The following is a 72,089-nucleotide window of genomic DNA, read 5'->3' as shown; positions in this document are numbered from 1 at the left end:
CGCGAAACTTGCTTGAGTTGAGATTATACAGAGGTTAAACCTGAAACTTAGTGGAAGTAAGAGGACTTCAGACATCACAACACACCTTCCTGACCGAGCAGCGGCCTCCCGGATCTGTCGAGGTCGAGGAGGTTGGGGAAGGGCCATCAGATCGAAGCCAAGGAGGGGGCTGAGCGTGGCTGGCGACCCAGGCGCTAAGAAGGAGGACCGAGGCGAGGTCTCTGACCTGGCAGCCGATGGCGAGAGACAGGGCAAGGGCCAGGTCGAGCCGCGACGCGAGAACGCCGGGAGGCGCAAGGCAGGCAAGCAGTGGAGGATCCTTCCTTCTTATGGCCGGCAAGTCCAATCCGGCTCGGGCACTCCATGATTTTGTGTTGGAGACGGACTCCAACTCGATCCAAATCAGAGAAGAACAGCACTGGAGCAAGAGGTTGGAGATTGAGGAGACTGCGGGAGACGCCGGAGAAGATTAGGAGCGGATATTGAGGGGAAGGAAAAGAGGGCACTGACGGCCGGAGAAGAAGACCGGCGGGCCGGCGGCGGCGCCATACCGTACAGATCGAGGAGCATGGAAGGAAGCCGTGTCTTTATTCAATTGCACTTTAAAAAGAACCGCGGGTTGAATATACTAAACAACGGGGCGTTTTGTGCAAAAACGAAACGTTTTTTAAGAATCCACTTAGAAAGGGACTGCGGGTTGAATGCATTAAATAACAGGGACGTTTTTGTGAAAATACCGTGACGGTAAACCCGAAAACTCAATCCGTGTTTTATTATTAGAGAGAGATTATTACACATAATATTTTTTGTTGGACGGTACTGTATTATTTTTGCAGATGTATCCTGCTGATGCTCGTACGTGGCGTTTTTATTGGAGCCAATCCGGCCGGCTTCTTGCTGGTCAAATCCTTGTCCGCAGCTTGGTGGACATCAAAATTCGATTGTGACCCTATCATGTTGTCACCTCGCCTAGCCAAATCAGGTGTTATGTTTTCATTTAAAATAATGAAAGTAAATTGAAATTCTTTACGAATTACCACTGCTCGTTCATGTTATTCTGTCCACAGAAATTTCTTCTGCGGCGGAGCACAACGTGGAGCGATCATATTGATCCGATGATCTGTCTTCGTGGTTACTTCACGTGAGATTGATCGAAAGAAAAAAGCGCAAACGTATAGTCTGAGGAGTAAACAAGCAATGCGGATGGGGCTCCTCAATCCTCATCCACTGACTCGTATAATGTATGGACTGTGTTCGCTTCGCTGCTTGGCGATACATTGGATCCGTACTCAATCTGACCGCTGGATGTACGGACTGTGTACCCTTTTTTTAATTTAGCTCTTCATCAGCTGCTGGCAGTTCCTAATAATCCTTTTCGAAAGTGCATAGGCCTAGAGTATTTTTAAACTAATTAAATACTAGTTTTGCAAGCACGATCCTTGTGATCTAATCTACAACAATACTTCACGTATTGGCGAATACTAGCAGTCCAGCTAGCACTACTTCGGGCAACAATCAAAGTTCGACCGATGTTTCTTTATTCGCTTTGGTCCTCCACGACCATTGCCATCCAGGCTTTATTTTTCTTAGCTATTTGTTTAGCACATAAATTATTATACAAAGAGTATTTTCTGTCCTTTTGTGCTGCGTTATTTTTGCAGAGAAATTTTTCCGACCCTCGTGCATGGTGTCCGTCTGCCAGTCTCTCGCTGTCACCGAGTCCGTCCAACCTCTGTCGACATCGCCATGTCACACCACTATCACACCATCGAGCTAACTTCAGCGTTCAAGCCATATTTACCACATTATTCACTTCGCATAAATTAATTATGCAATCATTTTATTATTATTACTACTATCTCCGGCTTGCACTATTTTTTGTGCACAGGTAAATGATTCGGGTTGGGCAACGCTGTCACCTCGGCGTACCAATGTACCACGTCGGCTGGACCGGGAGCTTTGTCATCACTTCATTAACCCACGCCGGGGACTTCGGCGTCATATTCCCGGCTTGCTCCGTTGCCTCGGTCGGACTGGGGTTTGCTACCCCTTGAGCACTGCGTTGGTTTTCCCTTGAAGAGGAAAGGTGATGTAGTAAAGCAGCGTAAGTATTTCCCTCAGTTTTTGAGAATCAAGGTATCAATCCAGTAGGAGACCACGCGCGAGTCACCTCGTACCTACACACACAAATAAGAACCTCGCAACCCATGCGATAAAGGGGGTGTCAATCCCTTCACGGCCACTTGCAAGAGTGAGATCTGATAGAGATAATAATAATAAGATAAATTTTTTTGGTATTTTTATGATATAGATTGAAAGTAAAGATTGCAAAATAAAGTAGATGGGAAACTTATATGATGGAGAATAGACCCGGGGGCCATAGGTTTCACTAGTGGCTTCTCTCAAGATAGTATAAGTATTACGGTGGGTGAACAAATTACTGTCGAGTAATTGATAGTAAAGCGAATAATTATGAGAATATTTAGGCATGATCATGTATATAGGCATCACGTCCATGACAAGTAGACCGAAACGATTCTACATCTACTACTATTACTCCACACATCGACCGCTATCCAGTATGCATCTAGAGTATTAAGTTCATAAGAATAGAGTAACGCCTTAAGCAAGATGACATGATGTAGAGGGATAAACTCATGCAATATGATGTAAACCCCATCTTTTTATCCTCGATGGCAACAATACAATACGTGTCATTTCCCTTTCTGTCACTGTGATCAAGCACCGCAAGATTGAACCCAAAGCTAAGCACTTCTCCCATTGCAAGAAAGATCAATATAGTAGGCCAAACCAAACTGATAATTCAAAGAGACTTGCAAAGAACCAATCATACATAAAAGAATTCAGAGAATATTCAAATATTGTTCATATCATAAACCCACAATTCATCGGATCTCGACAAACACACCGCAAAAGAAGATTACATCGAATAGATCTCCAAGAGAATTGAGGAGAACTTTGTATTGAGATCCAAAGAGAGATAATAAGCCATCTAGCTACCAGCTATAGACCCGAAGGTCTGAAGTAAATTACTCACACATCATCGGAGGGGCCATGGAGTTGATGTAGAGGCCCTCCGTGATCAATGCCCCCTCCGGCGGAGCTTCGGAAAAGGCCCCAAGATGGGATATCTTGGGTACAGAAGGTTGCGGCGGTGGAAATAGGGTTTCGTGGTGCTCCTGGATGTTTGCGGTGTATATGGATATATATATATATATAGGAGGAAGAAGTAGGTCGGTGGAGCAACGAGGGGCCCACGAGGGTGGAGGGCGCGCCCCCTGCCTCGTGGCCTCCTCGATTGTTTCTTGACGCCCACTCCAAGTCTCCTCGGTCACGTTTGTTCCAAAAATAATGCTCCCGAAGGTTTCATTCCGTTTGGACTCCGTTTGATATTCCTTTTCGGCGAAACACTAAAACAGGCAAAAAAACAGCAATTTGGGCTGGGCCTCCGATTAATAGGTTAGTCCCAAAAATAATATAAAAGTATGAAAATAAGCCCATTAACATCCAAAATAGATAATATAATAGCATGGAGCAATCAAAAATTATAGATATGTTGGAGACATATCAAGCATCCCCAATCTTAATTCCTGCTCGTCCTCGAGTAGGTAAATGATAAAAATAGAATTTTTGATGTGGAATGCTTCCTAACATATTTCTCAATGTAATTTTTCTTTATTGTGGCATGAATGTTTAGATCCGAAAGATTCAAGATAAAAGTTTAATATTGACATAGAAATAATAATACTTCAAGCATACTAACTAAGCAATCATGTCTTCTCAAAATAACATGGCCAAAGAAAGTTATCCCTACAAAATCATATAGTCTGGCTATGCTCTATCTTCATCACACAAAATATTAAATCATGCACAACCCCGATGACAAGCCAAGCAATTGTTTCATACTTTTGATGTTCTCAAACTTTTTCAATCTTCACGCAATATATGAGCGTGAGCCATGGATATACCACTATGGTGGAATAGAATGGTGGTTGTGGAGAAAAAAAAGGAGAAGATAGTCTCACATCAACTAGGCGTATCAATGGGCTATGGAGATGCCCATTAATAGATATCAATGTGAGTGAGTAGGGATTGCCATGCAATGGATGCACTAGAGCTATAAGTGTATGAAAGCTCTAACTGAAACTAAGTGGGTGTGCATCCAACTTGCTTACTCACGAAGACCTAGGGCAATTTGAGGAAGCCCATCATTGAAATATACAAGCCAAGTTCTATAATGTAAAATTCCCACTAGTTTATGAAAGTGACAACATAGGAGACCCTCTATCATGAAGATCATGGTGCTACTTTGAAGCACAAGTGTGGAAAAAGGATAGTAACATTGTCCCTTCTCTCTTTTTCTCTCACTTTTTGGGCCTTTTTTTGGACTTTTTTATCTTTTTTTTCGTCCGGAGTCTCATCCCGACTTGTGGGGGAATCATAGTCTCCATCATCCTTTCCTCACTGGGACAATGTTCTAATAATGATGATCATCACACTTCTTTTTACTTACAACTCAAGGATTAAAACTCAATACTTAGAACAAAATATGACACTATGCGAATGCCTCTGGCAGTGTACCGGGATATGCAATGAATCAAGAGTGACATGTATGAAAGAATTATGAACGGTAGCTTTGCCACAAATACGATGTCAACTACATGATCATGCATGGCAATATGAAAATGATGAAGCGTGTCATAAGAACGGAACAGTGGAAAGTTGCATGGCAATATATCTCGGAATGGCTATGAAAATGCCATAATAGGTAGGTCTGGTGGCTGTTTTGAGGAAGGTATATGGTGTGTTTATGGTACCGGCGAAAGTTGCGTGGTACTAGAGAGGCTAGCAATATGGTGGAAGGGTGAGGGTGCGTATAATCCATGGACTCAACATTAGTCATAAAGAACTCACACACTTATTGCAAAAATCTATTAGTTATCGAAACAAAGTACTACGCGCATGCTCCTAGGCGGATAGATTGGTAGGAAAAGACCATCGCTTGTCCCCGACCGCCACTCATAAGGAAGGCAATTAATAAATAAATCATGCTCCAACTTCATCACATAACGGTTCACCATACGTGCATGCTACGGGAATCACAAACTTCAACACAAGTATTTCTCAAAGTCACAACTACTCAACTAGCATGACTCTAATATCACCATCTCCATATCTCAAAACAACCATCAAGTATCAAACTTCTCTTAGTATTCAATGCACTTATATGAAAGTTTTTATTATGCCTAAAAGCAAGTTGCCATGTTGTTCTAAAGGACTCTCAAAATAATATAAGTGAAGCATGAGCGATCAATTATTTCTATAAAATAAAACCACCACCGTTCTCTAAAAGATATAAGTGAAGCACTAGAGCAAAAACTATATAGCTCAAAAGATATAAGTGAAGCACATAGAATATTCTAATAAATTCCAATTCATGTGTGTCTCTCTCAAAAGGTGTGTACAGCAAGGATTATTGTGGTAAACTAAAAAGCAAAGACTCAAATCATACAAGACGCTCCAAGCAAAACACATATCATGTGGCGAATAAAAATATAGCTCCAAGTAAAGTTACCGATGAACGAAGACAAAAGAGGGGATGCCTTCCGGGGCATCCCCAAGCTTAGGCTTTTTGGTGTCCTTGTATTTTACCTTGGGGTGCCATGGGCATCCCCAAGCTTAGGCTCTTGCCACTCCTTGTCCCATAATCCATCAAATCTTTATCCAAAACTTGAAAACTTCACAACACAAAACTTAACAAGAAAATCTCGTGAGCTCCGTTAGTGAAAGAAAACAAAACACCACTTCAAGGTACTGTAATGAACTCATTATTTATTTATATTGGTGTTAAACCTACTGTATTCCAACTTCTCTATGGTTTATAAACTCTTTTACTAGCCATAGATTCATCAGAATAAGCAAACAACACACGAAAAACAGAATTTGTCAAAAACAGAACAGTCTGTAGTAATCTGTAACTAACACAAACTTCTGGAACCCCAAAAATTCTAAAATAAATTGCTGGACGTGAGGAATTTATATATTAATCATATGAAAAAATAATTAACTAAATAGAACTCTCCAATAAAAAATGCCAGCAATTCTCGTGAGCAGTAAAGTTTCTGTTTTTTACAGCAAGATCAACAAGACTTTCCCCAAGTCTTCCCAACGGTTCTACTTGGCACAAACACTAATTAAACACAAAAAACACAACCAAAACAAAGGCTAGATAAATTTTTTATTACTAAACAGGAGAAAAAATCAAGGAATAAAAATGAAATTGGGTTGCCTCCCAACAAGCGCTATCGTTTAACGCCCCTAGCTAGGCATAAAAGCGAAGATAAATCTAGGTATTGCCATGATAATGATAAGTTAAATCGCGAAAGCTCATCTCATACTCCCTACGTTCAGCAGCAAGCTTTCTTTGTGGCAAGCAAAAGTAATCAAAAGGGCTAAATTTAATGAGACAAAAGTCCCCAAGATCAAGCTCGGGAGGTATTGGTTCCTCCTTTGGCCCCTCATATTGCACAATCAATTCATCATTATAAGCATTCTTTTGGAAAAAATTCATGAGCCTTTATTTAAGGGAAAAACCTAGCCCATTGTTCTGGATGGAAAAATTATCATTAAGTTTAGAGATCCTATTGACAAGAGCATCGGTAGGAACCTTTTTTCTAAGGTTTTCATTAAAAGCAACATGATCTAAAGACCGTAAACGCATAATGTCTTCTTGATAGAAAAGGATCGCTTCTATGGGAGGACGGCCAGCATCCACCCCTATAATGCGCAAAAATTTCATTGGCTTCTTTTGTTATAAATCTGAACTCATGAGCTAAAAAGATGGTTGTTGCTCGCTTAACAGAAGAATGCTCAATACTAGAAAATTCTAGGAAAATCCTTTGTATGGAAGGATGCATATGTAAAAATTGTCTTTCAAGTTCAACTATGAGCAAAGATATAGCATCTGCGAGACTAGTAGTTTTATGAAGGATAGATCCACTCATGGTGGGAAAAGCACCGACACAAGTAAAGAAATCTTGAATAACTCCCTTCCCAATAATATTACAGCTACCAATCCGAAACTTTTTAGTGTGTAAAATAGTAGGATTTTCAAGAGGATCATCAATAGCATCAAAGTTTTCCATATTATTATCCTTATCAATGATAACCTCCCCAGTTTCAGACATGATGACAACAGATTGCAAAAGAACGCGCACACATAAAGCAGGAAGGAAAAAGAGGCCAACAGAAAGAGAGGGCGAATAAAACGGCAAGGGTGAAGTGGGGGAGAGGAAAATGAGAGGCAAATGGCAAATAATGTAATGCGAAGGATAAGAGTTGTGATGGGTACTTGGTATGTCTTGACTTGGCGTAGATCTCCCCGGCAACGGCGCCAGAAATCCTTCTTGCTACCTCTTGAGCACTGCGTTGGTTTTCTCTTGAAGAGGAAAGGGTGATGCAGTAAAGCAGCATAAGTATTTCCCTCAGTTTTTGAGAACCAAGGTATCAATCCAGTAGGAGACCACGCGCAAGTCACCTCGTACCTACACACACAAATAAGAACCTCGCAACCAACGTGATAAAGGGGTTGTCAATCCCTTCACGGCCACTTGCAAGAGTGAGATCTGATAGAGATAATAATAATAAGATAAATATTTTTGGTATTTTTATGATATAGATTGAAAGTGAAGATTGCAAAATAAAGTAGATGGGAAATTTATATGATGGAGAATAGACCCGGGGGCCATAGGTTTCACTAGTGGCTTCTCTCAAGATAGCATAAGTATTACGATGGGTGAACAAATTACTGTCGAGCAATTGATAGAAAAACGAATAGATTATGAGAATATCTAGGCATGATCATGTATATAGGCATCACGTCCATGACCAGTAGACCGAAACGATTCTGCAACTACTACTATTACTCCACACATTGACCGCTATCCAGCATGCATCTAGAGTATTAAGTTCATAAGAACAGAGTAACGCCTTAAGCAAGATGACATGATGTAGAGGGATAAACTCATGCAATATGATGTAAACCCCATCTTTTTATCCTCGATGGCAACAATACAATACGTGTCGTTTCCCTTTCTGTCACTGGGATCGAGCACCGCAAGATTGAACCCAAAGCTACGCACTTCTCCCATTGCAAGAAAGATCAATCTAGTGGGCCAAACCAAACTGATAATTAGAAGAGACTTGCAAAGATAACCAATCCATACATAAAAGAATTCAGAGAAGATTCAAATATTGTTCATAGATAAACTTGATCATAAACCCACGATTCATCAGATCTCGACAAACACACCGCAAAAGAAGATTACATCGAATATATCTCCAAGAGAATCGAGGAGAACTTTGTATTGAGATCCAAAGAGAGAGAAGAAGCCATCTAGCTACTAGCTATGGACCTGAAGGTCTGAAGTAAACTACTCACACATCATCGGAGGGGCCATGGAGTTGATGTAGAGGCCCTCCATGATCAATGCCCCCTCCGGCGGAGCTCCGAAAAAAGGCCCAAGACGGGATCTCTTGGGTACAGAAGGCACTACTAGGAAAAGGCCTACTAGTGGCGCACCAGTTTTGCCTACTAATGACACACTATTGGTGCGCCACTAGTACCACGCTACTAGTATTTTTACTAATGGCGCACCACTGGTGCGCCATTAGTATCTGGTATACTAATGGCGCACCACGCCGTGCGCCATTAGTATAAACCACCATGCGCCATTAGTATGCCTCCCAGGGGGCCATATTTACCCACGTGCTTTGGCATACTAATGGCGCACTGTGGGGTGATGCGCCATTAGTATCCTTTGGCATACTAATGGCGCACTGTGTAGTGATGCGCCATTAGTATCCTTTGGCATACTAATGGCGCACTTTGAGGTGATGCGCCATTAGTATGAATATTAGGTTTTATTTTTTTTTACTTTTCTAATTTTTGCACAGGTTACAAAATATATTATTGGACAGAATGTAGATAGCAGCACACAGCAACAGCAGATTCATCGAATACAATAGAAGATTAGTCTCCGAATACAATTCATCATATTAGTCTCCGAATTCAAAAGACCGAACAAAGATAAAACATTACAAGTCTCGAGACCACGAGTAGCGAGTTTGTCTTTACATTACAAGTCGATATCGATCATCTAAACTATCATCACATAGAAGATAGCTGCGGTCATCACGATGAGCATCATCGCGATGAAACTGGTCTTCATCCGGTTCCTCCAACGCTCCCTCCTCTCTCCCGCTAGATAGCGGGCGTATCTAGATTCCGCCTCCGCCCTAGTGGGGTACCCTTTGTAACTGTTACCGCTGAAACGGTGAACCTGTCTCCGACACTCCTCCCAGTCGTCGTAGACTCCGGGAACCTTACCCTTGTACACGACATACGACGGCATCTCTATGCATAAGCCAAACAAGAGACAATACATAAGCAATATATAAGTATGCAACAAAAGGGTCAGAAGAAAAAAGCAAGACATTAATAGCACGATTCATGGTCCTACTAATAAATAGCATCGATTACATCTAAGTTGAACGACTGTCCAAACCAAAGAGACATACAATTCATTAAAGTTTAATTACAACATGAGCCAATCAATGTTTCAGAACTACACATAGCATCACTACTTTCGACTCGACTCATGGGACCGGAGCGTGGATGAAGCCGCCGTCTGTCGTGATGGTCATGAAATCGCGAGCGTTGTCAGCCTGCAATTGTAGCGTTGTGTCTATCTCACTGTTGGACGATTGATATCTGAGGTAGAACTGCCCCGAGGTATGAAGGACATCTTAATGGTTGATGTCCGCAAACTCTGACTGGATGCGAAAGAATTCTTGTCTGATGTCCGCGTCCTGGATTGCCAACAAGCTCGCGGCCCAATCTTTGAGATTATCTGGTAGCAGAAGGTGATGATGGTCCCGTACGATCGCCCGCATGTGATGGAGGGCGTAGTAGGCATCCTTCTGACCGCCAGGCGGCTGCTTGACGTAGCAGAACTTAGTATTGTGGGCGAACACGTGCCTGCCGTACCTACGAACTGGCCTGGTGAAGGTGCCTCCAGATTTGGTGTAGCTGGGGAGAACATCATCAAGAACTTTCTTGATATTTGTGTAGCCCATCTTGGAGTCACGGTTCGGGTCGAAATACGTGGCCATGTAATATTTCGGGTTTAAGAGGATGAGTGTGCAATGTATGTCACTGCACAGAACACGGAATGTTAGAAAAAAAAGAACGATCGAAATATAAGAAATCATATATTTCGGTGCGGTTAAGGGATGACTTACTCGGGAAAGTAAGCCACGAGGAAGTTATCCTTATCTGGGTTTGCCAGAATGACGCCTTCGAGGTGTGAACTCGCGACTTGGCGGTCCCCAGCGCTGCCCAAGAGCTTGGCACGCATGTAGAAGGGGTCGACTATCACGATGTCCGGGGTCTTGTCTCTAATGATCCGCATCTCCATACTCAGCGAAAACAGCCGAACGAAGGTGTAGTGCAGCGGATGAAGGTTAAACATAGAAAAGATGTCATCAAACCGCATGACGATCGTACCCCCGATGGTGCCATCCACAAAGCCCTTGCCCTCTGGCACCTTGGCCACGAAAACCGGGTATGCCACATCATTCTCTCTGAGACGCCGCTTCTCCAAAGAAAGAACACTGTCATGCAGACTCCGCATAGCACCGGTTGCAGCATTGAGCATATTTGTCGGTAGCATCGCCCTACCTGCCACATGCACCCTCCTCGAGATATCCTTAGGTGAAGGTGGCCCGTCCTGAGCACGGATCATACTCGGTGCCGGCTGGCTCACACCGGCGCCCTTTTTAGCCTTTCGTTTCCGTCCCTTCTTCTTGATCTGCTGTAATGTGACCGAGTTCTGCTCACAGACCGCCTTCTTGAGCGTGTTGGGGCTGATAATATTTCGCACCTCAGCTATCTGAGGCTCGGTGAAGGCGGCAGCTGGAGGCGTCTCCTGAGAACTGAACGCCAGACGACGCCTGTTGCAATTGGGTTTCTCCGCCGTACCAGCTAGATCGCGGTCGTCTTGGTTGGGTTCTTGAGAAGGAGGCCTGCAGAACTCATCACCGTACCCATGTTTGGCAAAGTACTTATCGACGTTGGTAAATGTACCATCGTCGTTGTCGTCGTCGTCTGGATCCTGTGCCATATGCATGTCCGGATCCTGTGCCATAGGGATGTCCAGCATGTCCGGTAGCGTTGCGGCGTTCTTGCCATGGCTTGGCACCGACACGACTGGCGGTCTTGTTTGTGGGGTGGTGTCCCCCGCCCCCAAACGAATCTGGCTCTTCGGCCAAAGCAGGGGCCAGCTTACGCAGGCGCTGAGGGTCATCTCAACTTCTTCGTCGGCCCCAGCGGGTCGAATCAAAGGTAACAGTGATGACCCACAAGTATAGGGGATCTATTGTAGTCCTTTCGATAAGTAAGAGTGTCGAACCCAACGAGGAGCAGAAGGAAATGATAAGCGGTTTTCAGTAAGGTATTCTCTGCAAGTACTGAAATAAGTGGTAACAGATAGTTTTGTGATAAGATAAATTGTAATGAGCAACAAGTAACAAAAGTAAATAAAGTGCGGCAAGGTGGCCCAATCCTTTTTGTAGCAAAGGACAAGCCGGAACAAACTCTCATAATAGGAAAAGCGCTCCCGAGGACACATGGGAATATTGTCAAGCTAGTTTTCATCACGTTCATATGATTCGCGTTCGATACTTTGATAATTTGATATGTGGGTGGACCGGTGCTTGGGTGCTGTTCTTACTTGAACAAGCATCCCACTTATGATTAACCTCTATTGCAAGCATCCGCAACTACAACAAAAGTATTAAGGTAAACCTAACCATAGCATGAGACATGTGGATCCAAATCAGCCCCTTACGAAGCAACGCATAAACTAGGGTTTAAGCTTCTGTCACTCTAGCAACCCATCATCTACTTATTACTTCCCAATGCCTTCCTCTAGGCCCAAGTAATGGTGAAGTGTTATGTAGTCGATGTTCACGTAACACCACTAGAGGCTAGACAACATACATCTTATCAAAATATCAAACGAATACCGAATTCACATGACTACTAATAGCAAGACTTCTCCCTTGTCCTCAGGAACAAACGTAATTACTCACAAAGCATATTCATGTTCATAATCAGAGGGGTAATAATATGCATATAGGATCTGAACATATGATCTTCCACCAATTAAACCAACTAGCATCAATTACAAGGAGTAATCAACACTACTAGCAACCTACTAGCACCAATCCCGGACTTTGAGACAAGAATTGGATACAAGAGATGAACTAGGGTTTGGAGATGAGATGGTGCTGGTGAAGATGTTGATGGAGATTTCCCTCTCCCGATGAGAGGAGCGTTGGTGATGACGATGGGGATGATTTCCCCCTCCGGGAGGGGAGTTTCCCCGGCAGAACAGCTCCACCGGAGCTCTAGATTGGATCCGCCAAGGTTCCGCCTCGTGGCGGCAGAGTCTCGTCCCGAAAAGTTCCTTCCTATTTTTTCTCATCGGAAGACTTCATATAGGAGAAGATGGACGTCGGAGAGCCACCAGGGGGCCCACGAGGTAGGGGGCGCGCCCCCACCCTCGTGAGCAGGGTGTGGGTCCCCTGGCCTTCATCTTTGGCGAGGTGCCGGCCGGCGTACACCCGGGTGCATTAAGCTCCAATGCCCGTGCCGGCGCCGGAGACACGAATACCGCCTCCGCCGGAGACACCAATGGCGCCGCCTGCGCGTTGTGCGAGTTGCTGGCCGTGAAGCTGGGAACCGGGGGAGGCCCCTGATGAAGCCATGTACCTAGGGTAGGGGCACGGGCCTGTCCAAAGAGCCCTACCCTGGGACATCCCTAGGAGAAGTCACCTTTCAATCGACTTGAAGGTATCCCACTCGACGGGTTCAAGACACTCGACCAAGAAGCCATCACTCGACCATGAAGCCAACCACTCGACTACCAGGGGGCCTATAGTCACTCCGCAGGCAAACGGTCAGCTGTTAAGTAGTCTTTATGGTCATTATAGCACTTTATTAGGGGCGTTACCAGTAACGCTCGACCTTAAATGTACCTTAAAACCCTGCATTACTGAGGGCAGGAGGGGGCCGGCGAACTCTATATAAGCCACCCCCTCCTCAGTATGAAGGGTTCGCACCTCTGTTATTCACACGCCAGTAATCCAATCGATCGCCTCCGGGCACCGAGACGTAGGGCTGTTACTTCCTCCGCGAAGGGCCTGAACTCGTACATCTTGGTGTGTTTACAACTTCCCAATAGCTGAGATCTAGCCTCTCCATACATACCCCCCTACATCACTGTCAAAGTTAGAACCACGACAGTTGGCGCCCACCTTGGGGCCGGAATCTTAGCGCCTGATTGGAGAAGTTGCGATTTTTCCGATCCCTTTGATCATGGTTTCGTGCGGAGTTTTGGTGGAGGGCCGCGAGATCCGCCTCGGCGTGCTCACGTTCATCGCCGACGACTCCGCCTGGCTTCAGGAGGCGCCACTCGACATCGACGCGCTCCCCGTCCGCGGTGCGACGCATTTCTGCGCATGCGTTCGTGGCGTCCTCCTGCGGCAGCCGTCGACCCAGTATCGGTCGGCCCCCGTATCGCCTCCCTGCTCTGTCTCCCACCGGCGCAAGCGCTCCGGTCGGTCGAGACTTCAGAGGTGGGTGAGGCATGCCGTGGCTCGCCAGTCGGCCGCCCCGCAAGTCGCGGCAATCGAGCCCGACGAATCCCTCTACGGCCTGTTCGACCTGTCGACTGGCTCCGCGGAGACCGCATCCGAGTGCGACAGCAGCGACCCAGCGGCTGAGATTCTGGCGGTCGATGGAACGCACAGTCCTCCCGGTTTCCCTCGCGCTGATGGAGGCGCGGGTGGGGGTGACCCGTCGCATCCCCACGATGAGTATCTCCCCGAACCTCTCACGTCATTACAGCGAGAGGAGCTTCGCCGCCGGAACATGGACGCACTCCGCACTCCCATCATCGGAGAGACCCCCGAGGCCCGGGCCTTGGAGGACGCGCGCTTGGCTAACTTGGCCGAGCGCACTCGACTGGAGAATCTCCAGCGAGCACTCGACGAGCAAGCGCGTCAGCGGGCTCCCGAGTCTAGTCGACGCCAGCTCTTCCCGCCGACGCAGGTATACCGAACCCTAGTTTAGAATTTGGCCGCCGCGGCCCGTATAGCAGAATCGATTCAGCCCTCCCAGTCGGAGGCTGGCAGGGGCTTGTTGCAGATTAGAGCGTTGCTCCGGGCGGCGGGAAACCAGAATTCCGCTGTTTCTCAGTCGCAGAATAGGATCCACAGTCGATCCGTTGCAACAAATATAGTCCAGTCGACTCACAGCCCGAGGTCGCCCCCGAGGCGTGAGGGACGTGGTGACCGGCATGATCAGTACAGAAGGAATGAGCAGTATGATCACCGATCCGATCGTGATGATCGACGTCGAGTGCCAACCCCTCCCCCGAGGAGTGGGTCATATGCGCCTCGACATCGAGATGACAGGCGCCCTCATAGCGTTGGGCAGAGGATTCCAGTCGACCCCAGGGACCCAGGCTTTGACGTGAGATCTATCCTCGTTCAAGGTTTGGTTGACAGGAACAGGGCTCATCGGGAAGGCCAGAACGGAGATGCGCCCGCCAGCAGCAGAGTACGTGTTTCAGGGCCAGAGTGTTTCAGTCGAGCCATCAGGGCCGCAGTGATTCCTCCCAACTTTCGGTTGGCGACTGGAGTCAGCAAGTTCACCGGTGAGTCTAGGCCTGACACTTGGCTCGAAGATTACCGAGTGGCTGTACAGATTGGCGGTGGCAATGATGAGGTGGCCATGAAGCATTTGCCTATCCTGTTAGAGGGCTCGGCCAGAGCGTGGCTGAATCAGTTAGCACCCAGCAGCATCTACACTTGGGAGGATCTCTCTCGAGTGTTTGTCACAACCTTTGAGGGAACATGCAAGCGACCCGCAGGCCTTACAGAATTGCGGTCTTGCGTGCAGAAGCCGAGTGAAACTCTGAGGGATTACATCCAGAGGTGGATCACTTTGCATCACACAGTTGAGAACGTACTGGATCACCAAGCAGTTTGTGCCTTTAAAGAAGGCGTCAAGAACAAAGAGTTGAACCTGAAGTTCGGTCGGACCGGAGAAATGTCCCTGAATCGGATGATGGAAATTGCCACCAAATACGCTAACGGAGAAGATGAAGATCGACTCCGGAGTGGCAAGCAGAAAGCAGTCGCCCAGGAAACCGGAGGCAATTCCAGTCGGAAGCAGAAGCGGAAGGCCGAGCCAGCCGCCCCTGGGGAGGCCCTGGCCGTAACCCAGGGAAATTTCAAGGGAAAACCCAAAGGCCCCTGGAAGCCCAAGAAAGTCAAGGATCAAGATGGGAATGATGTTTTGGATCTGCCATGTCACATCCACACCAAGAAAGATGAAGAGGGTAATTTTATTTACCCAAAGCATACCACTCGACAGTGCCGGCTCCTGATCCAGCAGTTTCAAGGCAAACAGCCCAAAGATAAGGAAAATTCCACCCTGATGATTTTTGCTGATGTCAAAAGCAAAAGTCGACTGAAAGTCATTAACCGTGAGGTGAATATGGTTGCTCCGGCGACACCCAGTTATCTGAAGTGGTCTTAGACTGCCATCACATTCGACCAGTCCGATCACCCTACGCACATTGCCACCCCTGGGAGGCAAGCTTTGGTGGTCGACCCAGTTGTCGAAGGCACTCGACTGACCAAAGTCCTGATGGATGGTGGCAGTGGCCTGAACATATTGTATGCTGAAACATTGAAAGGGATGGGCATTCCGATGTCCAGGCTCAGCGCCAGCAACATGAGCTTCCATGGAGTCATTCCTGGAAAGAAAGCTGAGTCACTCGGCCAGATTGCTCTCGACGTGGTTTTCGGTGATTCAAAGAATTACCGCAAGGAGAAGTTGACATTTGAGGTTGTGGACTTCCAAAGTGCTTATCATGCTATTCTGGGCCGGCCAGCTTATGCACGCTTCATGGCTCGACCGTGCTACGTGTATCTCAAGTTGAAGATGCCCGGCCCCAGAGGTGTGATCACCGTTACCGGCAATCGGAAGAAAGCAGAGGAGTGTTTTCAGAAAGGATCGAAGATTGCTGACGCTCAGATGGCAGTTGTTGAGCTACAAGAGTACCAGAAGACTGCTGATCCGAGTGAATTGCTACGAGCCAAGAAGCCTGCTTCAGAATCTACTTTTCAGTCGTCCGGTGAAACTAAGCCAGCTCACATTCACCCGACCGACCCCGACGCTGCTCCGACTCACATCTCAACGACGCTCGACTCCAAATAGGAAGAAGCGCTCATCCAGTTCCTCCGTGAGAACTGGGACGTCTTCGCATGGAAGCCTTCTGACATGCCTGGAGTTCCCAGGGGGCTGGCTGAGCACCGTCTACGAGTCGACCCGAAGTTCAAGCCTGTGAAAGAACATCTTCGACGGTCCGCCGTCCATAAGAGGAAAGCTATTGGCGAGGAGGTGGCTCGGCTCTTAGCAGCGGAGTTCATCTGAGAGATTTACCACTCCGAGTGGCTCGCCAATGTTGTCATGGTCCCCAAGAAGGACAAGTCACTTCACATGTGCATTGACTTTAAACACATCAATCGGGCCTGCCCGAAAGATCATTTCCCTCTCCCCCGCATCGACCAGGTAGTGGACTCGACCCTGGGGTGTGAGCGTTTGTCTTTTCTAGATGCTTATTCAGGGTACCATCAGATCCGTCTGTATGGACCCGACGAGATCAAAACGGCTTTCATCACCCCATTTGGGTGCTTCTGTTATGTCACCATGCCCTTCGGCCTCAAGAATGCTGGAGCCACGTTCATGAGGATGATTCAGAAGTGTTTGCTCACTCAGATCAGTCGGAACGTAGAAGCATACATGGATGATATTGTGGTTAAGTCACGGAAAGGTTCCGACCTACTGACTGACCTTGCCGAAACCTTTGCTAACCTCAGGGGATACGATATCAAGCTCAATCCATCAAAGTGCACATTCGGAGTTCCAGGTGGAAAGTTACTCGGTTTTCTCGTTTCCGAACGAGGAATCGACGACAATCCCGAGAAAGTTGGCACCATACTCCGGATGAAGTGCCCTGTGCGTGTACACGATGTCCAGAAGCTTACAGGTTGCTTGGCCGCTCTAAGTCGATTCATTTCTCGTCTCGGTGAAAAGGCGTTGCCTCTTTACCGACTGATGAAGAAGTCTGACAAGTTCGAGTGGACTCCAGAAGCTGACGCAGCGTTTGCAGAGCTCAAAGCTCTGCTCTCCACCCAGCCGGTGTTTGCTGCCCCAATCAGTAAAGAGCCTCTGCTGCTGTACATTGCGGCCACGGGACAAGTTGTTAGTACAGTACTCACGGTCGAGCGGGAAGAAGAAGGAAAGGCCTTCAGAGTTCAGCGCCCAGTATATTATGTGTCTGAAGTTTTGACCCCTTTGAAGCAAAGATATCCCCATTACCAGAAGCTTGTATATGGGATCTACATGACCACAAAGAAGGTTGCACACTACTTCTCTAACCATTCCATTACAGTCGTCAGCGACGCTCCACTGTCAGAGATCTTGCACAACAGAGATGCAACTGGTCGAGTGGCGAAGTGGGCGATTGAACTCCTTCCCCTAGATATCAAGTTTGAAGCAAAGAGGGCTATCAAGTCCCAAGCAATTGCAGATTTCGTCGCCGAGTGGATTGAACAGCAGCTTCCGACTCAAGTTCACTCGGAGCACTGGACCATATTCTTTGATGGATCTAAGATGCTGAATGGTTCCGGTGCTGGGGTAGTATTGGTCTCCCCCCGAGGAGATAAGCTCAGATATGTTCTCCAGATTCACTTCGATTCCTCCAATAATGAAGCAAAATATGAAGCACTCTTGTATGGGTTGCGCATGGCCATTTCACTCGGCGTCCGGCGCCTCATGGTCTATGGCGACTCAGATTTGGTGGTTAATCAGGTGATGAAGGAGTGGGACATCAGAAGCCCAGCTATGACTGGCTACTGCAACGCAGTAAGAAAACTAGAAAAGAAATTCGAGGGGTTAGAGCTTCATCACATCCCCCGACTGAAAAATCAAGCAGCTGATGATCTGGCAAAGATAGGCTCCAAGAGAGAAGCCATTCCCAGCAATGTATTTTTGGAGCACATCCGCTCGCCGTCAGTCCAGGAGGATCCTTTTACAGAAGAAGCCCCACAACCGAAAAGTGCCACAGATCAGATTGAAGTCGAAATTCCCGCTGTGGTCGACCTGGTCATGGAGGTCTTGGCAATCACTCCCAACTGGACGATACCATACATCGCGTATATATTGAGGAAAGAACTTCCAGAGGACGAAGAAGAGGCTCGACGGATCGTCCGTCGATCCAAAGGTTTCACAGTCATAAAAGGACAGTTGTACAGAGGAAGTGCGAATGGAATCGGTCAGAAGTGCATAACGCCAGAAGAAGGTCAGATGATCCTTGATGATATCCACTCGGGGACCTGTGGTCACCATGCGTCCTCTCGGACCATTGTGTCTAAAGCATACCGAGCGGGATTTTACTGGCCAAGAGCAAATGAGATGGCGAAAGAGATAGTCGACAAGTGTGGAGGCTGCCAGTTCTACTCCAACATGTCACACAAGCCTGCATCAGCCCTGAAGACCATTCCACTCGTCTGGCCCTTTGCTGTCTGGGGACTGGATATGGTTGGTCCACTGAGAACAGGCAGGAGCGGTTTCACTCATGTGCTTGTGGCAGTCGACAAATTTACCAAATGGATTGAAGCTAAGCCCATCAAGAATCTCGATGCTTGCACTACTATCAGTTTCGTCAGAGGGCTAACATTCAGATATGGGGTCCCGCATAGCATCATCACTGACAATGGGTCAAACTTCGATTCATACGAGTTCAGAGCTTTTTGCGCCTCTCAAGGCACACGAGTCGACTATGCGTCGGTCGCGCATCCCCAGTCGAATGGACAAGCTGAAAGAGCAAATGGTCTGATTCTCAAAGGACTGAAGCCTCGACTGATGCGTGATCTCAAGCACACAGCAGGCGCTTGGGACGACGAGCTTCCGTCAGTTTTGTGGGGACTGAGGACCACCCCGAACTGGTCGACTGGAAGAACGCCGTTCTTTCTGGTTTACGGAGCCGAAGCCGTCCTGCCGAGTGATCTACTTCACAACGCCCCCAGAGTCGAGCTTTATAACAAAGACGAAGCAGAGCAAGCCCGGCAAGACGCAGTCGATCTCCTAGAGGAGGAGAGGGAAATGGCTATGATCAGATCGACCATCTATCAGCAAGACTTGCGTCGATTCCATGCCAAAAATGTGAAGAGCCGAGCCTTCCAAGAAGGAGATTTGGTCCTCCGAGTGGATCAACAGAAACCACACAAACTTGCTCCTACTTGGGAAGGCCCCTTCATCGTCACCAGAGTCCTCCACAATGGAGCGTATCACCTCTACAATGTTGATCGCCAGATCGACGAGCCACGAGCTTGGAATGCGGAACTGCTCCGCCCCTTTTACACTTGAGTTCTCCCTTGGACGAGATGTAATAAGAAAAAATTTCTGCAGTTCATTTTTACCAAAGACAAGAGTGTCCCAATAATTGCTGTCACTCTTGTTTGCATACGAAATCCCCCAGTGGGTGACTTAGCTGCGAATCCGTTTCGCCTAAGTTTGAAAAATCCTACCGAGTGGAGAGCAATCCTCCCACTCGGGGGCTTAGCTGCAGTCCAGTACTCGCCTAAGTTCTCCCACTTAGAGACTTAGCTGCAGTCAGACACTTGCCTAAGTTTGAAAAAATCCTACCGAGTGGAGAGCAATCCTCCCACTCGGGGGCTTAACTGCAGCCCAGCGCTCGCCTAAGTATATAAAAATCCTATCGAGTGGAGAGCAAACCTCCCACTCGGGGGCTTAGCTGCAGTCCAAGCACTCGCCTAAGTGATTAGAAATCCTACCGAGTGGCGAGCCAGACTCCCACTCGGGGGCTTAGCTACAGCCCAGTGCTCGCCTAAGTGTTTAAAAATCCTACCGAGTGGAGAGCAAACCTCCCACTCGGAGGATTAGCTGCAGCCCAGCGCTCGCCTAAGTATATAAAAATCCTACCGAGTGGAGAGCAGACCTCCCACTCGGGGGCTTAGCTGCAGTCCAAGCACTCACCTAAGTGATTAGAAATCCTACCGAGTGGCGAGCCAGACTCCCACTCGGGGGCTTAGCTGCAGCCCAGTGCTTGCCTAAGTGTTTAAAAATCCTACCGAGTGGAGAGCAAACCTCCCACTCGGGGGCTTAGCTGCAGCCCAGTGCTCGCCTAAGTGTTTAAAAATCCTACCGAGTGGAGAGCAAAACTCCCACTCGGGGGCTTAGCTGCAGCCCAGCGCTCGCCTAAGTGTTTAAAAATCCTACCGAGTGGAGAGCAAACCTCTCACTCGGAGGCTTAGCTGCAGCCCAGTGCTCGCCTAAGTACAGGACACAACCCAATCCGCAAGTCGACTGCTACCTTCTCCTTCGGAGCTGCACCGCAAATACAAGGTTATTCCGAGTGAAGATCAAGTTCCACTCGACGAATCAAACCATGAAGATATTCAACGAGAAATCAAGATCAGATAAAGCCTAAAAGGTCCCAGACCTCAGATCAAAGTACTCGAGCCCTCGGCTCGGCGGAGTTTAACGGTACAAATCCACTCGGCATTCCGAGGCAAATTTAAAGTGAAGCATAAAAGTTTTTCATTCCTCAGGAGGAGGACTGGAAGGGGCGACGAACTCGTCCAAGTCGATCCCGTCTGCAATACGAGTGGCAGCAGCAATGAAAGTCTCCATGAAGTCTTGAAAGTTGCACTTCCTGGTATTGGCAACTTGGATGGCGGCCAGCTTTTCTTCTCACGCCTCCTTGCAATGGACGCGGACCAGAGACAGAGCGACATCAGCACCACATCTAGCAGAAGATTTCTTCCATTCCGCCACTCGACCCGGGACTTCATCTAGTCGGACCATCAGGGACTCGAGGTCGTTCTGAAGCGTCGTTCCAGGCCAGAGTGATGTGTCGATCCGCGACATCGCAACCTTCAGCTGAGCAAGATAATCAACAACGCCGGTAACACGAGACTCCAGTCGGAGCACGTTCATAGCAGCCTCGTCCTTCACGAGAGAATTGGCGGGATCCAAGCCTGGCTCCACTTGACTGGTTTCCTCTTCGAAGCTCTGGTAGAATTCTGCAAACACGATTCAAGAATAAGACAGTGGCCGTACGCGGGCTCGGTAACTACAAGACAGCCGGGTTGGAATAATTACCTTCGAGCATGACGAACAGCTTCTTGGCGAGTCCACCGAGATAAGCCTCCAGATCTTTTACCTTCCCCGCCAGCTCACCCGCCTTGTCGTGCAGAGCCATCTTTTCTTTCTTCAGTCGACTGGACTCTCGATTAGCTGTCTCAAGAGAAGTTTTCAGTCTGGAGTTCTCCTGTTCAAGAGTTCCGACCGAAGCCAGTTTCTCTTCTGCGAGCTTCGTTTTGCTCGAGGCCTCCTTCTGTGCCTCTGCAAGATCTTGATCCTTCTTCTTCAGAGCTTCCTCCAGTCTATCTGCGGCGCGTCGAGTGGAACCAACATCAAGAATGGACAAGAAAGAAAAGCCACCCGTTAAGAATGGAGAACCTCACCAGCCATACCTTTTGCTTCTTCTTGCGTCTTCTTCAAATTCTCCTGAGCAAGCTTCAAGTTAAGGTTGAGCTGGATCTGCTGATTCTCCAACTCAGTATAGCGAGCTACAAGTTCGCAAGATTTCTGTAAAAAGAAAAATCAGTCAACAGACGTCCAAGACAAGTTGCTTCCGAGCAACCAAGAGACAATGATGACGTTTCTAAGACTACAGCCGAATCAAGAACATTCGACAGTAGTCTCGGGGACTACACCCAGTGGGTGCACTCAGCGTGCCCCCACTGTAAAAAAAGAAAAAGAGTTGACTGCCCACAGTCGACCGGATACAGTCCCACTCGACATGGCCTGACCAGACCGAGTGAAGAAATACAGCTACAGCAACACAATATAAAGACTACAGTCGACTGCCAGCAGTCCACCGTAGTCTCGGGGACTACACCCAGTGGGTGCACTTACCGTGCCCCCACTCGTCCAAGAATTGAGAGACACACCCAGTGGGTGTACAGATACAAAGATCTTCGGAAAAGAGATCCTTCAAACAGCATATCACAACAGACCAAGTGTTGAGTCGACTGACCTGGACATTGCTCTGAAGAGCCGAGCTCGCGTCATAAGCTGTTTGGCTGGCCTCCCGAGCCACATTCACTTGCTCCATCATGATCCCCGCCTGGCGCATAGCCTCTTTTGCAGCAGCCGCTTGGTCCTCAGGGACGGGGTATGCGGCAAAAAGTGAAGACGGATTCGCAGTCGACGTCGAGGGCCGCACACTCGCCAGAGGAATGGCGAAGGTCACAGAAGCCCGAGTGGTGTCACCACCATCCCGAGCTACGGCCTCAGACGCCGGAGCGGATTGGGGGGTCTTGTCAGCCGATGCCCTCTTGTGCTTCCTCACTCTCAACGGATCGTTGTCGTCGTCATCCGGGAGGTCGATAACATGAGGAGGGGCTACAAGGGAAACATTCAATCGACCAGGGTTGCAATAAATGTTTAGTCGACTCAAAGCGGAACGTCAGTAATCGTACCAGGGTTGGAGGTAACAGCATCCTCCATCTCTTGGTCGTCGTCCTTGGCGGAGATCTCAGAAGTAGCCGCACTGCAAGCCTCGAAAGTCAGTCGGTTGGCTCAATGGATTGACCAAGGATCCTTCCACGGTTGACAAAGGAAAACAAGTTTTATTATTACCCAGAAATGGTGGGGACGACCATCTTCATCTTGGGCAGAGCCTTGGGCGGCTTGGACGGCGCTGCGCGTGGGTGCTTGGGAGCCTTTCCAGTCGGCGTAGGAGAAGAGGTCCGAGGGCGTTTCGACGACTGCCCAACAGGAGCAGTCGCCCTACCACGCTCCCGCGCTGGATCGTGTGTGAGATTGGATCGCCCCTCCGGGCGGGGGGTTCAACCTCCTCCTCCTTCACCGTCGGACTCCCACTCCTTCACCGTCGGACTCCCACTCGCCTTGATCATCCCCGCTCTCACCTCCGCTGGCCTCCCCTTCCTCAGTTGGCCCCTGTGCCCCGTTGGGCGTCGAGTACATCTCAGTAGTCGCCTGAAAAACAACAGACAAGACAAAGGTTAATCGACCAACTCAAAGAAGACCAATGAAGAAAAACAAGATCTCAGTCAGGAGCATAAAGACATACCTGGTCCACGTCATACGAGTTGTCGAGTGGAATTACCCTCCTGGCTCCTCGGGGGTTGTCCTTGTTTCCTGTAATGCTCGACAGCCACCCCTCCAGCATCTCATCAGTGACCTCCTCCGGGTGGATCCGAGTGGTGTCGTCGAGACCCGAGTACAGCCACATCGGGTGGTCACGAGCCTTGGGCGGTTGGATGCGCCTACGGAGGAAGACCTCCAGCAAATCCATACCCGTCACGCCCTCACGGACAAGCTCAACCACTCGACCGGCCAGCACTTTGACTTGGGCCCTTTCCTCCGGCGCCACTTTCAGAGAAGCAGGTTTTTCAGCTCGGTCGAGTGAGAAAGGGGGGAGACCAGTCGACTGTCCTGGGGTCGCCTGGTCTTGACAGTAGAACCAGGTCGCCTGCCAGCCACGGACCGACTCCGGAAAAGTGATAGATGGAAAACAACTCTTTCCCCTCGTCTGGATCGCCAGGCCCCCGCACAGCTGGATCACCTGCATCCTTTCATCACTCGACTTGGCCTTCTTGACCGATTGAGGACGGCAGGTAAAGATGTGCTTGAAGAGACCCCAATGGGGGCGGCAACCCAAGAAACCCTCACACATGGAAATGAAAGCAGCGAGGTATACGATGGAGTTGGGAGTGAAGTGGTGAAGCTGCGCTCCGAAGAAGTTCAGGAAGCTCCGGAAAAAAGGATGGGGCGGCAGAGAAAACCCGCGGTCGACATGGGTGGCTAGGAGCATGCACTCACCGTCACGGGGCCAAGGTTCGATCTCTCTCCCCGGGAGACGCGCGGCATCGTGGGGAATGACCCCCCCCCTCGACCATGTCATCGAGATCTTCTTGCCGGATCACCGACGGCATCCAGTCGCCTTGGATCCAGCCTCGGGGCAGAGCAGACCTTGAGGAGGATCCGCCCTGAGCGGACCTCTTCCCTTTCCCCTGCGCCGCCGCCTTCTTCGCGCGCTCCAGGGCGGATGTCTTGTCCTTCGCCATCGTCGCCGGCAAATCTTGCACGGACCCGCGGCGCTAGGGTGAGAACGGAGGTGGCGGTGGAACTCGCAAAGGGAGAGAGGAAGAAGGAAGCGCACTGTTTGGAAACCCCGAGCCGGCAACTTATAAGGGGCCGCTTCCGAGTGGCTGACTGGTAGGCCCAGGCTATCCAGTCAAATCCCGCAGCATACGCGTGCGCAGTACGTGGCGAAAAAGGTGACGCGAGGATCGAGGAGCTTCCACTTTATCGCTTCTGATTACTGTGGCCGCTCCCGTCCCGCGCGCTTCCCTAAATCCGAATCCCGCGACACCCGCGGGCCGCAGAACAACTTGTTAAAACAGAAGACCCCGCTCACGCCGACACTCGGTATGTCACACATGAAGAAATTCATTCGATGAAAGGCCTGGAATGGATCAAGGCGACTGAAAGAGGTTGATGACGTCATCCGTGACGGTTGGCCCAAAACGAGGCGCTCACGTAGCCCAAAGAACCAGTCGGAAAGATCTCCAACTCTTTCCCCACTCTAACCTCGATCCATTCGGGGGCTAATGATGAAGCCATGTACCTAGGGTAGGGGCACGGGCCTGTCCAAAGAGCCCTACCCTGGGACATCCCTAGGAGAAGTCACCTTTCAATCGACTTGAAGGTATCCCACTCGACGGGTTCAAGACACTCGACGAAGAAGCCATCACTCAACCATGAAGCCAACCACTCGACTACCAGGGGGCCTATAGTCACTCTGCAGGCAAACGGTCAGCTGTTAAGTAGTCTTTATGGTCATTATAGCACTTTATTAGGGGCGTTACCAGTAACGCTCGACCTTAAATGTACCTTAAAACCCTGCATTACTGAGGGCAGGAGGGGGCCGGCGAACTCTATATAAGCCACCCCCTCCTCAGTATGAAGGGTTCGCACCTCTGTTATTCACACGCCAGTAATCCAATCGACCGCCTTCGGGCACCGAGACGTAGGGCTGTTACTTCCTCCGCGAAGGGCCTGAACTCGTACATCTTGGTGTGTTTACAACTTCCCAATAGCTGAGATCTAGCCTCTCCATACATACCCCCCTACATCACTGTCAGAGTTAGAACCACGACAACCCCTGTTGGCCGCCCGCAATCCACGTCGTCAGCCCATGAATAAACATAGGCACCATGGCGTTGAGCATCGTTCCCAGTTGTTGTTTGACTTACTCTTGGACAATCTCCGGAATCCGCGCCACTTGTGCCATGCGTGCTTCAACCTCGCGCGACTGGCTTTCCGAGCTGGTCTTTTTCTCCTTTCACCCACCAGCGGTATAGTATGACGACCATTTTGTGGACAAGCCTTTGCCGGCCACACGACCAGCTGACGTCGGCTTACTGAGCTTATCCTTGTTTTTCATTACGTTCAACGCCCTATTTAAAGGGGTGTCGAAAGGGGAGCTCTGAGACGACCCTGCGCTACTACTTTCATTATCCTGCGGAAGGAATGTGAACCATTTAGAAATATTGGGGATTAATTAGAATGCAACCATATGGAGCTAATTACGCGGGGGATGTATTCCTTACCAGAACAAGCTCAAGCGCCCTGGTCTTCAGATCCGTGGTAAGCTCCTTTGTTATCGGGTCCTCCTTGTACCGGGCCCTGAGAAAGTTCCTGGTCTGCTTGTCACGGTATTTCTCGAAGCGGGGCGGTAGGCCTTGCTCGGCACGCTCCGCGTCCTCCTTGTCCCATATAGGCTCTGCCACTCTGTAACCGCAGGGACCGAGTTGGTGGACCCCCAAGTTCAACTTCCGCATTTCTTTCCCCCCACTGACTTGATTCGGAGGTTGCGCTGCTCTCGCACTTGATCTTGAACTCCTTGTAGTCATCTTCGCTCATCAAAGGATATTTCGCCTTGATCTTCTCATAACTATCACCTTTTTCAATCATTGCCTTCACCGTGCTTTTCCAAGCAGACAGGGCCGTGCTCATCCTCGTGAGGGCGGCACCGTTCACTTTATTCCCTGAGAGGTGTGTGTTTGCAAACTCAGTGGGGAACTTGTATCGTTCGTGCAACTTCGTGAAGAGGAGGCTGTGCAAATTCCCTCGGTCCTTATGCCTTAGGTTCTCGGTGTTGATCGAGACGGTGCTCCGGAGAATGCACCCGAGCTGAACCGAGTACCCCTTGACTACGTGTTTGGGCGCCGTCGGATACCCATCGGAGTTCACGTCAGTAAATTCCCCCCTGACGGTGTCAAGCACGCTCGGGCGCCGGTTCTTCCGTTGCCTCTTCGGTTGGCTGCCATCTGTGCGTGCGCCACCATCATCAGTGGTGGCATCCGCGGTGCCATCATCAGTGGTGTCATCCCCGACGCCACTAGGGGCTGTGTAGTCAGGATCGGTGTCTTTCGCGGCGTCCTCATAGCGGTGAGGTTCTTCCTCCAACTCCTGGGACAGCTCCCAGAATTGCTTGCCGCCCGAACCGCCAGCCTCATCGTTGTGGGCCATGTTTCGCTCTAAATAGGAAAAAAGTTTGGTCAAAAAGTTTGTTATTGTCAAGGAACAAGATCATGGTCTCATCATTTAGGGTTTGTCGACGCCAAGGCACCCTAAAAGCCTAAGCATACATCATTTAGGTTCTCATCAACACCGAGGCACCCTATAGAAGCCAAGTTAAGTTTTCATCATTTAGGGTTTATCGATGCCGAGGCACCCTAGGTTGGGCCTAATCACTTGGCACTAATCACTTGGCTCTATTGCCACCTATGTTGGGTTTATCATCTAGGGTTTATCGATGCTAAGGAGAATTCTAAGTTGGGCCTAATTACTTGGCTCTATTGCCACCTATGATTTAATGCAGCAAGAATGGGGGGCGGTTGATCCTACTTAACTAAGTACTAAGATACCCGGCCCATGCATTAGTCGCAAGTACCCCATATGTCCTATTTTTAGCAAAGTCATGCTAAAATTCACGGAAAATTTTAGCATGACCTTTGCTGAAAATAGGACATATGGAGTACCCGAATTTGCCGGAATGGAAGTTAATCGACATTCTGACAAACTCAAGGGCCTCTCGGGGTACCTGCAAATTCATCACGACACAATGGTCAGAGACAAAACCCAACAACTTTACAAGTCTTTCACAGATTTGTTTGCAAGTTCTGATATGTAATAAAGATGAGCCTCAAAGATGAGCCTCCAATGCTGATTTGTTTGCCTCAAGACAAGATGAACCTCCAATGCAACAAGTAATAAAATGTTTGCAAGTTCTGATATGTTTGCAAGATGAACCTCCAATGCAACAGTCTTAGACATTAGGACACTACAATGATCTACAACCTTATGTAAAGTGCCAACTCCACAGATTTCTTTTTCACAGCTTTTATATTATTTCTAGAAGCAACACAACAGGGTTAAACACCAGAATCTTGAGTCTAATTAAACCATAAAATAAACATTTCTCTCCCCCCTCCTATCCCTCTATCTCTCTTTCCCAGCTCCAACCCCAAACACAAATTAAGTTAGCCATGGTTTAAACACCAGCTCATTCATTCTCACCTCTGGTCCAGGTGCTCTTCTCCTCCTCCTGCCTCTATCCTCTCCCTCAGCCCAGGAACACCTGCACATTCACAGCAAAAAGCAACAGCTTGTTCAGACACTTCTTTTTTACTGTGTTATTCCAGCTGTAGCCTGTAGTAGGCTTCAGCGGTAATTTAAAGCGGCACATACAACTGTGCGCAGGTAAACTACTAGTACTGCCGCTGCTGGCTCGCGAAATGGCAACAAAAAGGACTCAAAAGGAGTTCTTCACTTTCCCTATTTTGGGGTACGATACTCCGGCTATTTAAAGCTTCATTCACATCAATCATGTGAGGTTTAGCCATTGGGGAAGCCAAAGTGAGCTCTTGACACCCAACCTTGGTTCCCTCTACTTCTAGAACTTCCCTGGCTTAAGCTATGGACACGCTGTGTTCTTGTGAGGTGTGTTGTGGCATCAGCTTTTCTCCATCAGTCCGGTGCAGATAGCAGCAGCGGGAAAGAAAAGAGGGCACGAGCCGCAGGTCAGAGAAGGACAGGTGATGAGATGAGACACACATTCTAACATGGAAAGATAACAATCTTGCAAATGAGAAAAGCAACGAACCCAGCCCGGTAGCAAACTAGAAAGGGATTAAGGAGAGACAAATTTTTTTTGGCGTGTGGTTAACTCCTCAAAGAAATGGACACACGGACTCGAGCCTTGTGCTAGGAAAAAAAACTTTGCTTCAAAAGCAAATAAGAGTAGGAGTGCAAGCATCTAATGCTTGATGCTCTTCTTCTTGCCACTTGCAGCACTGCAACTTGCCTCCAGATCCTCCTAATGCACCATCACAAAATTAGGTTCGGGTTAACCCAATGGTTCTAGATTATTTAATGTGTGTGGCCCAATTGATCTAGGGTTTACTCAATGGAGAGTAGTACTAGTATAGAAGTAAAAAAAATCACGAGAGCTTGCGCCTGAATCTACCGACACCCAACCATGGCTAACTTAATGAGCTCCAATTCCCGTTATTATACATTACTAGCTAAGGAGAGGAGGAAGAGAGGAGAAGAGAGGCAGAGGGAGGAGGGTTACCTGACCACGATGAGGTGGTGGCCGGAGCGGAGATGACGGAGGGCGGAGATGGCGAGCTTGGGGGAGGCGTGGATAGACGGCGGGGAGGTCGCGGGCCTCCTCTCCTGGTGGACGTGGGGCGGCTCCGAGGCTCCAAGTCTCCGGCGGCTCCGAGGCTCCAAATCTCTGGCGGGTTTCTAGGGTTTCGAGGGAGGCAAGGGAGGCGGCGCTCGGGGGGGAGGCGGGGCTCGAGGGGAAGGAAGGGGAGAGGGAGGAGGCGGGGCTCGGGGGGAGGCGGCGCTCGAGGGGGAGGAAGGGGAGAGGGAGGCGGCGGGGGCGCGTGGGCGGCTGCAGCGCAGTGGGTCGGGGCAGCGGCGGCGGCGGCGCGGTGGAGGGAGGGACGAGGGAGGGAGCGGCGCGGTGGAGGGAGAGGGACGAAGTGTCTGGCGAGAGGGAGGGACGAGGGAGGGACAAAGTGTATGGATGGGGGAAGATTACTAATGGCGCACCCCCTGGCGGTGCTCCATTAGAATGTTTTTTTCATAGCAATGGCACACCAGCGGGACCGTGGGCCATAAGTATTCTTTTTTGGATAGCAATGGTGCACCAGCGAGACCGTGCGCCATAAGTATTCTTTTTTTTAGATAGCAATGGCGCACCAGCCAGCCGTTTGCCATAAGTAAGATTTTTTTTATTATTTTGTTGCATCTAATAATTTTTTAGAAAATGAATATGAATATGAAACAGTAATAAATTTTTATAAAAAAGTAATAATTTTTTAAAAATATCATCAGATTTGTTATTTGAAAATATTTATGAATATAAAAAATATCATCAAATTTGTTATTTGAAAATATAATCAATTTTTTTTGAAAATATAATCAAATTTGTCTTTTTTGGATTTTTAGTTGCATTCATTTGTGACGGTGGAGCGGGGGAGGGTGCGGGGGTCGTCGGCGGTGGTGGAGCGGGGGAGGGTGCGGGGGTGCTCGGCGGCGAGGGGGATCTGGCGAGGGGGGATAGCGATCGAGATGGAGGGGGATCGAGATCGAGTGTCCTCATGAATATTCAATATTTTTCATGAATTCAAAAAGTGCCCATGAATTTAAAAATATTCATGATAGTTCAAAAAGTGCCCATGAAATACAATCGAGAAATGAAGACTACAATTTAAATACAATCGATCTTAGCTAGCTAGCTATCTGTTCACAATCTTCTTGCCCTTCTTTTTCGCAAATGGAGTTCTTCTGTGGAACGGACATCCTTTAGGTAGGGTGGTCCTGCTTCTTCTTGTGGTGTATGCTGCTACTTCATCGTCGTTGTCATGATCGGTCTTCGGGTCGCTGTACTTGTTGAAGTCTTGCTCATTGGCTACTCCATCCATTCCGATGATCTTCCTTTTACCTCTCCTCACGACAACACGACTGGGCTTTGACGGGTGGGTAATGAAGAAGCATTGGTCCACATGGGAAGCCAGTACCCATGGCTCATTTTTCACGGTGACGTTTGCGCCCGCGGTCTTGGATTTGGCTTCGAGTATAACCATGGTGGTGAAATACCGGTCTTCTTTTAGGACGCTCTTGGCCCATCTGACACGGAACATCGGGACCTTCTCTCCAACGTAGCTCAACTCCCAGATCTCCTCGATCCTTCCGTAGTATCTGTCCTTTTCGTTACCGGTGTAGGATTCCATCGTTACCCCGGAGTTCTGATAACCATCGCTCTTCATGTCCTTGTCCTCGGTGTAGAATGTGTAGCCGTTGATATCGTATGCCTCATAGGTCATCAGATTGTGCTCGGCGCCCTGTGACAAGGAGAATATGAGTTGTTCTTCCACAGAAGAATCCTCATGTAAAGGGTACGACAGAAGCTTCTGCTTGAACCAACGAGCGAAACATGAGTTGTGCTCTTTGATTATATCTCCGTTCGTCCTCTGTTGGCCTCGGTCATTGTACGTCTTCTCAATAAAGGTTTTGTGCTCTACCACCCAAGGATCGACCACATCTATGTGTTGTAGCGCGACTAGGTTTGCTCTTTCAAAGTCGGCAAGTCGACCCTCGAAGTCGACATGCATTTCGCGGCGACCCTCACGGTGACCCCATCCAGCGAGCCTGTCGAGGTGCCTGTTGACGGGCAGACCAACGGGGTTCTCGATGCCTAGATAATTCGTGCAGTAGGAGATGCACTCTTTGGTCAGAAAGCCCCTGGCTATACTTCCCTCTGGACGTGACATGTTGCGAACGTATCCTTTGATGACACCATTCATCCTTTCGAACGGCATCATGCTGTGCAGGAACATCGACCCGAGTTGGATGATATCCTCCATGATATGGACCAGCAGATGCACCATAACGTCGAAGAATGCGGGCGGGAAGTACATCTCAAGCTCGCATAGTATCACCATGATCTCTTCCTGTAGCCTTCTGACTTGCTTCATGCCAACCGACTTCCGAGAGATGACGTCGAAAAAGTTGCATAGGCCAAATAGAGTTTCACGGACGTGCGCGTCCATGATCCCACGGATTGCAACTAGAAGTATCTGCGTCATCAGCATGTGACAGTCGTGAGACTTCATCCCGTTGAACTTCTGCTTCGCTGGGTCTAGGTATCTGCTTATCTTCCCCGTGTAACCGTAAGGAAGTTTTACTCCTACGAGGCAGGTGAAAAACTGCTCGATCTCCTCCTGACTTAGAGTGAAGCACGCGGGAGGGTAGTCATTTCCGGTCTTCTTGGCCTTTTTGCCTTTGCGACGACTTTCTGTGTCTTGCTTCACCTCATCATCATCATCATCATCATCATCATTAGCGTGAAGCTCCTGCCTGATGCCCATTGATTTCAAGTCTGCCCTTGCTTTCGGCCCATCTTTGGTCCTCTCTGGCATGTTGAGCAGGGTACCAAGAAGACTCTCGCACACGTTCTTCGTGATATGCATGACATCAAGGCTGTGAGGCACACGGTGGATCTTCCAGTACGACAAGTCCTAGAAAACAGACCTCATTTTCCATACCTTCAGCAACGGCTCTGGCACCTTTCGCTTCTTTCCCGGCTCTGGCGCCTTTTGCTTCTTTCCCGGTAGTGGGCAATCTTTCCAATTTTTTCAACAGCTCGTCTATTTCCTCGCCGCTCCTCGTACGCGGGCGTCTTCGGGGTTCGGTTTCACCATCAAACAGATCCTTGCGTTTCCTCCACGGGTCATCGTCGCGAAGCCACCTTCGATGTCCCATGAACACGGTTTTCGAAGACCCGGGATCTCTATCTAGCTGGCGATACGTTGTGTCATCCATGCACCTGACGCATCTAGAAAATCCATGGACCACCTGCCCCGCGAGATATCCGTAACCGAGATAGTCGTGCACCGTCGTGAGTAGTGCGGCTCTCATAGGGAAATATTATTTCTCTGCGGCGTCCGACGTATTGGCTGGCGTTTTCCACAGCGTGTCTAGCTCCTCTTTCAGCAGCCCCAGATACAGATTGATGTCGTTCCCTGGTTGTTTCGGCCCTTCAATTAGCATACTCATGTGAATGTACTTCCTCTTCATGCACAACCAGGGGGGAGGTTGTACATCCACACAAACACAGGCCAGGTGCTATGTGTGCTTATCTGGCTGCCAAAGGGATTGACTCCATCGGTGCTCGCGCCCAGCACGATGTTCCTTGGATCGTTCCCAAATTCTGGGTCTTCGAAGTTCAACGCTTGCCACTAGCTCGCATCCTTAGGGTGAATCAAAATCTTGTCTTTTTTATTTATCTCCGGATCATTTCCGTCATCTTCCCGCTTCTTCTCCTCCCTATCCACGTGCCAATGCAGGATCTTTGCTACCTTAGGGTCCGTGAAATACCGCTGCAGATGAGGAGTGATCGGAAAGTACCACACCACTTTTCTAGGAGCTTTCTTCCTCTTCTTGTATCGAGTGACGCCGCACACCGGACATATGGTAGACTCCGCATGCTCGTCCCGATAAATGATGCAATTGTTCATGCACACATGGTATTTCACGTGCGGTAAATCCAGAGGACACACGATTTTCTTCGCCTCCTCGAAACTGGCAGGGCACTTGTTCCCCTTGGGAAGACGTTCGTGCCAGAATGACATGTTCTCGTCGAAGCATGCGTCGGTCATTTTGTGTTTTACCTTCATCTCCAGAGCCATGAGTGTTACTTTCAGGCGGGTATCCTCGGGCCTGCATCCTTCATACAATGGAGTAACCGCATCTATCTCCAGTTGATCCAGCTTGGCTTTCTCTCGGGCGGCAGCTCTTGCGTTATCCGTCTGCTTGAGAAGCAGCTCTTGAATATGAGGGTCCGGCACCCATCCTCCATCGTCGTCTGCTCCGGCATCTTCGTCTTCATGATCATGCCCTTCGTCTTGATCTTCCTCATCATCATGTCCGACATCTTCTACATGATGACTGTGTACAGCATCACTGTCGTGATCATGTCCTAGAGATTCTTCATCTTCTCGCCCACCCGAGCCGCGGTGGTTGTCTTGCTGCCCTTCCTCATTTCTTGCCCGGCCCCCATGGACGACTTCATAGTCATCTTCATCACCTTGCCACCGATAGCCATCCATGAAACCACGCAAGAGCAGGTGGTCCCGCACCTTCCCGGAACCCGGGTCTGCAATAAGGCTCTTCAGCTTGCATCTTCGACACGGACATCTTATCTCCGTCTCGTTCTTTTGAAGCATCTCGGCCTTCGTGGAGCTCAAAACCTATTCATGATGCCTTCGGTCATCGTGCAGACCATGGTCGCCTGCGGGGTAGAGCAAAACGATATTTTAGAACCAAGAAAAAATTTGGCCTGACTTTCCCTAAAAATAGGACCAAAAAGAATGCATAGTGCCAAAATTCTTGCCGAAACGGAAATGAATCAACATTCCGGCAAAATATTGGCAACTATCGCATTTCAAATACCGGTACCTGCAAACACAAACATATATGCAACACCACAAACATATGCAACACCACAAACATACATAGATCTAGCTAGGCCACAAAAATTGCATGTGCACGTTGTTGGAGCGAGCTAGGGAGAAAAAAGTAGATCTACAACATAAAGATAGCTTTCCCCTTACTTACCTATCAAAAAAAGGTAATTTAACCACTTAATTTTGATGAATCTATGGTGCAAATGAGGTGAAGAGGAGGAGGCAGCCGACAAGCTTGGAGAAGGAGGTGGAGGGAATGAAGTGGGGAAAGTGAGTGTGTAGGTGTGGCTGTCCAAAATATCTAGCTGGTCCCAGGTTACTAATGGCGCACCACCCACACATGCGCCATTAGTAACCCAATATACTAATGGCGCACCTGCTGGCCGTGCGCCATTAGTAGTTTTGCAAAAAAATAAAAAATAATATATATATATATATACTAATGGCGCACCGTTGCGTAGTGCGCCATTACTAGTTTAAACTAGTAATGGCGCACTATGCCACGGTGCGCCATTACTAGTTTAAACTAGTAATGGCGCACTATGCCACGGTGCGCCATTAGTAGTTTTGCAAAAAAGAATAAAAAAATACAGTAGTGGCGCACTGTGTGGCTGGTGCGCCATTACTAGTTAGAACTAGTAATGGCGCACTTTGCCTGGATGCGCCATTAGTATGTTTGGAAAAATGAAAAAAAAATTGTTACTAGTGGCGCACCGTGTGTCTGGTGTGCCATTAGTGTCTTCCACACTAATGGCGCATCAGCACATGGTGCGCCATTAGTATATAGTAGTGGCGCACCACTTGTCTGATGCGCCATTAGTGTCAATTTCATCTATAGCCCTTTTCCTAGTAGTGAGGTTGCGGCGGTGGAAATAGGGTTTCGTGGTGCTCCTGGATGTTTGCGGGGTATATGGATATATATAGGAGGAAGAAGTAGGTAGGTGGAGCAACGAGGGGCCCATGAGGGTGGAGGGCGCGCCTCCTGCCTCGTGGCCTCCTCAATTGTTTCTTGACGTCTACTCCAAGTCTCCTGGATCACGTTTGTTCCAAAAATAACGCTCCCGAAGGTTTCATTCTGTTTGGACTCCGTTTGATATTCCTTTTCGGCGAAACACTAAAATAGGCAAAAAAAACAACAATTTGGGCTGGGCCTCCGGTTAATAGGTTAGTCCAAAAACTAATATAAAAGTGTAAAAATAAGCCCATTAACATCCAAAATAGATAATATAATAGCATGGAGCAATCAAAGATTATAGATACGTTGGAGACATATCAGGGTTCCACCTCGCCACGTTGGTCGTGCTATGTCGCCACTCCGGAGTGCCGAACTCCTTGCTCAGACACCTCGGGCTTGGAGGTTGGGACCTCGGCCATGCCGAGGACTATGAACCTTGTCGGATCTGTCACAGATCAATGGGCGTCTTCGTCCCGCCACAAGCCGGAATCGCGTCATCAACACTGAGCACATTAACCAGCTAAGTTGCTTTCATGCTCAAAAACTTTCAGTTTTAAATTTTGTTCAGATTCGACCAAGCATCATACTTTTTTGACAAAAAGTCGTTTGCGTAAAACTTTCTTTGTCAAAACCTCGTTTGTTACAAACAAATTCAAATACCCCGTTTAGTTGGGGGCTTCCTTTATGAAGCCATTCTTCTTGCATATGATTATACTTGTATTGCTTCGTTCCTTGTTCGTGTATTACGCCACAATATGCACCATCTTGACTTAAGTGTTCCGCAAGCTGGGTTGCCTTGCTCCTGTGTTTACCCCTACGTTCCTGATTGTTCGGCTAGGGAGTAAAGGGAGCACTGCGATTGTCACAATCGGGTCATCCGAGCTCGGACCTCAGACTGGGTGAAGCCGAAAGCTAGCGCTCTTATTGTTTTCAATCACGGTCGGCACACAACAGAACTCATGAGTACAAAAAATCTATTCACAAGTCTCATAGTAACAATGAGCAATCGAACAAAGGTATCAGTGGGGGTACTATTTTCTTCGAAGATGCTTCTTACACTTTGTTAGTAATATAGCATAAGTTCCCTAAGCGCGCTTTGTCTGTGACAGCCTTATGGCCTGATTGCCTGGTTACCGAAAACACCATCGTTATTCTCGACCAGTGGAGTACATAACACTTTTCGTCCCTTGACCGAAGAGGGAGAAGCCAACGGTCGATTAAGACGCGTTTAAAGTTTGGCTGAACACAAATATGATATAAGTACTTCGGTACATACAATCATTATACATAATTTTTTTACCCAAGTCACTTGGGGGATCTTAAATTAATATGAGCTGCTTTCGTTAGTCGCTGCACAGTCTTTTTCTACCACTCCTTTCTTGACTCAGGTGTATGATCAATAGCCGGGTAGCCTGGTTTCTCTCTAAAGCCGCTCGTGTTTAGTTCGCTAAACTGGCCTGAGAAACACTCCGCCTTCAGGATAGGAAGGTTGAAGCCGAAGGCTGACCCACTTGAAGTCTAGAGATCAGATGTGTCATGTTAAAGCAGGACGAAAGTACAATTTCAAGACCAATTTCATATTGGCACCAAAACAACTTGATTCAATCTAGATGAAGCAGGACATTCTCTTGGTTGAGGTGTTCGGCATGAAACTCTTTTCTAAACTACCGTTCGACTTCGACATCTTTCTTGCTGAACTCCACCTAGGTATTGTCAAAACATACATGACAGTTGAACTTGTTCCCGAGGAGGTACGATCCTAGGGTTGGCCATTTTGCCCAACCCAATTCTCGGGGGCTACTGCATTGACAATCCAATGCAGAAAATTTAAGTGCAATATAGTTTTCAAGGAGATTATGATCCTCAGGTTGGTCGGCCGCACCCAACCTGAGTCTCGAGGACTTTGCACACCGATTCTTGTGTCCCGAAGTATTCTGCCGAGCTAGGAGTTGATCCTCAGGCCGATTTTGCGAATCAACCTGAGTCTCAGGGGCTACTGGGATCAACGATCTTATGTCATCCTTCAGGTGCATCTCGGGTTTTAGACCGATACACACCTTGAGGGCTACTGGTTATATATCTGGGCAGAGAATAAATTGCACCAATAAAAAATATTGACAAAAAATCGGCCTGCAGTCAGGGTGGTGCACCAGCTCAGAAGCAGTCCAGCATAAAGCTCGGGCGCCAATGGCTGGCTCCATAGAGGGCATTTTCGGCATTAACCTTGGCCAAACTCCTTCAACTTTTTTGAACCAAGGTGATCTATGAAACCTCGGATATAGTCCGGCGTTGGAGCTTGGACATAGTCCGGTGTTGGAGCTTGGACATAGTACGGCGTTGGAGCTCGGATACAGTCATGCGTTGGAGCTTGGACATAGTCCGGCGTTGGAGCTTGGACATAGTCCGGCGTTGGAGCTCGGATATAGTTCGACATTGGAGCTTGGACATGGTCCGGCATTGGAGCTCTGATACAGTCCGGCATTGGAGCTTGGACATAGTCCGGCGTTGGAGCTCGATACAGTCCTGCGCTGGAGCTCGGATGCAGTTCGGCGTTGGAGCTCGGCTGTAACAATACTCTTCGGATACAGGCGTTGGAGCTTGGACATAGTCCAGTGTTGGAGCTTGGACATAGTCCGGCATTGGAGCTCGGATACAGTACGGCGTTGGAGCTTGGACATAGTCCGGCGTTGGAGCTCGGATACAGTCCGACGCTGGAGCTCGGATGCAGTTCAACGTTGGAGCTCGGCTGTAACAATACTCTTCGGATACAGTCCGGCGTTGGAGCTCGGATACATTCCGACGTTGGAGCTCGGAAGCGGTCTGGTGTTGGTGCTCGGCTGCAAAAGATACCTCGAATGTAGTCCGGCGTTGGAGCTCGGACGCAAGAGGACACTGCCGCCCGGGAACAACTTCAAACCCGAGGTGTGGCATAAAAATAACAAGGCATTGATAAAGGCCGAAGACTTAAAAGGCTCCTTGGATACCCGACATGTAAACTCTTCGGATTCACTTTGGCGATCCTCAAGATCAAAGATGAGAAGATTTGTTGAACCAGTTTTCGAGACCGACGACCGATGATGAAGAACAGTTCAGAAGAATCAAGGAGCGTCCCCAACTTGAAGACCGGTTCAGGGGGCTACTGACGGTGTCCTGGACTAGGGGGTACTCACCACGTCGTCTCCCGACTAGCTCGTTTGGGCCGAGGACCCCCCATGGCGGTTCACTCATGGGCCACTTTGGGCAGCCCATGCTGCATACAAGGAAGATCCCACGAGACTTGGCACACAAGACGAGGACTTCCCTAAACCCTAGGCCTCTGGTGTGTTATATAAACCGAGGCCAGGCTAGTCAATAGACAATCTAATATTCATTACTACAATCTCATGGTAGATACATGTACTCTGTACTACACCCATATGAATACAATCAAAAGTATCATGTAGGGTATTATCTCTTTGAGAGAGCCCGAAGCTGGGTAAAATCCCGTGTCCATGTTACCATCATTCCAAGACGCCTAGCTTAGGACCCCTACTGCGAGATATGCCGGATATAGAACTGACAGTTAGCTTGATGATATCCTGAGCTTTGGCTTCATGATGAACATCTCCTATCATCCACTCAAGGATCCATGTCTTCGGATCCCTGTTGTAGCCTCGGATGTGTAGCGTAGCATAGAACTGCAGCAGAAGCTCTTCATTCCAATGCTCCTTGTCAGTAACAAACTAGAGCAGTCCAACTTCATGAAAGCAATCAAGAGCCTCTTCAAGGCATGGCAACCCAGCAATGGCATCATAGTCAAGATGTTTGTGAGGATAAATCCTATCTTGATGGTATAGTATGCAAGAATAATAGCTCCTTTGTTGATGGCTCCAGAACCTATCAGATGAAATCTTTGGCTTCTTGAAGGGATTCTTGGTGCTGTCGAAGAAGGTATTGTGCTCTCTGAAGCTTAGCACACTGAAAGAGCCATGAGTGGTTACTGCACTAGGTATCCTTGGCAGGCTGGGCTTTGGCTTCTGTGTTTGAGGCCTTTGGTCCACATGATAGTCATATTGGGGACCCGGAGCAGTGGGTGGAATCAAAATGGGCCACCTAACAGTAACCAGCTCACCACGGTTGTAGGCACGTTCCATGGTATGAGGCACTGGGGGAGGAACGGCTACATCAGAAGTGGTTGGCTGCGCATTGTCTTCTATGGTAGCATTGACTTCAGGCTCCACATTGTCTTCAGCTATGACAACGTCATTGGCTTCAGCAGTGATGGTGGTGGCAGCTACATTGGCTTCAACTTCATTTGCATCATGAACAAGAGGGTCAGGCACAATCACTTCCTCTTCTTGTACAACAAGATCACTTTTAGGGGGAATAACTTCACATTCTTCTTCTCTTTCTTCATCGGCTGATGTAGCCGGAATGTCTTCAGCCTCTTTAGTTTCAGTTTCTTGAGCAGTTACTGAGGGGATGGATTCAGGGAACACTTGACGTGCTACTGAGATGGTGTGTTGCACATCCTCCTCAGGAATGCTGGACATGGAGACATGGGGTCTAGGGCCTCTGCGAAGCCTTCGAAACGGTGGCGTCGCCTGTGCTGAAGGGGTGGTCTTCTCCATGTCTTCGGCTGTTGCTTGTGGGGTCTCAAGCACCGGAGTGGTGACATGAGTCGATGGAGTGTGGGGAATCACTTCATGCAGGGGGGGAGTTGGGGTGTTGCCCTTCCCAAAATCCATCTTGAGCGATTGGCGTTGTGGGACCGCCAATGCTTATCAGTTCACTGCTCGTAGGAGCAGGCGATGATAACGGATTGGGCTCGAGCCGAGGAAGGACTCCATCATCTCCCACATGGTCTTCATGACCAGTGTCTTCAGCTGCGGTGGAGTCAGCAGCTGGAATCTCTTCAGACTCTGGAGCCTCTGTGGAAGCTGGTTGATGCACAACGAGGCGACGCTCGTGATTGGAAGAGGCAGAAATGGGTTCAACATTCTACGGTTCTTGGGCAGCAGCACGCTCTTTGCGTGAAGACTTTGAAGACTTTGTCTTCATCTTCTTCTGGGAGGGAGCAGCATCAGAGGTGTCATGGTGCTTCCTCTTCCTAGCTTCAGCCTTAGCTTGCCTTGTCTTTTTCTACTCTGAAGCTGCTGAACGGACCTTTGGCTTCGAGCCAGTCATACTGGTGATATGTCTCCGTCGTATCTACTTTTCCAAACACTTCTGCCCTTGTTTTGGACTCTAACTTGCATGATTTGAATGGAACTAACCCGGAATGACGCTGTTTTCAGCAGAATTGCCATGGTGTCATTTTTCTGCAGAAATAAAAGTTCTCTGAATGACCTGAAAATCAATGGAGATTATTTTTGGAATATATAAAAAATACTGGAAGAAGAATCCACGTCAGGGGGCCCACACCTTGTCCACGAGGATGGGGGCGCACCTACCCCCCTGGGCGCGCCCCTACCTCGTGGGCCCCCTGACGCTCCACCGACCTCAACTCCAACTCAATATATTCGTGTTCGGGGAGAAAAAAATCAGGAAGAAGGATTCATCGCGTTTTACGATATGGAGCCGTCGCCAAGCCCTAAACTCTCCCAGGAGGGCTGATTTGGAGTCCCTTCGGGGCTCCGAAGAGGGGAACCCGTCACCATCGTCATCATCAACCTTCCTCCATCACCAATTTCATGATGCTCACCGCCGTGCGTCAGTAATTCCATCGTAGGCTTGCTGGACGGTGTTGGGTTGGATGAGATTTATCATGTAATCGAGTTAGTTTTGTTAGGGTTTGATCCCTAGTATCCACTATGTTGTGAGATTGATGTTGCTATGACTTTGCTATGCTTAATGCTTGTCTCTAGGGCCCGAGTGGCATGATTTTAGATCTGAACCTATTATGTTTTCATGAATATATGTGAGTTCTTGATCCTATCTTGCAAGTCTAGAGGCACCTACTATGTGTTATGATCCAGCAACCCCGAAGTGACAATAATCGGGACCACTCCCGGTGATGACCGTAGTTTGAGGAGTTCATGTATTCACTATGTGTTAATGCTTTGGTCGGGTACTCTTTTAAAAGGAGGCCTTAATATCCCTTAGTTTCCAATAGGACCCCGCTGCCACGGGAGGGTAGGACAAAAGATGTCATGCAAGTTCTTTTCCATAAGCACGTATGACTATATTCGAAATACATGCCTACATTACATTGATGAACTGGAGCTAGTTCTGTGTCACCCTATGTTATGAATGTTACATGATCGATCGCATCTGGCATAATTCTCCATCATCGATCCAATGCCTGTGAGCTTTTCCATATATTGGTCTTCGCTTATTTACTTTTCCGCTGCTACTATTACAATCACTACAAAACCCAAAAATATTACTTCTGCTACCGTTACCACTACTATCATATTACTTTGCTACTAAATACTTTGCTGCAGATATTAAGTTTCTAGGTGTGGTTGAATTGACAACTCAGCTGCTAATACTAGAGAATATTCTTTGGCTCCCCTTGTGTCGAATCAATAAATTTGGGTTGAATACTCTACCCTCGAAAACTGTTGCGATCCCCTATACTTGTGGGTTATCAAGACTATTTTCTGGCGCCGTTGCCGGGGAGCATATCTCTATTCTTTGAGTAAGTTGGGATTTATATCTGCTTATCATTATGAAGAACTTGAAAGATCAAAGAACCAAGATTTTTCCCTCAACTACGAGGGGAGGTAAGGAACTGCCATCTAGCTCTGCACTTGATTCACCTTCTGTTTTGAGTAAACTTGCGTCACCTACACATGATATTGATTTTGATAGGTCGCATGTTATTGATGATGCCACTTCTGCTTTGCATGATACTTATGATGAAAGCACTTCTATGCTTGACACTACTGTGCCACTTGGTGAATTTCTTGATGAACAACTTGCTAGGGCTAGAGAGAATGAAATTATTGAAACTGATAATATTGATGAAAGTGATGATTAAGATTCTCCCCCTAGATATGAATTGCCTATTGTTCCTGAGGGTTATGTTATGGATGAAGAAACTGCTAGAGAATTTCTTGCTTGCAATGATAGAAGTGATCTTAAGAAACTATTAGCTAAGCTGAAACAAAAATCTCTAAATGCTAGAATGAAATATGATCCTGCTTATCCTACTTCACCTATCTTTATTACTGATAAGGATTATGATTTCTCTGTTGATCCTGAGTTAATTACTTTGGTTGAATCTGATCCTTTCTATGGCTATGAATCTGAAACTGTTGTGGCACATCTTACTAAATTAAATGATATAGCTACCCTGTTTACTAATGATGAGAAAACTCGCTACTATTATATCCTTAAATTATTTCCGTTCTCATTAAAGGGTGATGCTAATATATGGTTCAATTCTCTTGATCCTGGTTGTGTGCGTAGTCCCCAGGATATGATTTATTACTTCTTTGCTAAATATTTCCCCGTTCATAAGAAACAAGCCGCTTTAAGGGAAATATATAATTTCGTGCAAATTGAAGACGAGAATCTCCCACAATCTTGGGGGAGGCTTCTCTGATTACTTAATGCTTTGCCTGATCATCCTCTCAAGAAAAATTAAATACTTGATATCTTTTATAATGGACTAACCGATGCTTCCAGAGACCACCTAGATAGTTGTGCTGGTTGTGTTTTCAGGGAAAGAACAGTTGATCAAGCTGAATTGCTATTGAATAATATATTGACTAATGAAAATAATTGGACACTTCCTAAACCAACTCCTAATCCAACTCTGAAGAAAAGGGGTATCTATTTCTCAGTCCTGAAGATATGCAAGAGGCAAAGAAATCTATGAAAGAAAAAGGTATAAAAGCTGAAGATGTTAAGAAATTACCTCCTGTTGAAGAAATACATGGTCTTAATTCATCACCTATTGAAGAAACACACGGTCTTGATAACCCGACACCGGTAGTAAAGGTAAATTCTCTCTATAGATTTGATGAAGGTGATATTCCTCGTAATAAGTCTGCTAGCCAATGCTTAGATGAGTTTGATAATTTTATTGTTAAACAAGAAAATTTTAATGCTTATGTTGGTAGACAATTGAAACATAATGCTTATATGATTGAACACTTGAGTAATTATATGGCCAGTGTTAAAGGTGGACTTAAACTTATTAGTAAACATGATTCTATGGTTACCACTCAAGTAGAATAAGTACTTAAAGAGAATGATTTGCTCAATGAATTAAACAATAAGAATGATAATGCTGTTAGAGTTATGACTAGAGGTGGTAAAATGACTCAGGAACCTTTGTATCCTGAAGGCCACCCTAAGGAATTGAGCAAGCTTCTCAGAAAATTAATATTGATGCACCTAGTCCTTCTAAAAGGAAGAAAAAGAAAAATGATAGGACTTTGCATGCTTCTAGTGAGCCTGTTGTTAATGTTGAAATATATCTATGTGGCCCTGCCCTAGGCGCACATACACATATATTGTTAGTTGGAGTTCTGGTTAGACTAGAGATAGATTAGTATCTACTTAAACCTCTTTCTCTCTATCTCCTAATCCCTTGTACTCCAAGACATGTATGCGATCATGGGATATGCCCCATCTCTATCAATAAATACCACGCGGCCCTCTCTCGAGAGGGTAGAATGCTTCCCATCGTTTTCTACATGGTATTCAGAGCGACCTCTTCCCCTTCGTTTTGAGAAAAACCGATCTACACAAAAACAAACCCATGGCGTCCTCCTCCTCCACCTCTACCCTCTCCATCCTCAGTCCTTAGGTTCCAGAGAAGTTAACCAGGGAGAATTATCTCCTCTAGAAGGCTAAGATCCTCCCCTACTTCCTTGGCGCTGGCCTATATGGCTACCTCAATGGCTCCATCCCTGCACCGGAGAAGCTGATCACCGCCAAGGACAAGTATGGCAAGGAGCAGGACATCCCCAACTCGACATATTAAGCATGGGTTCGGCAGGACCAGCAGGTCCTCGGGCACATCCTTAGCAACCTGATGAGAGACGTGCTCGTTTCTGTTGTCTCCATCAAGACGGCGCATGCAATGTGGACTTCCCTGGGTAACATGTTTGCCTCGCAATCTCGTTCTCGCATCAATAACATACGCATAACTTTAGCCAATGCTCAGAAGGGAATGCAGTCTGCTTCGGCCTACTTCGCCCGGATGCGATCGCTGGCAGACGAACTCGCAGCTGCTGGGAGGCCACTGGAAGAGGACGAACAACTCTCCTTCATCATTGCGGGGCTAGACCTTGACTACAACTCTGTAGTCTCGGCTCTGGACGGCCGCACCGAGCCGGTCACCGTCGACTTTCTCTATTCGGCGGTCTGCAACTTCGACCAATGCGTCAAGCTCTTCACAGGCGGGGTTGGAGGCACCGGTGGCTTTAAGTCCTCTGCCAACCTAGCTTCTAGTCATGATGGCCCTCCTCCTTCGCCACAGAAGCAAAACGGCGGTGGATACAAGAACCAGAACAGCGGCGGCGGCTACAAGAAACGGCAAGGCAACGGGTGCCCTTTCTACTCCAACAACAAGGGTTCCCGCCCTGGCCAAGGAGGACCAGGAGGTCCCGGAGGTCCAGGCGGCCCTGCACCTGGCAACAACGCCAGGAACAATGACCCAATCCAATGCCATATTTGTGGTAAGTTCGGGCACAGTGCCAAGGACTGTTCGTACCGTTTCGATGATGATGCACTAAAAGAAAAGGTTTCTGCTGCTGCTCAATACGGCGTCGATACAAATTGGTACGTCGATAGTGGGGCAACCGATCATCTCACCGGCGACTTGGAGAAGCTCACGGTGCGGGAGAAGTTCCGCGGAGAGGAACAAATCCATGGTGCTAATGGTTCAGGTATGAGAATAGATCACATTGGTTATTCAAAATTCAAAACCCCTAGTCATTCTATTCATCTATGCAAGATCCTTTACTCTCCTCATGCAAACAAAAATCTTCTTTCCGTACATCGTATTCCCTTAGACAATCATGTATTCCTTGAGTTTGACCCCTTTTTCTTTTTGATAAAGGATCAGGCAATGAGGAGGGTGCTCTACAGAGGTAGATGTGTTGGTGGTCTCTATCCGTTGATTCCTTCCTTTCGGTGGTCAAATACACAAGTTCTTGGTGTCACAAAGATATCTTCGGCAAGGTGGCACGATCGATTAGGGCACCCGTCTTTTACTATTGTTCAACGAGTGCTTAGGAAAAATAAACTCCCTTTTGTTGGTGAGCATAGCTTAGAAACAGTGTGTGATTCTTGTCAGAGAGCAAAAAGTCACCAATTGCCTTACCCCGTGTCAACAAGTGTTTCGTCTCAACCATTAGAGCTCATTTTCTATGATGTATGGGGGCAAGCACCCCTCTCTGTTGGTAGACACAAATACTATGTAAGATTTATTGATGATTATAGTAAGTTTACTTGGATCTATCTTATCAAAAATAAATCCGATGTGTTTCAAGTTTTCCAAAATTTTCAAGCACTCGTTGAACGCAAGCTTGACCGAAAGATTATTTCAGTCCAATCGGACTGGGGTGGTGAGTATGAGAAACTCAACTCATTCTTCCAAAAATTGGGAATTTCCCATCACATCTCTTTCCCGCACGCACACCAACAAAACGGCTCCGCCGAATGCAAGCACCGGCACATCGGCCTCTCACTTCTCGCAAATGCATCTATGCCACTCAAGTTTTGGGATGAAGCATTCCTCACAACCACCTATCTCATTAATCTTCTGCCTAGTCGTGTCATCAAATACCAAACTCCTACGGAAAAACTATTGCACGTCAAACCTAACTATGCCTCCTTACGAGTGTTTGGCTGCGCATGTTGGCCTAATCTTCGACCATACAATGCTCGCAAACTCTCCTTTCGCTCCAAGCAATGCGTGTTCATTGGTTATAGTCCCCAACACAAAGGTCTCAAGTGTCTTGATGTGCCCACATGCCGGGTATATATTTCTCGCGATGTTGTGTTCGATGAGACCGTTTTTCCTTTCAAAGATCTACACCCTAATGCCGGAGCCCTATTGCGAAAGGAAATCCTTCTTCTCACTAGTCATCTTTCCGGCTTAGATCAAGGGGGCGATGAAAACAATTCTGATAATCATGTGACTAACCCTCATAACCTTTTTCAGTCATGATGATGGTGCAGATGTGATACGTCTCCAACGTATCTATAATTTTTGATTGATCCATGCTATATTATCTACTGTTTTGGATGTTTATGGGCTTTATTATACACTTTTATATCATTTTTGGGACTAACCTATTAACCCAGAGCCCAGTGCCAGTTTCTATTTTTACCTTGTTTTAGAATATCGCAGGAAAGGAAAACCAAACGGAGTCCAATTGACCTGAAACTTCACGGAACTTATTTTTGGATCAGAAGCAACCAGGGAGACTTGGAGTCTACGTCAAGGAAGCTTCGAGGAGGCCACGAGGTAGGGGGGCGCGCCCACCCCCCTAGGGCGCGCCCTCCACCCTCGTGGGCCCGTCATGCCCCCCCTGACGTACTTCTTCTGCCTATATATCTCCATATACCCTAAAAACATCCGAGAGCACAATAGATCGGGAGTTCCGCCGCCAGAAGCCTCCGTAGCCACCGAAAGCCAATCTAGACCCATTCTGGCACCCTGTCGGAGGGGGAAATCCTTCTCCGGTGGCCATCTTCATCATCCCGGTGCTCTCCATGACGAGGAGGGAGTAGTTCTCCCTCGGGGCTGAGGGTATGTACCAGTAGCTATGTGTTTGATCTCTCTCTCTCTCTCGTGTTCTTGAGGTGATACGATCTTGATGTATCGCGAGCTTTGCTATTATAGTTGGATCCTATGATGTTTCTCTTTGAAGTAGCTATGTAATGGATTCAGTTTTCCCTTTGAAGTTATCTTATCAGATTGAGTCTTTAAAGATTTGATAACACTTGATGTATGTCTTGCCGTGCGTATCTGTGGTGACAATGGGATACCATGTGATTCACTTGATGTATGTTCTGGTGATCAACTTGCGGGTTCCGCCCATGAACCTATGCATAGGGGTTGGCACACGTTTTCGTCGTGATTCTCCGGTAGAAACTTTGGGGCACTCTTTGAGGTTCTATGTGTTGGTTGAATAGATGAATGTGAGATTGTGTGATGCATATCGTATAATCATACCCACGGATACTTGAGGTGACATTGGAGTATCTATGTGACATTAGGGTTTTGATTGATTTGTGTCTTAAGGTGTTATTCTAATACGAACTCTAGGGCTGTTTGTGACACTTATAGGAATAGCCCAATGGATTGATTGGAAAGAATAACTTTGAGGTGGTTTCGTACCCTATCATAATCTCTTTGTTCGTTCTCCGCTATTAGTGACTTTGGAGTGACTCTTTGTTGCATGCTGAGGGATAGTTATGTGATCCAATTATGTTATTTTTGTTGAGGGAACTTGCACTAGCGAAAGTATGAACCCTAGGCCTTGTTTCAACGCATTGCAATACCGTTTACGCTCACTTTTACCATTAGTTACCTTGCTGTTTTTTTTAATTTCAGATTACAAATACCTTTATCTACCATCCATATACCACTTGTATCACCATCTCTTTGCCGAACTAGTGCACCTATACAATTTATCATTGTATTGGGTGTGTTGGGGACACAAGAGACTCTTTGTTATTTGCTTGTAGGGTTGCTTGAGAGAGACCATCTTCATCGTACGCCTCCTACGGATTGATAAACCTTAGGTCATCCACTTGAGGGAAATTTGCTACTGTCCTACAAACCTCTGCACTTGCAGGCCCAACAACATCTACAAGAAGAAGGTTGTGTCGTAGACATCAAGATGACACAAGATTTTATTCTGAAGAAAATGGTGCTGAAATTGTCCAAAATGGACCCTTATTTCATGTGGCAGAAGATGCCAACCACGCAGAACACGAGGCCGATTCCCCTATGCCTGCAGCCTCGGGATCCGCAGGCAGCAGATCCTGTGCAGATACGCTGCAGCAGCGGCAGACCGAGGTGGGCTCGCCCTTGGGATCCAATGCACCCTGCAGGGTGGAGGTAGTCCAATCCATGCCAGCCATCTGCGGCTCGGGCCGCGGGATGGTCCAGCAGGCGGCCGACCACACGCCTGGTGCTGGCCCGCAGGCGGTCCCGTGCCAGCTGTCTCCCGCAAAGGACGCGGGGCCCGTGACAGCTACTGATGCGCCTTCGCCTGACTCGCCCGACAGTGTAGGCGCGTCTGCCCAATCGCTGCGTGGAGAAGCGGCGGGTGGTGCGCTGGATCCTAAGGCTGGATCTTCTGTGGACGGGACGATTACTCCATCAGCTGTGCCACCTCGTTCCACACGTGTGGGCACACGGTTACAAACAGGAAAACTGCAGCCTGTGAATTACAAAAGAATTTCGAAATTTGGATTAGCTTGTTCTACTGGAGAACCACAGTCTGTTGAAGAGGCATTGGGGGATGTTAAGTGGCACAAGGCCATGGAGGAGGAATACATGGCTTTGAATAAAAACAAGACTTGGCATCTTGTTCCACGTGGTCAAGGTAAAAATTTGATAGATTGCAAATGGGTTTATAAAATAAAAAAGAAGGCAGATGGATCTATTGACCGCTATAAGGCTAGGTTAGTAGCAAAGGGTTTTAAACAGAGGTATGGTATTGACTATGAGGATAATTTTAGCCCAGTTGTTAAAGCTGCTACTATCAGATTGGTTTTGTCTATTGCCGTGTCTAGGAGATGGAGCCTAAGGCAGTTGGACGTACAGAATGCGTTTTTACACGGTGTTCTGGAAGAGGAGGTTTACATGAAACAACCACCTGGGTTTGAAAACAAGGACGCACCTTTTCATGTGTGCAAACTTGATAAGGCTCTGTATGGTCTGAAGTAGGCCCCAAGAGCTTGGTATTCTCGTCTGAGCATGAAATTACAAAGGATTGGTTTTGCTCCTTGCAAGTCTGACACTTTATTGTTTATTTTCAATAAATCCAATATAACAATGTACATGCTCATATATGTTGATGATATCATCGTTACTAGTTCATCTGATGAAGCAGTGACAGCACTCCTAAAGGACCTTGGCTCAGAATTTGCTTTGAAGGACTTAGGAGAGCTGAATTTCTTCTTGGGCATTGAAGTCACAGAAAACAAAGATGGTATAGTCTTATCTCAAGAAAAGTATGCCACTGATTTTTTGAAAAGAGTTGGGATGTAGGACTGCAAGCCTTCACCAACTCCATTATCTAGCTCAGAAAAGTTATCCCTGCATGAAGGTGAGCCCCTAAGTTTGGAAGATAGCACTCAGTATAGAAGCATGATTGGTGCACTCCAATATCTCACTCTTACTAGACCAGATTTATGCTTTGCTGTGAACAAAGTGTGTCAGTTTCTGCATGCACCTACCACCTTGCATTGGACTGCTGCTAAACGTATTCTGAGATATGTAAAATATACAGTTAATGTTGGACTAAAATTCAGCAGGTCTCAGTCCACTCTTGTCAGTGCATTCACTGACGCTGACTAGGCTGGAAGTATAGATGACAGAAGGCCCACAGGTGGCTTTGCTATATTCTTTGGTCCCAACCTGGTATCATGGTGTGATAAGAAACAAGCAACTGTCTCGGTCTAGTACAAAGGCTGAGTATAAGGCTCTGGCAAATGCTACTACAGAAATTATTTGGCTTCAGTCCATGCTGAAGGAACTTGGGGTAACACAAGTGCAAGCTCCTTGTTTATGGTGTGATAATCTTGGTCCTGCTTATCTCTCTGCCAATCTAGTTTTTCATGCCAGAACAAAGCATATTGAGATAGACTTTCACTTTGTAAGAGAACGTGTTGCTAACAAACAGTTGGATGTCCGTTTTATTCATTCCAGAGATCAGATTGCAGATGGCTTCACCAAGGCATTGCCCACACAAACCTTTGAGAAATTCAGGCATAATCTCAACTTGGTCAAGTTGTGATTAAGGGGGTGTGTTGAAATATATCTCATGTGGCCCTGCCCTAGGCGCACATACACATATATTGTTAGTTGGAGTTCTGGTTAGACTAGAGATAGATTAGTATCTACTTAAACGTCTTTCTCTCTATCTCCTAATCCCTTGTACTCCAAGACATGTATGCGATCATGGGATATGCCCCATCTCTATCAATAAATACCACGCGGCCCTCTCTCGAGAGGGTAGAACACTTCCCATCGTTTTCTATAGTTGACACACCTCAGAATCCCAATGATATTTCTATCTATGATGCTGAAACACAATCTGGTAATGAACATGAACCTAGTGATAATGTTATTGATGATGTTCATGCTGATGCTCAACCTAGCAAAAATAATGATGTAGAAATTGAACCTGCTGTTGATCTTGATAACCCACAATCAAAGAATCAACGTTATGATAAGAGAGAATTTGTTGCTAGGAAGCACGGTAAAGAAAGAGAACCATGGGTTCAGAAACCCATGCCTTTTCCTCCTAAACCATCCAAGAAAAAGGATTATGAGGATTTTGAGCGCTTTGCTGAATTGATTAGACCTATCTTTTTGTGTATGCGTTTGACTAATATGCTTAAAATGAATCCTTATGCTAAGTATATCAAGGATATTGTTACAAATAAGAGAAAGATACCGGAAGCTGAAATTTCCACCATGCTTGCTAATTATAATTTTAAGGGTGGAATACCAAAGAAATTTGGAGATCCAGGAGTACCAACTATACCATGCTCCATTAAAAGAAACTATGTTAAAACTTCTTTATGTGATCTTGGAGCCGGTGTTAGTGTTATGCCTCTTTCTTTATATCATAGACTTGATTTGAATAAGTTGACACCTACTGAAATATCTTTGCAAATGGCTGATAAATCAACTGCTATACCTGTTGGTATTTGTGAGGATGTGCCTGTGGTGGTTGCAAACGTTACTATTTTAACGGACTTTGTTATTCTTGATATTCCCGAGGACGATAGTATGTCTATTATTCTTGGAAGACCCATTTTGAATACTGTGGGGGCTGTTATTGATTGCACCAAAGGCAATGTCACTTTTCATGTCAATGGTAATGAGCATATGGTACACTTTCCGTGGAAACAACCTCAAGTCCAAAGTATCAATTCTACTGGAAAAATTTCAACAATCACTATTGGAGGTTTTGAATTCCCTCTTCCTACTGTCAAGAAGAGATATGATATTCTTATTGTTGGGGACATGCATATCCCTGTTGAGGTAACATAGTGTTATTCGAAATTTCTCCGGTTCCATGTTATTCGGAATGAGTTTGTTAAGAAGACTTCATCAACCTTGTTAGTGGATTCCTTTTGATGAGCATGAGATGGATGAAGTTAGAAAACACAACTCTCTGTACCCTCTTTTTACTTTCCGTTATTTATATTAAATAAAGCAAAAATAGTATTTTCTGTCTGTTTTCTGAATTATCCGTGCAATAAAAAATACCCCAAAAATAAAAGTTCTCCAAATGCCCTGAAAATTAAATATGAAATTTTCTAGAATATTTGAGAATATCTGGCACTGAAAACACAGCAGGGGGAGCAGCCACGTGCCCACGAGGGTGGAGGGCGCGCCCCTTGCCTCGTGGACCCCACATGGGTCCCCTCCACTTATTCCAGCCACCACACACTCCTTCTTCCTCCCAAAAAATCACCAACCAGCTCAAGCATGAGTTCTAGCTCATCTTGCTGCCATTTTCGATCTCCTAGTTCAAAGTTCCATTCACAAAACTGCTTTGGGGGATCGTTCTTTGGTATGTGACTCCTCCAAAGGTCCAATTAGTTTTTGTTCTAGTGCTTTATTCATTGCAAATTTTTGCTGCCTAGGTGACCCTGTTCTTGAGCTTGCATGTCAAATTTATATGGTCCCAAGTAGTTCTAATGCATGATATAGTCTCTAGGCACTTGTGGGAGTAGTTGCTATCAATTTTGTTGAGATTGGTTCACTTTTATTTTGAAGTTACTAAAAATTTCAGAATTTTTCAGTAAATGATGAAGAGATTTTTGAGGGGCTCGTCGAGCCGAAGCTCGAAGGACAAGCATAGTGAGGAGGATAAGAGGCCCAAATATAATCTCCCTTGCACCGCGGATGTTCGGCCGTGTGAATGGCCTTGTGATGATTTCTGGAGAGCAACTAGGATTTACGATGATTTTTATGAGTTGGCTGAGAATGCAGGCCTCACCGACTTCCTCCGCGACCAACGCGAACAATATCTCTTACTCACTAATATTTTTGTGAAAAATTTTCATTTCCATGCTAGGACGTCACCACCTTCGGTGGATTTCTATTTATATGATGAGTATAAGGAGATGTCCCCCTATGAATTTTGTGAGGTCTACAAGTTACCCTTTTCGGGCAGCGTAGAGGAACCACATCGTAACGATGTGGAGGGATTTATTGATACAATTGCTGTAGGGGAAACTAGGAAGGTTTCCAATGCAAGAATTACTAGCATACATTTTCATGTTCTATGTTACTTTGCAATATTTGCTAGTAGATTCTTGATTGGTTGCGGAAACTGTGGCAACCTTAGTGCCCCTGAAATTGTTATTTTGTGCCATGCCTTGTTCCGTGATGACACATTTAGTATGGGCGCTATTGTTGCAAAGCGGTTAAATCTTAACCGTATTAAGGGCCCTATCTTGGGAGGTATCTTCGCCTCACGCCTCGCTGCACATTTTGACATACCTATTAGACATTATGAGAAAGAAGAAAGTTGCTGCCTCCTATTTTTCTAGACTTTAAGAGTATGGTAGCACATGATTTTATTGTTAAGAATAAGAAAAAGATGCTTAAGTACAAGCTGATTTTTGATTAAAAAAAACACCCTGAGAGTATCACTTTGCCTCCTCCTCCCTTGTTTGACTTATCTGTAGGCATGTACCTTGTTCCGCCGGAGGCCATTCACGCCTACCGAAACCCCACATCAGCTACAGAGCCAGAGCCAGAACCACAATTTGATCCTTCACGACAGTCTGTTTACCAATGGGATCTGGAGGAGATTGCCAACCAGTGGCAACCCGAGGCTCCTACTTAGTATGACCCTAGTTACAACTTTGGATATCCGCCAGGCCAGCCGTGGCAATAAACCAACTTAGGCTAAAAGCCTAAGCTTGGGGGGAGTACGTATTTCTCACCAAAATTACATTTATGTTCACACACTCATGCTAGTTGTCGGTGCTCATACTTTTTCATTGTAATATCCATGCTAGTCTATTTCCCTTTTTATGCTTTCTTCTTGTGTGTTTGATAAACCTTAAGAAAAACAAAAAAAATTAGTTGTAGCTTTTAGCTAGTTTACTTTTCATGCTGTAGTAGTAATAATTAAAAAAAAACCCAAAAAGATTTCTCGTTCTTCTTCTGCTTGTTGGGAGCTTTCTCATGTAAATAGTTTTGTTTCTTTTTTTTTCCTTTGGGGGTCGAGAGGAGAAGATCTTGATTAAAATGTTGAGTGGCTCTCTTATGCATTATTGTTGATCTAACAAAGAGCCCATATTACCTTGTCTTCTCTCTTGAATTGAATGCTTGCAGATTCCAGCTTAGTCCAATGCACATACACTATTATTATTATCCACACTATTCGGTCATGCAAGTGAAAGGCAATAATGATGATTATATGATGAACTTATTGAGATGAGAAAAGCTGGTATGAACTTGACCTCTCTTGATTTGGTAAATATGATTAGTTCATCATTCCTGATTCAGCCTATTATGAAAGAAACATGTTTGCAATGACAATTAGAGATTATAGTTGCTTATGCCATGCTTAATTAGCTAGGAGTTTATAATGGTTTACCTTGCGTGCCAACATGCTATTAAAATGGTTGTGATGTGGTATGATAGGGTGGTATCCTCCTTTGAACGATTCGAGTGGCTTGACTTGGCACATGTTCACGCATGTAGTTGAAATAAAATCAACATAGCCTCCACGATATTTATGTTCATGGTGCATTATATCCTACTCATGCTTGCATTCGGTGTAGATTAATTTTAATGCATGTTCATGACTGTTGTCGCTCTCTAGCTAGTCGCTTCCCAGTCTTTTTCTAGCCTTCACTTGTACTAAGCGAGAATACTGCGTGTGCATCCAACTCCATAAACCCCAAAGTTGTTCCATATGAGTCCACCATACCTACCTATATACGGCATCTACTTGCCGTTCCAAGTAAATTTGTATGTGCCAAACTCTAAACCTTCAAATAAACATTCTGTTTTGTATGCTCGAATAGCTCATGTATCAACCAGGGTTGTCTGTATCTTCCATGCTAGGCGAGTTATTCTCAATAGGAGTGGACTCCACTCCTCACTCACGAGAAAATGGTTGGTCACCGGGATGCCCAGTCGCATGCTTTGGCACCCCGGCTCAGAGCGACCGGTTTACCCTGCATTGTCAGCCCAAAGACCATGTCTTCTGGCAACACACAACAAATTGGGATAGAAAACAACCGCTTTATTGATACTAGCGGAACAGAGTTCAAATTACATCAGCGGTCGAGGCCAAGCGGCACACTCGGTGCGGTTGAACAATATGTACATTATTTAGTGAACATAAAGGGGCCTCGATCTGAACAACTACGTGGTAGTGGAATAACGTCGTAGCGGAAGCTCCATATCACAGGGACACCGATGTGGACACAATCTAGACTCGAACAACGCTCCTTTCCAACGGGACTTTCCTGAAATCTGGCATGACACGCCAGGTCAGTACATTCAATGTACTTGCAAGCTCACAACAAGCATAATCATAATGACAAATAATATCATGATATTTAGCCAATTATGAATGATGCAGCACTATATGTCAACATGCTGTGATCATGCTCGAACATCCCTCAGGACAACTTACCAACCGTGATCATCCTCTGATCACAAACACCACCAATGTGGTAAAACACACCACCAACGTGGTAAAACACACCACCAATGTGGTCTTTAACAAAATGACTCATGAACCTTACGGCGATCACAACCACGACCAATATTCGGTCCCAAATTCCGTGATGGCCTTTCTGCCATCCTTGACAATGCAAAGTTTACAGCTTAATGTGCAATTTTTATCATTCTTTGACTCATGGTGGGACCTACTACAAGGTGTCCTTAACCGTGGACGCGGCTATCGATAGATTATACACTCTGCAGAGGTAGCATACTGTACCCACACCACGGAACCCATGGCCTCGTACTCCCATTCGGGTGGACCAACGGCATTCCGATGAAACCCCTCCATTGCCACAACACTCTCCCGCCCACTCCGACCCAAATCCACAACGGGCTGGTCCTGGGTGGCCCCGTGTCTACCAAAGACACCCTGACCACCGTCGTGGTCAAACTCCCACTCGGGGAAACTCCCACTAGGGGAAATTGGTACCATAATCTTATCAACGAGCACACAAGGTTAAGTCTGCTTGCCGGGCCAGGGCAAACACGACATAACCTTCCCTAGATGGAGGCACCGACTAGAGGCCATGTCAATGGACCGAATCAAGGCCCCCCATAAAGGAAAATGTGGTTGCATTGGAAAGACTCAATTCAGCGGCACCATGACCCAGTCAACGGTGTATTCAAGTTGAGTTATTTTCAGTTTCAACTTTAAACTAACAATGACCGGTGTCATAGCATGCCATGAAATGCAAAATAACACGTGTATCATAAAAATAACCGATGTCATATATGCACCAAGCATAACCGTCAACAACTCACGTTACTCTACAGATTACTCACAACTTAATCAAAATATTTTGCAATTGATTTCTTATGCAAGAAAGCAATTCCGATAACTTTTTCATATGCATAACAAAAGATTTCACTATCAACAATTCTTATTTTCTTTATCACAAAATTAAGTTCAAACTTTCTGTAAAACAAGCAATATGATTTAACAGAATATTTTCTAACAAATTCTTATCAATTATTTCTAATATCACCTCAAATAAATCTTAACTTGCTTTATCCACTAAACTAGATTCAACTATTCTGTAAATCAAGCATAACAACTATTCAACATTTAACAGAATACAAATAACTCAATAATTATTTAAATGCATGGATTAATTATTTCATCCAAGTAAGAATATCACAAATATTGAAATGACATCATAAAAATGTTGTTGTGGCTTGCCTTAGTACAGGTGAGGTTCACAAGCCTCCTAGTGATCCTCAAGACAAGCCTCACTTTTTGAAAATAATTTTAAACACACAAGGAAAATATCAAGAACACTTCTGAAATTCACCAGAAAATCTAAGCAGCTCAGAAAAATCTCATCTTTGGTGAGCAGTTAGATTTTCCTTCAAAGAACACAATGCAAAAAGAATCAATTCATTTGGACTTATGGTTAAAAAGTTATACTTGTTTGAAGTGTTCTCTAAATTCAAATGGATTTGAATAAAAAGAAAAGACTGGGGGTGATGTCGAAGGCGTAAAAGCCCAGGGGCGCCACCACTCGTACCGCTTCGTGCGTGTACAGAGAGACTGACTAGCGGGCCCTGCTAGTCAGGTGGGGGAAGAGGGAGATAGAAACAGAGACGGCCGCGGCTTCGCCGGAGCTCTCGCCGGCGACGAGGGCTCTTTGGCCAAAACGAGAGGGAGGGATGGCAAGAGGAGGTCGAGGCGCACCTTCCCGTACCTGTAGCGTAGCTAGGGTGGTCGGACGGCGTCAGAATCTTGCTCGCGGGCGGAGGCAGAACGGGGAGGTCGTCGGAGTTGGGGAAGACGGTGAGCAGAGGCTGTTCCAGGGGCTCCAAGCGGGCGAGACGGCCTCACTAGAGAGAGGCGGAGGCCCTGGAGAGGTCGCCCAGGCCTGGGAGGGGCTGGAGCTGTCGCAGCGATCAAAGGGGATCGCCGGCGAGCTCGAGCTCGGGGACGGCGGCCCGAGGCCTGCCCGACCGGGCTACGGCTTCGTACTCTACTGTGGAGTGTGTGTGTGAGTGCTGGAGGATGCTCGGAGAGGGTGGGGAGGGGCTCTATATATAGGCGAGCGGCGAGGGTGCTTCGGGCTCCGCCGATGGACACCTATCCACGGCGCCCGGCGACGAACGACGTCAGTGAGAGGGGGAGAAGGCGACGGAGGTCACGTGACCACTGTGGGTGAGCAGAGACGAGCACAGGGTCGAGGGGGGTGATGACGAGCACAGTGCGCACGCACTGTTGGGCTGGCCGGACCTTGCCCGTGCTCGCTGCGGCGAGCTCCGGCATCGGCGAGTGCCAGGGTGGAGTTAATGGTGTCGAGACGATGATGGTGGCGAGCTTTGGCTAGGTTTGGCAGGCGGGGGAAGCGAGCACGCGCGAACAGAGCGCTCGGCGGCTCACAGAGCACGTCGACACGCATGCCTGGCATCGTGGACACGCGTGGTCACCGCGTGAACTCCCTCCACAGGCCGGCCTTCATCCAAAAACCATGTCTGGCATGTTGTTCGTGGTGGTTTTGAAGTTTACCACGTTTGGGTTTGGATCTAGGTGCAGTAGAGAAAGTTTTACAGGTGGTAAGTTTCTGGACAGTAACTTTGAGGTGTTATTGTGGTCAAATGGCTGGGAGTTTGAAGCTATGCTTTGGAGGCTAGCTTAGAGTTACTAAGGTAAATAAGCACAAGAAAGATCAGGTCAAATGGAGCAAGTAAAATGGTAGTTGTTGTAGAAACCACCATTTCTGTCCAGAATAGAAAAGATTTTCTGTAGCAAAAATATCCCCAAAAGTGATGAAATATTTTTGCTCAGGGAGGTGCCCTAGGGTCTCTAGAATATTTGTGAATTATCTCAGAATTTTCTGAGCCCTAAAAATTAGGGTTGCTTTGGATCAAACAGGTTTGGCTTAGGGTTTTAGAGAGAAATTGAATATTTTTCATTTAAGAAAAATATTCCAAAGGTTATTTTGAGGTGGTTTAGAAGTGAAATGATGGTTTGGGAGAGAAATGAACACTTGGGTGAAAGCCAAGGATGCCCAAGTGTTTAAGTCCAAATGAAAAGATTCAAAAACTCCAAGTTTCAAAAAAAATTCAAATGAAAACTCAAACAAATGAAAGAGGGCAAAAACTAGGCTGTCACAAACCTCCCCCACTTAGAATTAATCTCGTCCTCAAGATTCGGTTGCTTGGGAAAACCACTCTGGATACTGACCCTTAAGGAATTCTTCCTACTCCCAAGTTGCTTCTGACTCTGTTTGATGCTCCCACTGAATCTTGTAAAATTTTCTGGCTTTGCTGTGAGTGACCCTTTCCATTTGGTCCAAAATTTTGAACGGTCTTTCTTCATAAGTTAAATACTCTGCCAATTCTATCTCAGTCATTGCAGTCCTTTTCTCAGGCGGGGATATGCATCGTCTCAATTGCGAAACATGGAACACATTATGTATATCCGACAACTCTGGGGGTAGTTCCAGTTGGTATGCAACCGTACCCACTCGAGACATAATTGGGAATGGACCAATGAATCTGGGTGCCAACTTTCCACGAGTCTGAAATCGCTTAAATCCTTTCATAGGAGTGACTCGGAGGTACACGTGTTCTCTGGGCTCAAAACTGACCTGCCGGTGCTTTGCGTCATAATAACTCTTCTGACGGGATTTGGCCAATTGCAGTCGGTCTCTCATTTCCCGGACTTGTCTCCCAGCTTCCATCATGAGATCAGTTCTGAAGATATGGCTATCTCCATCTTGAGACCAATTTAGAGGAGTGCGGCACTTACGACCATATAGAGCTTCATATGGCGACATCTTTAGACTGGTCTGGAAGCTGTTGTTATATGAGAACTCGGCGTATGGCAAACAATTTTCCCATTTTTCCCCGTTAGCTAGTACAAAGGCTCGCAACATATCTTCAAGTATTTTATTTACTCGCTCTGTCTGACCGTCCGTCTGAGGGTGATAAGCAGTACTATATTTCAGTGCTGTCCCTAAGGCTTGATGAAGACGGGACTAGAAAGCGGAGGTAAACAAAGATCCTCGGTCGGAAGTGATGGTTCGGGGTACTCCATGCAGACTGACGATTCGGGATACATACAGTTGTGCAAGTTCATCTGCTCTATATCTGGTGCTGATCGGGATGAAGTGAGCAACCTTGGTGAGGGTGTCCACTATAACCCAGATGGCGTCTTTGCCTCGCTGAGTCCTAGGCAATCCGGTGATGAAATCCATGCAAACATCATCCCATTTCCATTGTGAAACTGACAATGATTGGAGAAGTCTAGCTGGCTTCTGGTGATCTACTTTCACCTTGTTGCCTATGTCGCAACAGGCTACAAAATATGCAATGTCTTTCTTCATCCCATCCCACCAGAATATCCGTTTAAGGTCTTCATACATTTTCGTACCTCCCGGTTGAATGGAATACAAGGATTCGTGTGCTTCTGACAAGATTTTCTTGTTCAAGTTTGGTTGATCTGGTACACAAATTCGTCCACGGAACCAGAGGGTACCGAAGTTGTCCTTGAAGAATCCTGGGGATTGCATTGCATGTTTTTGTAGCTCGGCGTCTTCTGGCTGGGCCTTGCGGATATCCATCTCGAGTGTGGGGGTAACTTCCAAAATATTAGTGAGGCCAGCATCCATGATGACCAAGTTGAGCCGAGCGATCTCCTCCTGAAGTTCGGTAGGCAAGGATTTTAACATGACATTTAAGCTGACGGGCTTTCGACTGAGCGCATTGGCAACGACGCTGGCCTTGCCTGGATGGTAATTTATTCCAAGATCATAATCCTTGACCAATTCTAACCATCTTTGCTGACGGAGATTTAAATCTGGCTGAGTGAAGATGTATTTGAGGCTTTTGTGGTCAGTAAAAATTTGGCACCTTTTTCCAATGAGATAGTGTCTCCAAATTTTTAATGCATGAACCACTGCAGCCAATTCCAAATCATGAGTAGGATAATTTCCCTCATGTGGTCGTAGTTGTCGTGAGGCATACGCTACTACCTTGCTGTCTTGCATCAATATGCAACCAATACCTTGTCTGGAGGCATCACAGTATACATCAAAGCTGCGATAAATGTATGGAAGAGTCAATACCGGTGCGGTCGTCAGACGCGTCTTTATCTCATTAAAACTCTTCTCACAGTCCTCTGTCCACTCAAACTTTGTATCCTTTTTGAGCAGTTCCGTCATCGGTTTAGCAATTTTGGAAAACCCTTCAATGAAACAATGATAGTATCCAGGTAATCCGAGAAAACTCCGGATCTGTGTTACAGTCGTGGGTGGTACCCAATCGAGCACATACTTTACTTTGCTTGGGTCCACGGCTATACCTTCGGCGGATAGTACATGTCCGAGAAACCCGACTTGCTTGAGCCAAAATTCTCACTTACTGAATTTGGCGTATAACTGATGGTTGCGGAGCCGTTGTAGCACTACTCGGAGGTGATCCTTATGCTCTTCTTCACTCTTGGAGTAACTGAGGATATCGTCGATAAAGATTATCACGAATTTGTCGAGGAAGTCCATGAACACTTTGTTCATCATATGCATGAAGAAGGCAGGGGCATTGATGAGACCAAAGGACATCACAGTATATTCGTAAAGACCGTATCGTGTAGTGAATGCAGTCTTAGGAATATCTTCCTTTTTAATCTTGAGCTGATGATATCCGGTCCGTAAATCGATTTTTTTAGAATACTTCAGCCCCACTGAGCTGATCAAACAGATCATCAATCCTTGGCAGTGGGTATTTATTTTTTATGGTGACCTCATTCAACTAATGGTAATCTATGCACATACGGAGACTGCCATCCTTTTTGCCCATGAAAATTGCAGGTGACCCCCATGGTGAAGAGCTGGGACGAATATAATCCTTCTAGAGTAATTCGTCAAGCTGTTTCTTTAGTTCCACTAATTCTGATGAGGGCATTCGGTAATACTTCTTGTATATTGGTGCGGCTCTGGGCAAAAGATCTATGGCAAACTCCAGTTCCCGATCTGGTGGCATGCCAGGCAGTTCTTCTGGAAACACATCAGGGTACTCACTGACCACAGGAATAAATTCCAACTCAACCACAGCGGTGCAAACTAGTTCTGGCTTGGGCACATGCTTGCGAGCATAGAATTTGATGAGCTATCCATTCAGACTGGTCAAACTGACTTCTCGGGTTGCGCAGTTTATACAAACTTGGTATTTGGTCAGCCAATTCATCCCCAATATAATATCCAACTGTTCAGACTCAATGATTATCAGAGATGTTGGAAAGTGGACCCCGTTGATATTGATCTCCAGATCACGGCAGACTAGATTGCTCTTGATTATAGATCCCGGGGTTTGTACCAGCATATTTTTGCCCAAAATGGTGCAAGGAAAATTTTTTTGGGCGGCAAAACTCCGAGAAATAAAAGAATGGGAAGCCCCAGAGTCAAATAAAATTACTGCACGTATGTCATTAACAGAAAACATACCAATGACGACTTCTGGCTTCACTTGGGCTTCATCGGCGGAGATATGATTCACGTGCCCAGTTGGCCCTAACTCCATAAAGTTGACTTATGGCCTACTCAAGGCATTCACCTTGTTGTTCTTGGGGCACTGTTTGGCATAATGTCCGGCCTGCCTGCAAATGAAACAAGTATTATTGCGCTGGCGCTCCTCATGTGTTGGACTTGTTACAATATTCTTGACTTGAGTGGTGGTCCTATTAACATTCTGCTGCCAATTTGGCCTGTATTCCACCTGAGTCGGCTACCAGGTACGAGCTTTTTGCACAGGTTGTCCATCCTTCTTTGGCTCAAACTTGCGCTTGTTGTCCTTGTTAGCAGACCTATTATCTGATATAAGCTTGTGTTCCCATTCAGCAATGAACGCTTTGTCCACCAGAGTTTGGAAATTGGTGAAATCAAACATACTGAGAGCACACCGAAGTTGTGGATTTAAACCTCCAAGAAATCTGTCAATCTTCCTTTCTTCAGTGGCCACGTCATACAGAGAGTAACGGGACAAATGATTGAATTTTTGCAGATACTCAGCCACAGACTGATTTCCTTGGACGAGCGCGAGAAATTCACGTTGTTTGTCCTTAATAACTCTAGTAGGGATGTGATACTTGCGGAACTTATCCTTGAATTCTTCCCAGGTGACTTCCTCATCAATTGGCCACATGGCTTTTGTATTTTCCCACCATATGGCAGCTGCGCCCTCAAGGTAATGGGTTGCAAATGGGACTTTATCATTTCCTTCAGTACGGGCGATCTCAAGCTTTTTCTCCATGGTCCGCAACCAATTGTCTGCATCCAATGGGTCAACAACCTGACTGAAATTGGGTGGATTGGTCCTCTGAAAATCTGACAGCTTTGAGTGGTGACCATTCTGATTTCCATTCTGTCCAACCATAGCTTGCACACTTCTCAATATTTCAATCAGATCATTGTTCCTTTTCTCTTCAAACATACGCAGAACTTTCTCGGTGGATGGAGGATCAGGCGATGGAGGTGGTGGCTGAACGTTCAGCTCGGGAGAATATCCCGCCTGTCGTGCGGAACGACGAACAGGAGTTCTCGCGCAAACATTGCTACTGTTGCCTCCCCACGTCATCCTATTGAGTATTTTTTCCAAGACAACGCAATCGAGATGAGAGACATCCAAGAATAAAATTGGGGGAAAAGCCAGCAACAACTCTGAAAAAGACCAAAAAGAGCAAAGAAAATATGGCGATTAAAGTCCCAACATAATTATACATAGACTCATACATGACAATTAAACTACAAGGCTGGTTCCACTACTCTCATACATGAAGCATCATGACTCATACAACTACATCCATACACCATCTAGATGACTGCGAACACTCAAAGACACTACTGCTCTGCTGGTGCTGCGGTGTCCTCCCCTGAAGCGGTCTCAGATCCCGAACTGACGTGGTTAACGGAAACCTCCGGGTTAAAGGTAACGCGACGACGCCGCCTCGAGGGCTCTCCCTCAGGGGCAGGGGTAGGATGAAGCATCGGGGCTGCTGGGGTAGCAATAAGTGAGACCCACTCGGCAGGAGCAATGAGAGGGTTCACGGCGGAGACACCTGTGCTACTCGGGGGAGTAACCGGCGAACGAGGAGAGCTAGAACTAACTGGGACATACGGGGTAAATCCCAGTGAGGACGGAGTAGTGGTGGATCTAGTAGTGACCAAGGTAGTGATTAAAGCAGTACAGGCACGAGTCAGCTCTCGAGCCAGCTCATGGATCATCAGATAGCTAGCATTGATATAACGAGCAAGATGGCTAGAAATACTATCAGACACCGGGTCAACAAGGGGAAAATGGACACGACCGTTGTCGTGCAGAGATGGGTAGTAATAGAAACCTGGGTGGTGCTGCATTTGAACCTCGGTATAATGAAGCTCGACAAGGATCTCAATAGCAGCAAACTGGACAGCCTGAGAAGCGGTGGAGGCGTAACCGCTCCGCGAAGTGCGAGTATAAGAGCCAGAATCGGAACTGGTGCGTAGAGTAACCACTGCGTGATACTCATACACTGAGTCTGCTAGATGCTCCCGGTACACACGGTCGACTGGTTCATCTCCGTGAGGGTACAGCCGACGCCACACGTTGCGGAGAAGGTGCAATGACGTGTACGACATCAGCTGCAACTGGCACGGATACGGCACCAGAGCCATCTACACTCACAACCATTAGCAGGTTAGCATAACAATAATAATCAAATGACTAGAATGCAACAACTAGCTATAACTGCTACCGGCACTCAATTTTTCTCGAACCTAGCGTCCAGTTAACACGCCGTAGTGTAGCGTGGCCTACAGTCAGCGCGGCTCTGATACCAATCGTTGTGGCACCCTGGCTCAGAGCGACCGGTTTACCCTGCATTGCCAGCCCAGAGACCATGTCTTCTGGAAACACACAACAAATTGGTACAGAAAACAACCGCTTTATTGATACTAGCGGAACAGAGTTCAAATTACATCAGCGGTCGAGGCCAAGCGGCACACTCGGTGTGGCTGAACAATATGTACATTATTTAGTGAACATAAAGGGGCCTCGATCCGAACAACTACGTGGCAGCGGAATAACATCGTAGCGGAAGCTCCATATCACAGGGACACCATTGTGGACACGATCTAGACTCGAACAACGCTCCTTTCCAACGAGACTTTCCTGAAATCTGGCATGACACGCCAGGTCAGTACATTGAATGTACTTGCAAGCTCACAACAAGCATAATCATAATGACAAACAATATCATGATATTTAGCCAATTATTAATGATGCAACACTATATGTCAACATGTTGTGATCATGCTTGAACGTCCCTCAGGACAACTTACCAACCATGATCATGCTCTGATCACAAACACCACGAATGTGGTAAAACACACCACCAACGTGGTAAGATACACCACCAACGTGGTAAAACACACCACCAATGTGGTCTTTAACAAAATGACTCATGATCTTTACGGCGATCACAACCACGACCAATATCTGGTCCCAAATTCCACGATGGCCTTTCTGCCATCCTTCACAATGCAAAGTTTACAGCTTAGTGTGCATTTTTTATCATTCGTTGACTCATGGTGGGACCTACTACGAGGCATCCTTAACCGTGGACGCGGCTATCGATAGATTATACACTCTGCACAGGTAGCACACTGGACCCACACCACGGAACCCATGGCCTCGGACTCCCATTCGGGTGGACCAACGGCATTCCGACGAAACCCCTCCATTGCCACAGCACTCTCTCGGCCATTCCGACCCAAATTGACAACGGGCTGGTCCTGGGTGGCCTCGTGTCTACCAAAGACACCTTGACCACCATCGTGGTCAAACTCCCACTCGGGGAAACTCCCACTAGGGGAAATCGGTACCATAATCTTATCAACGAGCACACAAGGTTAAGTCTGCTTTCCGGGCCAGGGCAAACACGACATAACCTTCCCTAGATGGAAGCACCGACCAGAGGCCGTGTCAATGGACCGAATCAAGGCCCCCCATAAAGGCAAATGTGGTTCCACTGGAAAGACTCGATTCAGCGGCACCATGACCCAGTCAACGGTGTATTCAAGTTGAGTTATTTCAGTTTCAACTAACAATGACCGGTGTCATAGCATGCCATGAAATGCAAAATAACACATGTATCATAAAAATAACCGATGTCATAGATGCACCAAGCATAACCGTCAACAACTCACGTTACTCTACAGATGACCCACAACTTGATCAAAATATTTTGCAATTGATTTCTTACGCAAGAAAGCAATTACTATAAATTCTTCATATGCATAACAAAAGATTTCACTATCAACAATTCTTACTTTCTTTATCACTAAATTAAGTTCAAACATTCTGTAAAACAAGTAATATGATTTAACGGAATATTTTCTAACAAATTCTTATCAATTTTAGGAAGGCAAAAATATAGTTAAGATAACCATCATGCATAACAAAATTATTTCTAATATCACCTCAAATAAACCTTAACTTGCTTTATCCACTAAACTAGATTCAACTATTCTGTAAATCAAGCATAACAACTATTCAACATTTAACAGAATACAAATAACTCAATAATTATTTAAATGCATGGATTAATTATTTCATCCTAGTAAGAATATCACAAATATTGAAATGGCATCATAAAAATGTTGTTGTGGCTTGCCTTAGTGCAGGTGAGGTTCACAAGCCTCCTGGTGATCCTCAAGACAAGCCTGACCTTCTGAAAATAATTTTAAACACACAAGGAAAATATCAAGAACACTTCTGAAATTCACCAGAAATTCTAAACAGCTCAGAAAAATCTCATCTTTGGTGAGCTGTTAGATTTTCTTTCAAAGAACACAATGCAAAAAGAATCAATTCATTTGGACTTATGGTTAAAAACTTATAACTGTTTGAAGTGTTATGTAAATTCAAATGAATTTGAATAAAAAGAAAAGACTGGGGGGTGACGTCAAAGGCGTAAAAGCCCAGGGGCGCCACCACTCGTACCGCTTCGCGCGTGTACAAAGAGACTGACTAGCGGGCCCCGCTAGTCAGGTGGGGAAGAGGGAGAGAGAAACAGAGACGTCCGCGGCTTCGCTAGAGCTCTCGCCGGCGACGAGGGCTCTTTGGCCAAAACAAGAGGGAGGGATGGCAAGAGGAGGTCGAGGCGCACCTGCCCGTACCCGTAGTGTAGCTAGGGGTGGTCGGACGGCGTCGGAATCTTGCTCGCGGGCGGAGGCAGAACGGGGAGGTCGTCGGAGTTGGGGAAGACGGCGAGCAGAGGCAGTTCCAGGGGCTCCAAGCGGGCGAGACGGCCTCACTGGAGAGAGGCGGAGGCCCTGGAGAGGACGCCGTCCCAAAGGGGATCGCCGGCGAGCTCGAGCTCGGGGACGGCGGCCCGAGGCCTGCCCGGCTAGGCTACGGCTTCCTACTCTACCGTGGAGTGTGTGTGAGTGCTGGAGGATGCTCGGAGAGGGTGGGGAGGGGCTCTATATATAGGCGAGCGGCGAGGGTGCTTCGGGCTCCGCCGGTGGACACCTGTCCATGGCGCCCGGCGACGAACAGCGTCAGTGAGAGGGGGAGATGGCGACAGAGGTCACGCGGCCACTGTGGGCGAGCGGAGACGAGCACAGGGTCGAGGGGGTGACGACGAGCACAGTGCGCACGCACTGTTGGGCTGGCCGGACCTTGCCCATGCTCGCTGCGGCGAGCTCCGGCGTTGGCGAGTGCCAGGGTGGAGTTAATGGTGTCGAGACGATGATGGTGGAGAGCTTTGGCTAGGTTTGGCAGGCGGGGGAAGCGAGCACACGCGAACAAAGCGCTCGGCGGCTCGCAGAGCGCGTCGACACGCATGCCTGGCATTGTGGACACGCATGGTCACCGTGTGAACTCCCTCCACAGGCCGGCCTTCATCCAAAAACCATGTTTGGCATGTTGTTCGTGGTGGTTTTGAAGTTTACCATGGTTGGGTTTGGATCCAGGTGCAGTAGACAAAGTTTTACAAGTCTGGTAAGTTTCTGGACAGTAACTTTGAGGTGTTACTGTGGTCAAATGGCTGGGAGTTTGAAGCTGTGCTTTGGAGGCTAGCTTAGAGTTACTAAGGTAAATAAGCACAAGAAAGATCAGGTCAAATGGAGCAAGTAAAATGGTAGTTGGTGTAGAAACCACCATTTCTGTCCAGAACAGAAAATATTTTCTGTAGCAAAAATATCCCAAAAAGTGATGAAATACTTTTGTTCACAGAGGTGACCTAGGGTCTCTAGAATATATGTGAATTATCTTAGAATTTTCTGAGCCATAAAAATTAGGGTTGCTTTGGAGCAAACATGTTTGGCTTAGGATTTTAGAGAGAAATTAAATATTTTTCATTTAAGAAAAATATTCCAAAGGTTATTTTGAGGTGGATCAGAAGTGAAATGATGGTTTGGGAGAGAAATGAACACTTGGGTGAAAGCCAAGGATGCCCAAGTGTTTAAGTCCAAATGAAAAGATTCAAAAACTCCAAGTTTCAAAAAAAATTCAAATGAAAACTCAAACAAATGAAAGAGGGCAAAACCACGCTGTCACACATGCTTTATGCAAATCAAATCAAAATAACTGCAAACAAAGCTCCCCCGGGACTCTTGTTAGTTGGAGGCACTCGTTGTTTCGAGCAAGCCATGATTGATGCTTGTTGGTGGAGGGGGAGTATAAACTTTACCATTCTGTTTGGGAACCGCCTATAATGTGTGTAGCATGGAAGATATCGAGATCTCTCGGTTGTTATGTTGACAATGAAAGTATACCGCTCAAAATATTATTCATATCTATTTCAAAACCGAGCTCTGGCACCTCTACAAATCCCTGCTTCCCTTTGAGAAGGGCCTATCTATTTACTTTTATGTTGAGTCATCATCCTCTAATTAAAAAGCACCAGTTGGAGAGCACCGCTGTCATTTGCATCCATTACTATTAGTTTACATTGAGTATGACTTGACTGGATCTCTTTTACCGTGAATTACAATGCCTAGTCAGTCCTTGATCTTTAAAGGTGCTCTGCATTTATGTTTTGCGGTCTCAGAAAGGGCTAGCGAGATACCATCTTGTTATATCATATTATGATTGTTTTGAGAAAGTGTTGTCATCCGAGATTTATTATTCGCTAGTTGACAATGCCATTGATATGAGTAAACATGAGACCTAAATGTTATTGCGGTGGTTAGTTCATAATCTTTGCTGAAAACTTGAATGTTGGCTTTACATATTTCCAACCACAAGAGCAAACAGAGTTTGTAAAAGTTTGTCTCTATCACTTTCAGTTTATCAACTGAATTGCTTGAGGACAAGCAAAGGTTTAAGCTTGGGGGAGTTGATACGTCTCCGTCGTATCTACTTTTCCAAACACTTTTGCCCTTGTTTTGGACTCTAACTTGCATGATTTGAATGGAACTAACCCGGACTGACGGTGTTTTCAGCAGAATTGACATGGTGTTATTTTTGTGCAGAAATAAAAGTTCTCAGAATGACCTGATAATCAACGGAGATTATTTTTGGAATATATAAAAAATACTGGAAGAAGAATCCACGCCAGGGGGCCCACACCCTGTCCACGAGGGTGGGGGCGCGCCCCTGCCTCCTGGGCCCCGTGACGCTCCACCGACGTCAACTCCAACTCCATATATTCGTGTTCGGGGGAGAAAAAAATCAAGGAGAAGGATTCATCGCGTTTTACGATACGGTGCCGCCGCCAAGCCCTAAACTCTCTTGGGAGGGCTGATCTGGAGTCCGTTCGGGGCTCCGCAGAGGGGACTTTGTCGCCATCGTCATCATCAACCTTCCTCCATCACCAATTTCATGATGCTCACCACCGTGCGTGAGTAATTCCATCATAGGCTTGCTGGACGGTGATGGGTTGGATGATATTTATCATGTAATCGAGTTAGTTTTGTTAGAGTTTGATCCCTAGTATCCATTATGTTCTGAGATTGATGTTGCTATGACTTTGCTATGCTTAATGCTTGTCACTAGGGCCCGAGTGCGATGATTTCAGATCTGAACCTATTATGTTTTCATGAATATATGTGAGTTCTTGATCCTATCTTGCAAGTCTATAGTCACCTACTATGTGTTATGATCCGGCAACCCCGAAGTGACAATAATCAGGACCACTCCCGGTGATGACCGTAGTTTGAGGAGTTCATGTATTCACTATGTGTTAATGCTTTGGTCTGGTACTCTATTAAAAGAAGGCCTTAATATCCCTTAGTTTCCAATAGTACCCCGCTGCCACGGGAGGGTAGGACAAAAGATGTCATGCAAGTTCTTTTCCATAAGCACGTATGACTATATTCAGAATACATGCCTACATTACATTGATGAACTGGAGCTAGTTCTGTGTCACCCTATGTTATGAGTGTTACATGATCGATCGCATCCGGCATAATTCTCCATCACCGATCCAATGCCTATGAGCTTTTCCATATATTTTTCTTCGCTTATTTACTTTTCCGCTGCTACTGTTACAATCACTACAAAACCCAAAAATATTACTTCTACTACCGTTACCACTACTATCATATTACTTTGGTACTAAATACATTGCTACAGATATTAAGTTTCCAAGTGTGGTTGAATTGACAACTCAGCTGCTAATACTAGAGAATATTCTTTAGCTCCCCTTGTGTCGAATCAATAAATTTGGGTTGAATACTCTACCCTCAAAAACTGTTGCGATCCCCTATACTTGTGGGTTATCAACTGGCAGGGAAGATTATGCTTGGTCTTTCCTGCCTTGGGGCTTCAGATCGGCTTCAACACGCTTCTTCTTCTTCCTGGTAGCAAGCTTGGGGTCGATGCCTGGACGCCCAAGTGCCTTTGTCTTTTCGGCCTCATTGTGAGCCTGAACGCATTTCTCAGTGTAGTACTTCATACGGTCACGAGAGCCTTTGGCTTCATCACGTGTAACACCCCGAGACCGATGTGCCAGGTGTCTTCCAGTTATTCGTTGTTGTTGCCTTGTCATTCGCTTGCGTGTTGCATCTTACCATGTCATCGTGTGCATTGCATCATCATGTTTTCAAAACTTTCATCCGTTCGGGTTCCCCCAGTGCCATCCGTTGTCCGTTCTGAGCCCAACCACACTTGCACGCGCTCGCGGCATGTCCGAAATATTATTTTATAAGTGGCCGGAAAATGTTCTCGGAATGGGATGAAAGTTGGCATGCGGTTTTATTATAGTGTAGGTAGGCCGCCTACCAAGTTTCATCGCATTCGGAGTCTGTTTGATGCCCCAACGGATAAATATAGCGGCAATAGTAGCCGGTCTATCGTCGGACGTTTTCGGTCTCCGGAAACAGTCGCCGGGCCTCCCTCTCTTCTCCTATCTTAGCTCGAGACCGTCTACACAGCCCACTACCTACCGCCAGGCCCAACCTAACCTCTCTTGTCAGCCCGCGGCCCTCCTCGCGCGCGTGTCCGAAAGCTGTCCCGGACCCGACTCGGACAGTCGTTACCGCTGTGTCCGGATCATCCCCAAACATCTACAAAATGTCTCCGTTTTCTTATTTGGACTCCCTAGCTATTTATTCTCGACCGTCTAATCTAAATCAGATGATCCAAATCATCCTCCTTCCACTATATATAGTTAGTCCATCCCATACCTAATCTGGAAAACCCTAGAAATCCTCCTCTCGTTGCGCCGCCACCCCCTTGTCCTCTCCACATCGGGATCCCCTCCCGATCCATCCAACCACCTACCTCCTCGTCTTGTGCAACCAGCCAGCCAGCAACAACCACCTCCTCCCTGTTCGATCCAGAGGAGTGGAGCTCCTCCGCGCCCATAGGCTCTCCCGCTCGAGGGATCCATGCTGCCTTCGCCAGGCTCCAGGCCGACCCCGCGCCCTCCCCTTCGGTCCTTCCTTCTCTTCTTTCTTTCTCCTGCTCTCTCAACTCTCTCTCTCTCTCTATGCCTCGCGGGATGCCATGGATGCCCGCAGCGCACCTGCCTTCCCGAGTTCCTCCGCAGGAGAACAGCAACTAGAGCTCCCGCTCGACCCTCCGCCGCATGTCGCCGGCCAGCGACCCAGGGAGCCACCGTGGCCATGGATGTCATCTGCCGCCTCCTTCCCGAGCTGCAGTGAGCCCAAGCCTCGGACATGACCGGTTCTGGCTCGAATCGCCCTCCCCAAGCCCGATCGCCGCCCAGATCCGTCGAGTCCCGGCCAACTCCGTCGTTCTTAGCCGTCGCCCCGCGCCAAGTCCCTCGCCAGCCTTCCCTGCTTCGCGTCGAACCGCTCCAGCGCCGCTGCTTCTCTACTTCTCCGTCGAACGGAGGTCGCCGCGCTCATATCCTCCCCGCCTCGTGAGCTGGGCTGGCCAGCGCCAAGCCAGGCCCAGTCAGGCCAGATCCGCGTCGCCCTTGCCGGCCTTCCTCTTCACCAGCGGGCCAAGCCCATGGGTGAGGACGCGCCCAGCTCCTCCCCTGTTCCTGTTGGGCCAGGAAGTTTCGGCCCATAGTTTTTTTCCCGTTGCTGCGAATTTAGCTATTTTTCACAGGATTGCTGTTTTACAAAAAAGCCCTTGTTGATCATGCATTTAATAACTTCACAACCGTGCATCGGGTCGAAATAAATTATATATGAAAGTTGCTTAGATTTTTGTCTAGTCTAATAATATGCAACTTTCATCCATGTTTAGAATGTTTAAAATGATGTTTGTGTGTATTTCCCATAATGCCATGCTAAAATGCTTTATTTCATAACTTAATAATCGTAGCTGCAAATTTAATAAACTTTATATGTAAATGGGGTAGAAAAATACCTAGTTTAACATGATGCACTCATCTAGCATGTTTAACAACTATAAAATATGGCTTAGGGCAGAACAGTACCAAACCTAATATATGCATATGAGGAGTTTCCGGACTTGTTGTTTTGTTGTTCCGGCCTCATTTAAACTTGCCTAGATTAGATAGTTTCATCATGTTTCACCTCTTGCATATGCATCACATATTGCATCCCGCGTAGCATACCATCTTTGCATCATATTGTTTGAGCCTTGCACGTGGTTGATTGTGTCCTTGTTGCTTGTTTGTCTTGTTTGGGTAGAGCCGGGAGACGAGTTCGCTAACGAGGAGCCCGTTGAGTTTGCTTTCGAGGATCCAGTCAACTCTGACAACTTTGCAGGCAAGATGATCATACCCTTGAAATCACTACTATCTTTGCTTTGCTAGATGCTCGCTCTTTTGCTATGCCTATGCTATGATGCCTACCACTTGCTTATCATGCCCCCCAAATTGCCATGTCTCTAACCCACCATGTCCTAGCAAACCGTTGTTTGGCTATGTTACCGCTTTGCTCAGCCCCTCTTATAGTGTTGCTAGTTGCAGGTGAAGATTGGAGACCATTCCTTGTTGGAACACTATTTTACTTGTTGGGATATCATTATATTATCTTGTTATCTTAATGCATCTATATA

The 72,089-nt window shown here is 46.9% G+C and overlaps 1 long non-coding RNA gene across 6 annotated transcripts in view; it reads right to left on the bottom strand.

The window, feature by feature from the left end:
- Positions 1–645, bottom strand: part of LOC125539095 — a 4,041-nt gene extending 3,396 nt beyond the window's left edge. Inside the window, exon 1 of one of the 6 annotated variants that reach the window (XR_007296675.1) lies at positions 86–645. This is a non-coding gene — a long non-coding RNA (uncharacterized LOC125539095). The other 5 variants (XR_007296677.1, XR_007296674.1, XR_007296678.1 and 2 more) reach the window with 5 other exon arrangements.
- Positions 646–72,089: the final 71,444 nt, after the last annotated feature.

The sequence above is a fragment of the Triticum urartu genome, chromosome 2 (assembly GCF_003073215.2).
Source record: "Triticum urartu cultivar G1812 chromosome 2, Tu2.1, whole genome shotgun sequence".
Taxonomy (NCBI): Eukaryota; Viridiplantae; Streptophyta; class Magnoliopsida; order Poales; family Poaceae; genus Triticum; species Triticum urartu.
This window is presented reverse-complemented; position numbering and strand designations above follow the sequence as displayed.